The 72,089-nt window shown below is 33.2% G+C and overlaps 1 protein-coding gene across 1 annotated transcript; it reads right to left on the bottom strand.

Annotated features, from left to right (window-relative positions):
* Window positions 1–10,547: 10,547 nt before the first annotated feature.
* Window positions 10,548–27,813, bottom strand: LOC144835489 (uncharacterized). Its single transcript, XM_078690573.1, has 7 exons — window positions 27,622–27,813; window positions 27,229–27,414; window positions 23,089–23,244; window positions 22,804–22,893; window positions 21,399–21,615; window positions 12,730–12,774; window positions 10,548–11,094 (listed from the first exon to the last, which is right to left on the bottom strand). Exons 1-7 carry the CDS (start codon window positions 27,811–27,813, stop codon window positions 10,562–10,564), a joined length of 1,419 nt encoding a protein of 472 aa, XP_078546699.1. The 3' UTR covers window positions 10,548–10,561.
* Window positions 27,814–72,089: the final 44,276 nt, after the last annotated feature.

Consider the following 72,089-nt stretch of genomic DNA (forward strand, 5'->3'; position numbering starts at 1 on the left):
ATATTTCTTTTATATTTTAGATGTAAGAACCTATATTGAACATATCTACCAAATTTCAAACGTTTTTCAAGACCATACGTATTTTTAACGATGAATTAAGTATGCGATCGCTTCAAACTAGAGTTAGGGTTATAATAATCTAACAGTTCTATTCTTTATCACTGTGTTTAACTTAACTACAACACAATGATAAACTATATACATTTTATTTTTCATATTACATTAAAGGATACATATAATATAATAAATACAAGTTAAATAGTTTATCATCTTGTTTTCCAGAACCAATTTGGTTACACAGTTAAAAAACAGTGATAAAGAATATGATACTGTTTTAGGTTATATAACCCTAACCCTAGTTTGAAGCGACATAATAAATTCATCGCGAAAAAATACGTATCGCAATCAGAAACTTTTGAAATTTGGTAAATATGTTCAATAGGTTCTATAAAATAAACAAAAAGTACAACTTTCACAAAAATTCGTGATTTTAATAATTTGCATTTCTGAAAATGTACACTTATGAAATACCATACATTTCCAACACATTTTTACTTCATTGGTGATTCCCAGAAATCAAAATAAAACGAATATGATATTTGTTTTTACATTATAGATTTAAGAACCTATATTGAACATATCTACCAAATTTTAAACGTTTTTCAAGACGATACGTATTTTTAGCGATGAATTAAGTATGTGATGGCTTCAAACTAGGGTTAGGGTTAAATAACCTAACAGTTCTATTCTTTATCACTGTGTTTAACTTTTAACCAAATTGGTTATAGTAAAACACAATGATAAACTTATCTGTAAATTTTGTTTTTCATATTACATAAAATGTTTAATATTCTTTATAACATGTTTATAATAGGATATATTTAATTGGATATTTTAGGCCTACTATAATGACGTAGAAATGTACACTACATCTGAAGTAACTTTCTACTTCATTAGCGATTTTTACAAAAGAAAAAGACTATTTTTGTTATGTATATAGAGCAACTGATATAAAATGTCTTGTATGATTTTTATCTCATTTCAATGACATTTTATACTACAATTCAAATGAAAAAGCATCACAAAAAATACGTCTGGTATTCAAAACGTTTTTAAACTCGGTAAACATGTTCTATGGGTTGCTCTTTACACAGAAAAAATGATGATATTCTAATCGTTTTATTGTATACTTTTGGTTCCCATTTGTTATCATTGTGTGTAACTGTAACCAAATTGGTTATAGAGTAAAACACAGTGATGAATTGCTATGTAAATGTCATTTATCATATTATTAAATGTTTCCTATTCATTATCATTGTGTTTTACTCTAACCAAATTGGTTATAGTAAAACACAGTGATAAATTGCTATGTAAATGTCATTTATCAAATTATCAAATGTTTCGTATTCTTTATCATTGTGTGTAACTGTAACCAAATTGGATATATAGTAAAACACAGTGCTAAATTGCTATGTAAATGTCATTTATCATATTATTAAATGTTTCCTATTCTGTATCATTGTGTTTTACTCTAACCAAATTGGTTATAGTAAAACACAGTGATGAATTGCTATGTAAATGTCATTTATCATATTATCAAATGTTTCCTATTCGTTATCATTGTGTTTTACTCTAACCAAATTGGTTATATAGTAAAGGGGGGGGTTTCCCGCTGTTGAATGAGTTTGAATAAAATAAAAAAAATAAATTGCTATGTAAATGTCATTTATCATATTATTAAATGTTTCCTATTCTGTATCATTGTGTTTTACTCTAACCAAATTGGTTATAGTAAAACACAGTGATGAATTGCTATGTAAATGTCATTTATCAAATTATTAAATGTTTCCTATTCTTTATTATTGTGTTTAACCGTAACCAAATTGAATGGATTTTAGTAAGGCATTCGACACCGTTTGGAGAGAAGGTTTATTTTACGCAGTTGCAAATATAGGAATCAAAGGTCAAATATTAAATATTATAAAGAACTTGTATAAAGATGTAAAAGGTAAAGTTTCATTTGGAGATTTAGAAACTGATGTTTTTAGTATTGATGAAGGGGTCAAACAAGGTTGCCCACTGTCTCCAATTCTATTCACTATTTATATAAATGAACTTAATAAGATAATTAAAGAAAGAGAATTAGGAATTAATATTTTTGACATAAATATTGACAGTCTATTCTGGGCTGATGATATAATTCTGATTGGAGACAGTGAGCAAGATTTAGAATTACTTTTGGATGCAGCAAATGACTTTGCAACAAAATGGAAAATGGTGTTTAATTTTAATAAATCTAATGTTATTGTAGCTGGACAACGCCTTAATGAATATAGAAAATGGCCAATTGGTAATAACTTTATTAACGAAACTAATAATTATAAATATTTGGGGATGTTTGTATCGAGGAAAATAAAAGATACCTACCATATTGATGAAGTAGTTAAAAAGGGGAATAGAGTAATATCATATATAAAATCTATAATAAATGGGCAGGAAGACTTCAATAGAATATACTATGGTGATATTCTTTGGAAATCAATTGGTATACCAACCATAAATTATGCAAGCAGTATATGGTTATGTGATAATAAGAACTCTATAGAAAAAATTGAAAATTTACAATACCAAATGGCCAGATATTTATTAAAAGCACCCAGATATGTCGCAAAGGAAGCTCTATATGGTGAACTTGGCTGGCAATCAGTTGAATCTATACAGTTGGATAGAATCTTAACATACTTTTATAGGCTAAAAAATATGGAAGAACATCGCTGGCCAAGATTACTATTTAGAGCTCTCTTTGTTCTTAAAGATAGACTCAGTTGGAAATGGCTCCAAAAGATTGAATCCATTTTAAACAAATTTGATTTGCAAATGTTTTTCAATATTGATTATTGTAATAAGTGGCTTAATGGTTTTAAAGAAAAAAATATTATAGAAGATAACATAACATGGTTTAACAAGGCTCAAACTAAATCATCCTTAACAAATTACTTAAGATATAAAAATAAACCTAAAATGGAAAAATACTTATTGGAAAAACGTAGCTACCATGCATCAAGTCTAAAATTCAAAGCTCGTTCTAACTCATTACCACTCGAAGGAAGAAAGGAAGCTTGGTCACCACAAAATCTAGGATCATGTTTGTTATGTAATTGTGGTGAAAAAGAAACAATTTATCATTTTGTATTCAATTGTACTAGATTAATTAATATTAGAAAATCAATATTTAAACAACTTAAAGAAGATCTATACAACAATGATTTGCATAAAATATGGGACTTATTCACGTCAAGCTCACCTGAACTTAAATATCACCTTTTTTTTGACGACCTAGAAATTCATGAAGAATATCAAATCCAATGTATAAACAATATTAACTATGTATTAGCAAGTAACATCTTTGACAAATATTGTAAATTATTTTTAACAACTGCATGGAAAGAACGCAACGAAATTTATAATATCCGTCCATAACATAATCTTTTACTTTTCGCTCAAATGTATTGAATGTATTTTTATAACCTAATGTGTATATACTTTTTAATGTAATAATTTATAATGTTTGTATTTGATTGTGTAGTAAGATAAGTCAAAATTTATTTTTTTTTTTGTTTTTTTTTTTTTTTGTTGCACATCTCTTGAGAATTGTGCCTCTGTTGTAAAAGAGAAACAATAAAGTTATTATTATTATTAATTGGTTATATAGTAAAACACAGTGATAAATTGCTATGTAAATGTCATTTATCAAATTATTAAATGTTTCCTATTCTTTATTATTGTGTTTAACCGTAACCAAATTGGTTATATAGTAAAACACAGTGATAAATTGCTATGTAAATGTCATTTATCAAATTATTAAATGTTTCCTATTCTTTATCATTGTGTTTTACTCGAACAAAATTGGTTATAGTAAAACACAATGATAAATTGCTATGTAAATGTCATTTATCAAATTATTAAATGTTTCCTATTCTTTAACATTGTGTTTTACTCTAACCAAATTGGTTATAGTAAAACACAATGATAAATTGCTATGTAAATGTCATATATCATATTAATAAATGTTTCCTATTCTTTATCATTGTGTTTAACTGTAACCAAATTAGTTATAGTAAAACACAGTGCTAAATTGCTATGTAAATGTCATTTATCATATTATTAAATGTTTCCTATTCTTTATTATTGTGTTTAACCGTAACCAAATTGGTTATATAGTAAAACACAGTGATAAATTGCTATGTAAATGTCATTTATCAAATTATTAAATGTTTCCTATTCTTTATCATTGTGTTTAACTGTAACCAAATTAGTTATAGTAAAACACCGTGCTAAATTGCTATGTAAATGTCATTTATCATATTATTAAATGTTTCCTATTCTTTATCATTGTGTTTAACCGTAACCAAATTGGTTATAGTAAAACACAGTGATGAATTGCTATGTAAATGTCATTTATCAAATTATCAAATGTTTCCTATTCGTTATCATTGTGTTTTACTCTAACCAAATTGGTTATATAGTAAAACACAGTGCTAAATTGCTATGTAAATGTCATTTATCATATTATTAAATGTTTCCTATTCTTTATCATTGTGTTTAACCGTAACCAAATTAGTTATAGTAAAACATAGTGATGAATTGCTATGTAAATGTCATTTATCAAATTATTAAATGTTTCCTATTCGTTATCATTGTGTTTAACCGTAACCAAATAGGTTATAGTAAAACATAGTGATGAATTGCTATGTAAATGTCATTTATCATATTATTAAATGTTTCCTATTCTTTATCATTGTGTTTTTTTACTCTAACCAAATTATTTATAGTAAAACACAGTGCTAAATTGCTATGTAAATGTCATTTATCATATTATTAAATGTTTCCTATTATTTATATGGTTATATAGTGAAACACTGTGCTAAATTGCTATTGTATTATGGACGAGTTCTGAGAAGAAGTATTTAAAGCTACAACCAATCAGAACAGTGTTAATCAATATAATCCATGGCTACAACCAATCAGAAACGTCCAAATCGCAATAACCCCTAGGCTAACAGCAATTATTGGCCCGAGTAGCCTTTTAAACCAGACGTTGCGAGGTTTAAAAAGTAAAACATGATTTACTCGCCAGTTTGGTATAGTTTATATACCTGTCAAATGGCGATATTTCTGTATTTTTTCAATCAATTGCTTGCTTGCGATTATTATATAAGGTATGGTTTAAAGATCTTTGGCTATGTTCGGCTTCGGGATGTTATACCAAACTTAGGCCTAGGCTAGGCTAGGCTGTAGGGGTCGTCGGTTTCGTGTTATGGGTCGTCCAATTCTAGGTCGTCCAATTCGAGGTCGCCCGGGTCGTTGGGGTCGTCCAATTCGAGGTCGTCGCTTTCTACACACCCATTAGCTTTACCTACATGGTTCGAATCCTGCTGGGATTTATAATTTGTTTAAATAATTTTTAATACAAACAAACTCCGGTATTGCAACAATTACCTTTTATTTCTGAAATAGGCTAAAGATTGACCAGAAAAATGGTCGAGGAATGTCTGGAAGCTGTGCCGATTAATGGCGCCCCTGCCTTAACCCATGTAAGCTTAACTACTGGGCCAGTCAACTAATATTTTGGTCCATGTCAACGAATATGTCCATGTTAAAAGAATACAGAAGGCGTGTTATTTAATCGTATGGAAGATAAGCTTTTGTCACATGACCAATATACCAAGTTTACTTGCCACACAAAAAGTTTACTTGCCACACAAAAATATGTCCCTGTTAAAAGAATACAGAAGGCGTGTTATTAGTCGCGTGATAAGATATTATTGTGTATCATTTAAAACAAAAATAATAAATAATCGACTACCGTTCTTCGGCTTTGCATTCTTTTGTATTTCCGAGAATAAATGAGGATGACAGAAGGAGCAGGTTGAATTTATAATTGAAATAAATTAATAATTCGTTATTTATATTTCGAATTCTTGAATGTAATTTTTGTTGTTGCCCCTAATGGACATTCCATAATTACAAAAACAACAACCCTTGTACCACAGACTGGTAATACATTAAATCCCCTAGTTTGCATCAATTGCTGAACCATAAACTGCATTTCTTGCTTGCTTGCTTAAGGACAGAGAAGCTGTATCGTCCATCAGGAGCTTTTAAATCTGAATCACTACTGTATGAATTTTTCCAAGATTAAATATTTGTCTTGTGTTTGAAACATTATTACAATAACCGATAAATTATTTAATAATACAGTCAACTCTCCAAAACAGGACAGCCTTGGGCTGAGCTAATATGTCTGGTATTCTGAATAATGGTAAAAAATGGGACATAAAGGTATGGTTTTGGATGAGCTGACTGTATTTAATAAAACTTAATCAAATTCAGATTTTGATTTGTTGTAATTAGTTTATTTAACAAAAATCCAAACAACTGTTATTCAATTTTAGTCACTTTTTAAATCAGGTTGTCTTTAAATTACTTATGATATAGAGTGCTAATTCTGATTCTAATAGTTATGTTGTCACATTTAAATTTTATCTATTTCAATAATGTAGCAAGGCTATCCATGTCATTGTCCTTAAGTAGTAGAATGTTAATTCAGTGTTATGTTGTCACATGTTACGTATTGTTATCTTGTATTCTATCTATTCCAATAATGTAGCAGGGCTATCCATGTCATTTTCCTTAAGTAGTAGAATTTTAATTCAGTGTTATGTTGTCACATGTTATGTATTGTTATCTTGTATTCTATCTATTCCAATAATGTAGCAAGGCTATCCATGTCATTGTCCTTAAGTAGTAGAATGTTAATTCAGTGTTATGTTGTCACATGTTATGTATTGTTATCTTGTATTCTATCTATTCCAATAAGGTAGCAATGCTATCCATGTCATTGTCCTTAAGTAGTAGAATGTCAATTCAGTGTTATGTTGTCACATGTTACGTATTGTTATCTTGTATTCTATCTATTCCAATAAGGTAGCAATGCTATCCATGTCATTGTCCTTAAGTAGTAGAATGTCAATTCAGTGTTATGTTGTCACATGTTATGTATTGTTATCTTGTATTCTATCTATTCCAATAATGTAGCAAGGCTATCCATGTCATTGTCCTTAAGTAGTAGAATGTTAATTCAGTGTTAAGTTGTCACATGTTACGTATTGTTATCTTGTATTCTATCTATTCCAATAATATAGCAGGGCTATCCATGTCATTGTCCTTAAGTAGTAGAATGTTAATTCAGTGTTATGTTGTCACATGTTACGTATTGTTATCTTGTATTCTATCTATTCCAATAATGTAGCAAGGCTATCCATGTCATTGTCCTTAAGTAGTAGAATGTTAATTCAGTGTTAAGTTGTCACATGTTACGTATTGTTATCTTGTATTCTATCTATTCCAATAATATAGCAGGGCTATCCATGTCATTGTCCTTAAGTAGTAGAATGTTAATTCAGTGTTATGTTGTCACATGTTATGTATTGTTATCTTGTATTCTATCTATTCCAATAATGTAGCAAGGCTATCCATGTCATTGTCCTTAAGTAGTAGAATGTTAATTCAGTGTTATGTTGTCACATGTTATGTATTGTTATCTTGTATTATATCTATTCCAATAATGTAGCAAGGCTATCCATGTCATTGTCCTTAAGAAGTAGAATGTTAATTCAGTGTTATGTTGTCACATGTTACGTATTGTTATCTTGTATTCTATCTATTCCAATAATGTAGCAGGGCTATCCATGTCATTGTCCTTAAGTAGTAGAATGTTAATTCAGTGTTATGTTGTCACATGTTACGTATTGTTATCTTGTATTCTATCTATTCCAATAATGTAGCAGGGCTATCCATGTCATTGTCCTTAAGTAGTAGAATTTTAATTCAGTGTTATGTTGTCACATGTTATGTATTGTTATCTTGTATTCTATCTATTCCAATAATGTAGCAAGGCTATCCATGTCATTGTCCTTATAGTGTAGGCCACTATGTAATTTCGTGTCATTTTTTTGTTAAAAGCAAAATTCCAGCTGATTTAGTGTCTTTAGGATGTAAAGTAATAAAAAAAATATGTTGCCATTTTTTTAAAAAAGCTTAAGGGTGTCAAATCCAAGATGGCCGCCAATACGTAAAATATCCAATAAATGTACCATATTGGACAAAGTAACACCCATTATGAATAATATTTTAAGTTAAAATTAATGCTATATGGGTTCTCTGCTATATAAAAATTATTATAAACCTATATTCATTAGTATTTTGACATTTTGAATTTCAAAATGGCCGCCATTTTAAAAAAATTGATTAAATTTCTTATTAAAACATGTGCAAGTTATGACGTTGATTGAAATCACATAAAATGATAGGCCTATGACAACAACACGGTTATTAACACAAAATGGCGACCAGAATTGTACCGGGAAAGTTCTAATTTGAACATCATCCGCCATCTAGGATCTAAGTTAAGCTTGGTTCCCACTAGGACGCAATGCAAGGACGTAGACGCAATGCAAACCAGTTGACCAATGACAAGCGACCGTCAAATAAATCCATCGCTTGTGATTGGTCAAATCCCTTACGTTGCGTTACGTCGTTTTGTTGCGTCTCTAGTGGGAACCAAGCATTAGGGGCCAAAATGTGTTGAAAATGGCCCACTTTTCCTCACTTTCGATGTTAGTTCTGTTTCAGCACGTAACCATGCATATGGAGTATCAAAATGACCGCAATTGTACCGGGAATTTAATTTTGCTTAGGCTAGGGGTAGTAAGCTATCAAATTGACCAGAACTGTGTGGTAGGAAATTGTTATAAAGTATTTTAATTAGCCCTGGAAAGGGGGTGGGGATGTATGCCTGTCACTAAGACTGAAACTCTACTGGGAATGTTTTAAACTACATCTGAAAACAGGCACTGAGGGATTATGAGTTGGTAGTGATGGCTAACATAATTTGTACTGGAAACGTCTTAAACACAATCACCCAGTATCTGGGATGTGTTGGGAGGGAGGAAGAGGGGCGGAAATACTGGCGTAATGAAGTATAACGTGATTGAAATTGTACTAGGAAAAGTTACTACATTTGAACTGTCCATGGGAGGAGTTTGTTTTTGTGGCTGGGATGGTGATAGGAGAAAGAAGGCTGGGGGCCGCAGTATCTAAATTATATATATCAGCCAATATGACACCTATTCATTTACACAGTTTACAACGTACTTAAAACATAGGCCTATCATAGCTATGTATACCCCTAACCCTAAAGTTGAATTGACATTTGTCCTGGGAAGAATTTGTTTTTAAAAAAGAGTGTGGGATGTTATTGAAGAGGGGTGGAGGTTGGCGGGTATAGAGACACTGGGGTCTGAGAAGGCTTTAAACTAATTTAGCAAGCCGCCCTGTGGCGGGTATAATTGCGAGTAAGGTATAAATACACTTGTTTTATATTGTGGTCCTGTCTGAGATACAAACATTGAAATACAAGTTTCACTTTTATGAAAAGAAATGAGATCTATAATTTAGATTTAGAATTAATTGTTGCTGAATATTTGATATCAATGTAAGTTGTTCCATACTTTTGCAACTCCAACTTTGAACGATTAGGTAATTCAAGGGTCATAGTAGGGGTATTATATATCTATTATATAGAGAACATTGACAACTTTAGACAGCCTTATATTTAGACAATCCTATGAGAAGTGACTATTTTAGAACATTGTGTTGAAACAACAAAAATTATTTAAATTTATTTTTTAGTGGCGGCCATTTTGAAATCCAAGATGGCCGACAGATTATCGCTATACATAGTTAAGATTGTATAATGTGTAATACCATCAAAACTGACTTGTTCCACATTCATAATTTGTGTTATTGGTGATATTCTGGTTTTAAATAGGGTTATTTGAGTATTGGCGGCCATCTTGAATTTGGTCCTTTAAATTTCTTTAGAAAAAATGGCAACATATTTTTTTTCATTCCTTATATTATCAAGATATGAAATAAAATCAAAGTTTGCTTTTAACAAAAAATATACACGACATTCATATAAACGACATACCAGCCTACATTATTAAGTAGTAGAATGTCAATTCAGTGTTATGTTGTCACATGTTATGTATTGTTATCTTGTATTCTATCTATTCCAATAATGTAGCAAGGCTATCCATGTCATTGTCCTTAAGTAGTAGAATGTTAATTCAGTGTTATGTTGTCACATGTTATGTATTGTTATCTTGTATTCTATCTATTCCAATAATGTAGCAAGGCTATCCATGTCATTGTCCTTAAGTAGTAGAATGTTAATTCAGTGTTATGTTGTCACATGTTACGTATTGTTATGTTGTATTCTATCTATTCCAATAATGTAGCAAGGCTATCCATGTCATTGTCCTTAAGTAGTAGAATGTTAATTCAGTGTTATGTTGTCACATGTTACGTATTGTTATCTTGTATTCTATCTATTCCAATAATGTAGCAAGGCTATCCATGTCATTGTCCTTAAGTAGTAGAATGTTAATTCAGTGTTATGTTGTCACATGTTATACATTGTTATCTTGTATTCTATCTATTCCAATAATGTAGCAAGGCTATCCATGTCATTGTCCTTAAGTAGTCGAACGAATTCTGTGCTCTTTTTAGTGAATGTATCTTTCATTACTAACTTAAATATTAGAATCCAAACATCATCCGATTCCTTAACCTTCAGGCCACGCAACTGTCCAATTTTTACTTTATCTGCGTTACTTATCTTACGACCAAATCTGATGACCTTTCGTACATCATTCCAGCGTTCAGAGATGATTAATTTCTCAAATCCAGCAAAGGTTGGTATCAAGTGCTTGATTCTTTCGTACACACCCTCCATTCCTCCTATTGCTATGATTTCAATGAGAACATCGAAATTTGATTGGCTAATGATTCCAGGACCTTCAAGTAACTTAAACAGCTCAAATGGATCATTGCTTCTTTCTATTTCTACAACAGAAATATGTTCACACTTGCAAAGTATAACTTTCAATAGATTGACTTTCTCTGATTCCTTGAACCACGATGACACTTTGCTGAGCAGTTCCCGATAGTTATCGTCAGATAGTTCACCTAAAAAAAATCAACAGTGTAATATATGTCACTGAGTCGTTTTTTTTTGTGGACACAATAAAAGGCCGAGATAGCAGATTTGAAAAAATTTCAGTACCAACATTTTGAATAATGAATATATTTTTAAAAAATAAAAAGTTTGAAGGTCAACAAAACAGGAAATCTTCTAAATCATTAAAACATTCTTCCCATTCAACTTATAATCTTTGTGACCATACTATTGTAATTTGCCAAAAGAAATTCAAGTTTAAAATCCACATCATAAATGATGAATAGAAGACACATGGTAGACAATCATTACACCATAGACAAAATTTTACTAATACATCAGTGATTTACTAACTAGATAACCATTAAAAAAAATATCAATGTGGATAATTAAATTCTCACGTTATTATCTTAAAGGCCAGGTGCGGGCAAAAAAATTCTATTGATCATACATTCCAATAATTATCGATCTATAGTTTCCCCTTTGTTTCATAATTTTTGGAATTTTATTTGTGTTACACGAGTTTGTTGAAAATAAGCACTTTCTTATCAGTGGGAGCATAGTTCAAATTACGCAGTAAAATCTCTATTCCTTTGTACACAAATTTTGTAAATAGAGAGGCATTTTAAAAAGCTATGAAAAATAAACGGTGTAGTAAAAAATGTTATCAGATCACTAAATATAGGTAATATAAGTTGAATTTTACATTTCTGGTATTTTTATTCAACTTCAGATTTTCTTATTTTCATGCTATAGCAAAAATTATCCACCGTATATCCACATCTTTTTTCACCTTCTAGGGAGTCACCAGATATGTTATTGCATTAGGTTAAACTACCTAACTACTGAAAAAAGTCTTACTATTTTTTATGGCAGAAATTTGCCAAATTTTGTATTTGACCATATCAAGGGAAATTCATGTTTTTTCTTCTTGATTTCTGTTACAAATATTTGATTTATGTACAATTAATCAGATATTATATTTAAAATTCATGCCTATATACCTGAGCTTTAAAGGACAACTTGGACCATATTTTAACAACGTATTAGGGATGTACATACGATTTCAAAACCATCGCGAAATTAAGGATATCGCCACATGCGCTCGCCGTAAATTGCTGTGATGTCACAGGTGCATCGCAAAATTTATGTAATGAGTTTTCTGGCAAAGTCTGGCAAATCGCGAAAATTTCTACTCAACACACTTTGTAAATAAATCGTAAAAAATATAAATGTTGATTTTTTTATTGTTTCTTTTGCTTCTCTGGACTCATTAAGTAGATTTTGCGATGCACCTGTGACCTATATACATATGTACATCCCTAATTCGTTGTAATAATATGGTCCTCGGTCAAGTTGTCCTTTAATTATAATTTCATATAACTACATAACATCTACACTATCCTTATCCTTAAGGGTTTTTGCTACAGTAGTTTTATTATAGGCATTTTCCTACCTTGGCTGTTACTAAATTATATCTGTGAGGCAATTTTAAATTTCTACATTTAGCTTACCATTTCTACATTAGCTTGTATTTTCTACATTAGCAGTTGTAACACTGCTCTATCTAATTTCAATTCAACTTTAATTTCAAACAAACTGTCCATATGGTACATAATTTGATGATCTAATGTTACTCAACTAACCTGTTACTAATGAGCTTGTAGTCAGAGGAGCAGCAGTCTGTGTATCTATACAAAAAAACAGATATATATTAGTCATAATCAAGAGTACAGTATCACAATTGATTCAATACACTGTTCTGCTATGGTCTATTTCAGTTGTTTGTTGTCTTCCATATCTATATGATGCATCACATGCTATCTATTGTACAATGAGTCTAGTCTAATGGGTAGATAAAGAGGCTATAAAAACATAGAGATTTAAAATGGTCTATGTCAGTTGTTTGTTGCCTTCCATATCTATATGATCCATCATATGCTATATATTGTACATTAATGAGTCTAGTCTAGTGGATAGATAAAGAGGCTACAAAAACATAGAGGTTTAAAATGGTCTATGTCAGTTGTTTGTTGCCTTCCATATCTACATGATGCAAAGACTCGACCCACTAAGAAGGCAAAAACCAACACACCTGCCAAGAGGAGACCTAAGAAAACTGGGGCAACGGAACTGGCAGAACTTACGGCGATTGTTAACAACCTTTCCGCCGAGGTTCAACAATTGAAGGGTAACCCATCGTCGACAGTTGATATTACTAACATCATCGAACGAAATATGTCCGAACTGATCCTCCTGCTGAATGAGACCTCACAACGGGCATCCCCCAGGAAATTGATACAATTAGCGATAGTACCCCGCCATAATGTAAACATATCCCTATCTGGCCAAAGGAAATCTTATTTCAAATCCTTTCCACTATTCCGGTGGGGTCAAGGCTGTAGCTCTTTCCGAAACCCTAAAGAATAAAATTCAGAACCATAGGTTTGTCGACATGTGTGATCTTCGCCCCCGTGACCCACCAATGACGTTCAATATACAATACAATGGGGGTCTTGTACTGGTCCCTAAATTGAAAAGACGGGGGTTAGATGAACAGGAGTGGTTCACGGCTTTCTTTGACTTTGCAACCATACCTATCCGCCCACCCTCAAGATCTGCAAGAATTATTTACTTATCTGAAATTCATTCAAAGCCTCAAAAAACAATATCCGACTTCATGGCAACTGTACGACCGTCACTTCTTCATTGCTAGAGAACACACAAAGTGCTCTTGCACAACTTAGCACACGTGTACGGTGAACAATCACAACAACCACAAACCAACATTACATTTCGGTCTACATTTCAGGCAAAAATACCCATCGGGTTCTGCAGGGTATTCCACGATCCAGGATGATTATGCTCAAACGACAGTTGTGCATTCAAACACACTTGTTTTCGTTGCGGGGGGAGCCACAAGTTTATAATATAAATGATATAAATTCAGTAAAGCACAATTGTTGTTAAAATCATAATCATTTGAAATGACTATAATATTACTTTTCCATAGAAATAATACTGAATAGGACAGTTTACATAATTAAACAATCAAAAGACAAGGATACACTGAGGCGTGTATAAAGACAAGGATACACTGAGGCGTGTATAAAGACAAGGATACACTGAGGCGTGTATAAAGACAAGGATACACTGAGGCGTGTATAAAGACAAGGATACACTGAGGCGTGTATAAAGACAAGGATACACTGAGGCGTGTATAAAGACAAGGATACACTGAGGCGTGTATAAAGACAAGGATACACTGAGGCGTGTATAATGACAAGGATACACTGAGGCGTGTATAAAGACATGGATACACTGAGGCGTGTATAAAGACAAGGATACACTGAGGCGTGTATAAAGACAAGGATACACGAAGGCGTGTATAAAGACAAGGATACACTGAGGCGTGTATCAAGACAAGGATACACTGAGGCGTGTATAAAGACAAGGATACACTGAGGCGTGTATAAAGACAAGGATACACTGAGGCGTGTATAAAGACATGGATACACTGAGGCGTGTATAAAGACAAGGATACACTGAGGCGTGTATAAAGACATGGATACACTGAGGCGTGTATAAAGACAAGGATACACTGAGGCGTGTATAAAGACAAGGATACACTGAGGCGTGTATAATGACAAGGATACACTGAGGCGTGTATAAAGACAAGGATACACTGAGGCGTGTATAAAGACAAGGATACACTGAGGCGTGTATAAAGACAAGGATACACTGAGGCGTGTATAAAGACATGGATACACTGAGGCGTGTATAAAGACAAGGATACACTGAGGCGTGTATAAAGACAAGGATACACTGAGGCGTGTATAAAGACAAGGATACACTGAGGCGTGTATAAAGACAAGGATACACTGAGGCGTGTATAAAGACATGGATACACTGAGGCGTGTATAAAGACAAGGATACACTGAGGCGTGTATAAAGACAAGGATACACTGAGGCGTGTATAAAGACAAGGATACACTGAGGCGTGTATAAAGACATGGATACACTGAGGCGTGTATCAAGACAAGGATACACTGAGGCGTGTATAAAGACAAGGATACACTGAGGCGTGTATCAAGACAAGGATACACTGAGGCGTGTATAAAGACAAGGATACACTGAGGCGTGTATAAAGACAAGGATACACTGAGGCGTGTATAAAGACAAGGATACACTGAGGCGTGTATAAAGACAAGGATACACTGAGGCGTGTATAATGACAAGGATACACTGAGGCGTGTATAAAGACAAGGATACACTGAGGCGTGTATAAAGACATGGATACACTGAGGCGTGTATAAAGACAAGGATACACTGAGGCGTGTATAAAGACAAGGATACACTGAGGCGTGTATAAAGACAAGGATACACTGAGGCGTGTATCAAGACAAGGATACACTGAGGCGTGTATAAAGACAAGGATACACTGAGGCGTGTATAAAGAAGAGGATACACTGAGGCGTGTATAAAGACAAGGATACACTGAGGCGTGTATAAAGACAAGGATACACTGAGGCGTGTATAATGACAAGGATACACTGAGGCGTGTATAAAGACAAGGATACACTGAGGCGTGTATAAAGACATGGATACACTGAGGCGTGTATAAAGACAAGGATACACTGAGGCGTGTATAAAGACAAGGATACACTGAGGCGTGTATAAAGACAAGGATACACTGAGGCGTGTATCAAGACAAGGATACACTGAGGCGTGTATAAAGACAAGGATACACTGAGGCGTGTATAAAGACAAGGATACACTGAGGCGTGTATAAAGACAAGGATACACTGAGGCGTGTATAAAGACAAGGATACACTGAGGCGTGTATAAAGACAAGGATACACTGAGGCGTGTATAAAGACAAGGATACACTGAGGCGTGTATAAAGACAAGGATACACTGAGGCGTGTATAAAGACAAGGATACACTGAGGCGTGTATAATGACAAGGATACACTGAGGCGTGTATAAAGACAAGGATACACTGAGGCGTGTATAATGACAAGGATACACTGAGGCGTGTATAAAGACAAGGATACACTGAGGCGTGTATAAAGACAAGGATACACTGAGGCGTGTATAAAGACAAGGATACACTGAGGCGTGTATAAAGACAAGGATACACGAAGGCGTGTATAAAGACAAGGATACACTGAGGCGTGTATAAAGACAAGGATACACTGAGGCGTGTATAAAGACAAGGATACACGAAGGCGTGTATAAAGACAAGGATACACTGAGGCGTGTATAAAGACAAGGATACACTGAGGCGTGTATAAAGACAAGGATACACTGAGGCGTGTATAAAGACAAGGATACACTGAGGCGTGTATAATGACAAGGATACACTGAGGCGTGTATAAAGACAAGGATACACTGAGGCGTGTATAAAGACAAGGATACACTGAGGCGTGTATAATGACAAGGATACACTGAGGCGTGTATAAAGACAAGGATACACTGAGGCGTGTATAAAGACAAGGATACACTGAGGCGTGTATAAAGACAAGGATACACGAAGGCGTGTATAAAGACAAGGATACACTGAGGCGTGTATAAAGACAAGGATACACTGAGGCGTGTATAAAGACAAGGATACACGAAGGCGTGTATAAAGACAAGGATACACTGAGGCGTGTATAAAGACAAGGATACACTGAGGCGTGTATAAAGACAAGGATACACTGAGGCGTGTATAAAGACAAGGATACACTGAGGCGTGTATAAAGACATGGATACACGGAGGCGTGTATAAAGACATGGATACACGGAGGCGTGTATAAAGACAAGGATACCATGAGGCGTGTATAAAGACAAGGATACACTGAGGCGTGTATAAAGACAAGGATACACTGAGGCGTGTATAAAGACATGGATACACTGAGGCGTGTATAAAGACATGGATACACTGAGGCGTGTATAAAGACAAGGATACACTGAGGCGTGTATAAAGACATGGATACACTGAGGCGTGTATAAAGACAAGGATACACTGAGGCGTGTATAAAGACAAGGATACACTGAGGCGTGTATAATGACAAGGATACACTGAGGCGTGTATAAAGACAAGAATACACTGAGGCGTGTATAAAGACAAGGATACACTGAGGCGTGTATAAAGACAAGGATACACTGAGGCGTGTATAAAGACAAGGATACACTGAGGCGTGTATAAAGACATGGATACACTGAGGCGTGTATAAAGACAAGGATACACTGAGGCGTGTATAAAGACAAGGATACACTGAGGCGTGTATAAAGACAAGGATACACTGAGGCGTGTATAAAGACAAGGATACACTGAGGCGTGTATAAAGACATGGATACACTGAGGCGTGTATAAAGACAAGGATACACTGAGGCGTGTATAAAGACAAGGATACACTGAGGCGTGTATAAAGACAAGGATACACTGAGGCGTGTATAAAGACATGGATACACTGAGGCGTGTATCAAGACAAGGATACACTGAGGCGTGTATAAAGACAAGGATACACTGAGGCGTGTATCAAGACAAGGATACACTGAGGCGTGTATAAAGACAAGGATACACTGAGGCGTGTATAAAGACAAGGATACACTGAGGCGTGTATAAAGACAAGGATACACTGAGGCGTGTATAAAGACAAGGATACACTGAGGCGTGTATAATGACAAGGATACACTGAGGCGTGTATAAAGACAAGGATACACTGAGGCGTGTATAAAGACATGGATACACTGAGGCGTGTATAAAGACAAGGATACACTGAGGCGTGTATAAAGACAAGGATACACTGAGGCGTGTATAAAGACAAGGATACACTGAGGCGTGTATCAAGACAAGGATACACTGAGGCGTGTATAAAGACAAGGATACACTGAGGCGTGTATAAAGAAGAGGATACACTGAGGCGTGTATAAAGACAAGGATACACTGAGGCGTGTATAAAGACAAGGATACACTGAGGCGTGTATAATGACAAGGATACACTGAGGCGTGTATAAAGACAAGGATACACTGAGGCGTGTATAAAGACATGGATACACTGAGGCGTGTATAAAGACAAGGATACACTGAGGCGTGTATAAAGACAAGGATACACTGAGGCGTGTATAAAGACAAGGATACACTGAGGCGTGTATCAAGACAAGGATACACTGAGGCGTGTATAAAGACAAGGATACACTGAGGCGTGTATAAAGAAGAGGATACACTGAGGCGTGTATAAAGACAAGGATACACTGAGGCGTGTATCAAGACATGGATACACTGAGGCGTGTATAAAGACAAGGATACACTGAGGCGTGTATAATGAAAAGGATACACTGAGGCGTGTATAAAGACAAGGATACACTGAGGCGTGTATAAAGACAAGGATACACTGAGGCGTGTATAAAGACAAGGATACACTGAGGCGTGTATAAAGACAAGGATACACTGAGGCGTGTATCAAGACAAGGATACACTGAGGCGTGTATAAAGACAAGGATACACTGAGGCGTGTATAATGACAAGGATACACTGAGGCGTGTATAAAGACAAGAATACACTGAGGCGTGTATAAAGACAAGGATACACTGAGGCGTGTATAAAGACAAGGATACACTGAGGCGTGTATCAAGACAAGGATACACTGAGGCGTGTATAAAGACAAGGATACACTGAGGCGTGTATAAAGACATGGATACACTGAGGCGTGTATAAAGACAAGGATACACTGAGGCGTGTATAAAGACAAGGATACACTGAGGCGTGTATAAAGACAAGGATACACTGAGGCGTGTATAAAGACATGGATACACTGAGGCGTGTATAAAGACAAGGATACACTGAGGCGTGTATAAAGACAAGGATACACTGAGGCGTGTATAAAGACAAGGATACACTGAGGCGTGTATAAAGACATGGATACACTGAGGCGTGTATCAAGACAAGGATACACTGAGGCGTGTATAAAGACAAGGATACACTGAGGCGTGTATCAAGACAAGGATACACTGAGGCGTGTATAAAGACAAGGATACACTGAGGCGTGTATAAAGACAAGGATACACTGAGGCGTGTATAAAGACAAGGATACACTGAGGCGTGTATAAAGACAAGGATACACTGAGGCGTGTATAATGACAAGGATACACTGAGGCGTGTATAAAGACATGGATACACTGAGGCGTGTATAAAGACAAGGATACACTGAGGCGTGTATAAAGACAAGGATACACTGAGGCGTGTATAAAGACAAGGATACACTGAGGCGTGTATCAAGACAAGGATACACTGAGGCGTGTATAAAGACAAGGATACACTGAGGCGTGTATAAAGAAGAGGATACACTGAGGCGTGTATAAAGACAAGGATACACTGAGGCGTGTATCAAGACATGGATACACTGAGGCGTGTATAAAGACAAGGATACACTGAGGCGTGTATAATGAAAAGGATACACTGAGGCGTGTATAAAGACAAGGATACACTGAGGCGTGTATAAAGACAAGGATACACTGAGGCGTGTATAAAGACAAGGATACACTGAGGCGTGTATAAAGACAAGGATACACTGAGGCGTGTATAAAGACAAGGATACACTGAGGCGTGTATCAAGACAAGGATACACTGAGGCGTGTATAAAGACAAGGATACACTGAGGCGTGTATAAAGACAAGGATACACTGAGGCGTGTATAAAGACATGGATACACGGAGGCGTGTATAAAGACAAGGATACACTGAGGCGTGTATAAAGACAAGGATACACTGAGGCGTGTATAAAGACAAGGATACACTGAGGCGTGTATAAAGACATGGATACACTGAGGCGTGTATAAAGACATGGATACACTGAGGCGTGTATAAAGACAAGGATACACTGAGGCGTGTATAAAGACAAGGATACACTGAGGCGTGTATAAAGACAAGGATACACTGAGGCGTGTATAAAGACATGGATACACGGAGGCGTGTATAAAGACAAGGATACACTGAGGCGTGTATAAAGACAAGGATACACTGAGGCGTGTATAAAGACAAGGATACACTGAGGCGTGTATAAAGACATGGATACACTGAGGCGTGTATAAAGACATGGATACACTGAGGCGTGTATAAAGACAAGGATACACTGAGGCGTGTATCAAGACAAGGATACACTGAGGCGTGTATAAAGACAAGGATACACTGAGGCGTGTATAAAGACAAGGATACACTGAGGCGTGTATAAAGACAAGGATACACTGAGGCGTGTATAAAGACAAGGATACACTGAGGCGTGTATAAAGACAAGGATACACTGAGGCGTGTATAAAGACAAGGATACACTGAGGCGTGTATAAAGACAAGGATACACTGAGGCGTGTATAAAGACAAGGATACACTGAGGCGTGTATAAAGACAAGAATACACTGAGGCGTGTATAAAGACAAGGATACACTGAGGCGTGTATAAAGACAAGGATACACTGAGGCGTGTATAAAGACATGGATACACTGAGGTGTGTATAAAGACATGGATACACTGAGGCGTGTATAAAGACATGGATAAACTGAGGCGTGTATAAAGACAAGGATACACTGAGGCATGTATAAAGACAAGAATACACTGAGGCGTGTATAAAGACAAGGATACACTGAGGCGTGTATAAAGACAAGGATACACTGAGGCGTGTATAAAGACATGGATACACTGAGGCGTGTATAAAGACATGGATACACTGAGGCGTGTATAAAGACAAGGATACACTGAGGCGTGTATCAAGACAAGGATACACGAAGGCGTGTATAAAGACAAGGATACACTGAGGCGTGTATAAAGACAAGGATACACTGAGGCGTGTATAAAGACAAGGATACACTGAGGCGTGTATAAAGACAAGGATACACTGAGGCGTGTAGAAAGACAAGTTCACGAAGGCGTGTATAACTGCAAATAAAATAAATTGTGTGCATAGTTTTTATAATAGAAATATAATGAGTAAAGTTATTTCTTGAATAAAACAAAATGGTGTTGTTATTATGCTAATCAACAACATAAAACATCTAACCAGTAGTTCTTTGAACTTTTGATAAAGAATTTTCTGAAGCGGTTTTTCTTTTCTTTATAGAAGGTTGGTCAGTGTCAGATTTTGAGGTAGAAGCTAAATACAAATGATAAAACATCATTAAGCAAAGGTATTTTTTACATGTAACATAAAAACTAGAGATAAAGGATAAAATGCATCAACTGAAAATTTGAGGTTTGGAATATCATTAGTTAAAGAACAAAAATAAGAATGTTTGAATTTTTTTTTATGTCTTATGGATTATGGATTATTAGTCCTATACCTTGTTCATCTTTTATTTCTCCAAACAGTTTACGGTAACGTTTCACGTCCATTCCTCTGCTTCTACATGGCAACACATCTTGGTCAAATTTGCGAACAACCTGCATATGAGTATGTTCACTATTTGAACATGCACAACGGATGTACATCTTTACTTCAACACCACGTGCACCATTCTGACTTAAAACTTGCAATTCTTTTTCAAGGAAATTAAGGGCCTAGAAAAAATAAAAAATATTTCAAATAATCTCAATAAAATGACTTTACTACATTTAAAATGATTTAAAGAGAAAAATAATAATACTTATATCTAATTGTCTTATCTTATATCTTATATTACATATTTACACAGACATTTATAATCATTCAAAAATAACCCAGGAGCTTATAAATTTACACTGACAAAACAAGCAAAATTATACTATTAACATTAGTTTATTTGGTACTTATAGTTTACCTTCTTACAGATGCTAGGTTGTGGATCATCATCTTCAGGAGAGCTACTTTCTGATTCAGTGTTAATGATTGTCGTTCTGACAATTGTTGTCTGCAATATAAAAAACAAATCAATTCCAAAGTGATTACCACTGATATCATTCCAGAAATGGCAATAAACCAAGTAAATTTAAAGTTACTGACAGTGTATATTTTAATATCTGTTATATCCAGAAGTGGTGACCAACAAAAACAGAGAATGGTTTAATAAACATATATAAACAACATAAGAACAATCCCCCAATATAATACTTGTGATTTTACTGGCATTCAAGGCATGATTGCATTATCAAGTTTACCTGGAACAAACGGCAATTGTTGATGGTAGCTACATTTAGAATGACAAGATGATGGCCATCAATGTTCAGTTCTACATGCTCGTAAGATAATCTAGGCTCATCATCTTCCATTTGAAATTCCTCGATAAATTTAGTTGCAACACGTTGAAAGAGATCATCTGGTAGGTAGCCATCAAAGTCATGAAAGAGAGAAACAGCACGCTTCTCTTCATATTCAACTCTTGTTGAATCATCCCGTTGGGGCTTCAGGCGTGAAAGAACATAGAATATTCGCCCAACATTCTGCAAAAAATAAAATAAATGTTTATTAGATTGACAACAAATAATTCCATTACTGTACAAAATTTAACACAACTTAAATACCCTTTCACACTTTTTTTTCACACATTAACCCAAAAGTTTGCATGAGAGACACAAAGAAGCTAATTATCTCATTTGACTCATCCTTCCATTATTATGCTGCAACAGTTTTTTATCCAATTTACCTCTGTTTAAATTGTATTATTTATTTTATAAACATGTGTAAACAACAGCTAAACTAATGAAATTCAAAGTTTGTGCTAATTCAATGTAGCATAAAGTATTTTAGTTTATTTGGTACTTATAGCTTACCTTCTTACAGATGCTAGGTTGTGGATCATCATCTTCAGGAGAGCTGCTTCCTGATTCTGTGTTCATGATTGTCGTTCTGACAATTGTTGTCTGCAATTACAAAAAAAAACAAATCAATTCCAAAGTGATTACCACTGATATCATTCCAGTTGATGATCTCATCTTACTCATCCTTCCATATATGCTGTAACAGTTTTCCATTAAAAAAATAAAATAAGATGTTTATTAGATTGAACATCCAACAAATAATTCCATTACTGTACAAAATTAACACAATTTAAATACCTTTTTACTCTTTTTTTCACACATTAATCCAAAAGTTTGCATGAGAGACACAAAGAAGATAATCATCTCATCTGACTCATCCTTCCATATATGCTGCAACAGTTTTTCATCTAATTTACCCCTGTTTAAATTTCTCCAAAGCTGTTTCAGAGATGGCTAAAAAAATACAAACAACACATTTTTTTAATATCTGTTAATGTAACTATACTGTAATTAGTAATTCTTCTAGTCATTTGTCACACTCACAAACTAAGTTTTTATTTTTTAGGTATCTCTATATTTTCTGCATTTTGTTATTTGAGAGCAGGTGACTCATCCTTATGCTAAACTAGACATTTGTTCTCAAGATCTTTAGTTCACATGGTCTCTTAATACACTACTGCACCCACTTTGGTTAATACAACTTAACAAGGGTATCTATTTAAAATGTCTTATACAGAACCTCCTGTAAGCGGCCACCCTCAGGACCGGGAAAAGTGGCTGCATACAGGAGGTGACCGCTTACGTGAGGTTCTGCCGATAGGAGGCCAAAATCACATATTATGGTTATGCACAATGTTTTTCGGCGTTCTTAACGCAACAGGCCTCTAAATTCTCCAGCTAATTGTATTTTATTGTTTATGATCAGGTATCATTAGTATTGTTTATGATTTTCAGACAAATTTTAAAAGCTTTTATGCATGAAAATGGTCGGTCAAAAACACAGGAATGTTCTTCATACATACAAAAATCATTACATAGTCACAACAATTTTCTTTTTCTATTTGCAGAGTTTATTGTCAAAACCCCCGAAAACAAAATAACAGTAGGCTTATTAAAAACATCAGGTGTAGGCCAAGTTTGTCTCACTCTTATACACAGCAATAAGTCGTGCTTCTTCCATCATCAGTTGATTAGAACATTCGACTGTCCTGCCCGTAAATACCATTCCCACAGTAATGTGTTAAGCTCAGCAAATGTCTCAGCATTGGACCTTTTCTGCATCATAGTGCAATCTTGTTTAGTCCACATCTCTAAAATGTTTTCTTTATACTTTAAAATTTTGCTTATCTGCTAATTTTCTTGCGCTGGTTCTCTCATTACTAAATAGTTGGATAACTTCTACTTTTTGAGACAAAGTAAGACAGACAAAGAATTAAGACATACTCTTTCACAACTGGCATCTGAAGACAACGGACTTGATTTGATAGCAGGCATCGCGCCCTCTCTTTTTACTAGGGACCAGGCTAGGGGCACAGCAAATGATAGACTTAAAATAGACCAGTTCATTTACTGTTGTAAAAACGCTTAGCAACAGCAATCAAAGCTGGGTAGGCGTTTATTCAAAGATAGTTGGTTTATTCATACCACATCAGACAGTACGAACCCTCTCAGATATATACAGACGGTACACAGTGATGAACACTTGAGTAAACTTTTCGAAATTCTTCATTGAATCCTTAATTCGCGGATATTATTTCTACAAAGATGAGACCACATGGGATCCAGAAATAGAGAGAAAAAAGAGATTTAAAGCGAGAACCTAATAGCATAAAAGATAATAATAATAATAATAACATAAACGACAACAAATATAATAATAATATCATAATAATAATAAAATCTTTATTTTAAAACACAACAAAATGTGTTCTTCCACAAGGCCGTATCTATATATAAATTATGGTTAATTCTGACATAGGCGAGCACAATGGAAAACTTCGGTACAAATCTCTGCCTTGGATACCTACCTGATCTATCTCAGATGTACCACGAAATGTAAATTTGATAACATTAGTTTTCACTATTACGATATTGTTCCATATTTCTATCTTAGGAAGATATTATAAAGAATTTTTTTAGCAAAATTTATGATTTCAACGGTAGATTTTCAACTCAATTTCAATTCTACGCGGGTCGAAGTAATTTCCGGGTTCACGATAAGTTCACATGTTGCAACTTCCTGGTTTCAACTAGGTTGGCTGTTAGGGACTATAGCCATTTTAGTTTTTTGTTTATTTTCGGATCGGACCGCGCATGTGAAGGTACGGTAGTTCAAAAACAAAAATTTTTTTGCAAATTAATAAAGATCAAATTGAATATACGTCATAAAGCATCGGAATATATTGTGTGGGGAATAGTATTATAAAATTACATAGGGAGATCTGATGATAAGATCTGATGATAAGTCATTTTGTTTAAAATCGAGTGAAATCCCGATAGCCGAGTTTTATTGAGAAAAGCTGGCAGGAATAACTGTAGGCTATCTGTGTCCTGTTAGGTTCGGGATGTCTGCCCATGTTGCAAGCCGTCTAAAACGTCTTCCTTCTTGGGCCGAAACGGTCCACTTTGTCGTGGAAGTTAGTTTCAAAAGATGTTTAAATTAAATAATGCATTAATTATTAGGATGACATTTATTTGAATAAACATATCCCTTGAATAAGCACCTCCCTCAAATGAACTCCACCTCCCCTCCCCACCTCAGTCCTATAAGGGCCCTACCAAACAATGCACACTATAGGCCTACTTTAAAATGTTATTAATCATCTAAAACACTGTGAAACAGAGTAGGTTTAGTTTTACGAATGTCAAGCATTTTCAATAATGGTAACTGACAGAAAACGTACAAGGAAAATGTCCTTTTTACCCGAGTTATATCATTCCGAGAACCATCGTCTACACTTCCTAGAGGGGGAGCGAGCGAAGCGAGCTCACCCTCTAGTGAAAGAAATAAAACTACAATATCACAATTATCAAACTGATGAACAAACAAGAAAATTATACATTGAAAAAGAATAAAAGTATAAAACATTTATATTAATGAATTAATAGATTTTCTAATTGGTAGATAAAATTAAAACTCACAACAACAAAACAGGCTTAAATTAAGAAGAAATCAATCTTTTGAAATTGTTTAGGGAAAGAGCATTTTTTTGTGTCAAGGTATTTACCCCCTATCGCAGGGTAAATCAGAAAGTGATGAAGATCATCTATAAACACCGATAAAGATAATGACAGTAGGCCTACATCAACTTCACTACAACTCAATTCGAACACCTTAAATGAACATCATGAAATAATTGGCCACATTCCTCTGCGAATGTCGCCCTATGTTAGCAGGATTTTAAAGAGGAAGACAAATACAGGTACTATGACAGTAACCTGAAAGCAAGTGAACAGGGGAGCTGGATAGAAATACTCATTTTGTGGGGACACAAAAACATCAGTTCCATGGTTATGTGCAAAACTTTCAAGTAATGGATATATGCAAGAATGATTAAAAACTATTAAATACAATAATCAAACAAGATTTTTCACACAAGCCTTGAAATAAAGCTAATAATAATTAAGCACAATAAAGTATCAAAATTGTATTTTTGTTGTTAAATCAATACAATTTTTTCGGGTTAAAAAATACATTTTTGTTAAAAATATCTGATGTTTTGAGATATAATTATCATATTTTATAGGGTGTAATTAAATGACCTTTAACCTTGACCCCTCATACAACTCAATTGCATTATTCTGAATCTTTAGGTTCATGATAATATTTGTAATAATAGTTTATACTATTCTTATCCAAAATACAGTACATAATGGAAAAAGAGATAATATTTTAGAGGCCGTACTGAGACGTTTGACCTTGACCCAAAGAAAAATCAAATACATTATGATGAATCTTAAGGGTCACATGTTTGTTTAATATATTCTTATACCAAATTCTTTATGGTTTAAAAGATAATTGCGGTCAAAGTTGTAAAATGGTAGCTATTTTGATTTTATGCAAATTAGTTCATTTAAAATGGGCAGATCAGCGTAGATTTTGGAAATAATAATATGTAATATAATATATGTATATAGTTGAGCATGTTTCAGCAAAAAAACTAACTTTTGGCTATTTGTTTGACTCAAATGGCTGTTTCCACCCATCTAATTCTTGAAATCTTCTGACAACTTCTAAAAATGAATTAGTCTTTTATAACCTAGGGGTTGGCAGGTCTGAATAAATTCAATTTCATTTTTGAATGACTGACATTAGGTTTCAATATGATATATTACAGACATAATACACCCTGCATGGTAGACATTTTGTTATAGTTTATGGCAGATTATTATTAACAATTTATTGACACCACTCAAAATATAGCTCATGATGCTAACCTTAAGCTTAGGATCTATAACTGTGATGATTGTCTTAAACTTGTCAACTACTCCCATCAAATCTATAACAATTTTTTCTTTGAGGATCTTGTCATCTGGGTAGAACAGAATCTCACCGATGTCATGTAAGTACTCAAGAAGAACTTTGTTATTGGTTATCTTACAACGGACAAGTAAATCATTTATCTAGAAGGCAAATAAACATCACAATTAAATAAAATTTAACTCTAAAAAAAATGTTGCATTCTTGAAAGTTTTACCTAAATTTTAACCTGTGCTACTGTGTTAAATGTTAAACAGCATATTGGAAATAATACTAATAATACTACAATAACCTGTATAGATAATTAATTGAGATCAATCTGAAAGAAAGAAAAATATATCTGTTCTAACCTCAGAAGTTGGTAGATATAGTTTGTCTTTTCGTAACTGTTGCATTTCCTGTAGTATTTGCAGCCATTTGATTGGCAAAATGCGAACCATTGTCTGGACTAATTTTTGTATTTGGCGAATTATTTTAGAAGCACCACTCTTTTCAAATGGGACACTGTTTTCAATGGTAAATAGCTCTCCTTGATACACCATGTCCTCAAATGGTTTTCCCTCCAGGGCTTTCCAAATTTTATTCTCTATTTCTTCTACCTAAAATAAAAAATAACATGGGCTATCTTAGGACATGCTTATGTATACTTCTCGATATTAGTGATATGTGATATATATTACTATTAAGTTTTCAAGGTTTTTAATCTGTTTCCTTATGCTGTTTTCTAGTTTTCATTTTCAAACACAACTGCTGTTGTTTAGCTTTATAATACATCTATAATTTATATCCATAATGATTTCTTATAATATTGTCCTTTAATTACTCTATCCAATTATTAAATTTATTTAACATTATTTATATCCCAGTATATTTATTTATTCATTAACAAACATATAAATATAGAACAGATGCAAAAATGATAAAAAAGAGCTGAATTGCAGTAATAATAATAATATTAGTTGCAACATCAACCTAATAACAGTTACGAAAACGAACATGAAAATACAATATACTATAAACGCACCCTGATAACAAATTAAAAACTATGGCATACATAAGAAAATGCTAAATATTGTGTATGAATCCAGATATTGTCAATAAATCATAAGCAATAATTACAATACACAATTTTATAATGTTTAATGAAACAAAATGTGATGACATATGTACCCTTTGTTGTCTTTCTTGTTCAGTTTTACCAAGGCTCTCATAATGTGTACCAATCAGCAATATCTTGTTATTTTGTCCTTTTCTTACGTTTACAAAAACTGAACGAATCCAAAACAGAATGAACTCAAGATTTGTCATTCGATGTCCATACACATTTCCCTATATTACAGGCATAAATCAAATTTAAAAAATTATGAACGACACTAAAAAGTTTATAAATCTAATTAGGCTTTAAACTAATTGTGCATAATTTTCTTTTATGAATATAGTAAATAAAAACTAATACTATCATAGAAGTAGAATTAAGTTATAAATTTTGGTGTAAACATACTGCTATTTGAACAATGTGATGATAAAGTAAGGAAAACCAAGAAGGAAACTTTATGATTACATACAACATACAAGTGTTACTCATATTTTTAAAAAAATGATTACCGTTGTTGGATCACAAACTTTAGCTGGGGCATTAAGATCTTCATTCAGGTTAAATACCACACATACAACAGCAAAAGATACCATGAATATCTAGTAAACATTGATAAAACAACCATAGATTATTAATATTAAAAACTGTTTATACACCTGTGTTACAGTATATACTGGCACAATTGGTCTAATCATTTGATACTCATTGTTTTCCTCCCACAATGCACATATACATTTACATCAATAATCATTAGTTATGGTAGACATCAATGAATACTACTGTAGTACTCCCAGCACAAGACATCCTCCGGCTGGCATAATATGTCAGGTTTTACAGAAATTCTGGTATTCCAAATGTATTTTGGGAACTTTTTTTGACTGAAGAAAAAGTCTGGTTTTGGGATAGGTTTTTCTGATTTTGAGCGAGTTTAGCATTGGTTGTACTAAATTGTAAGAAGAAAATGTTTATAATACATTGCAATAATAATTGTATTTTATATCTGATACTGACATACTGTTACCATATTAGATCCACATATGATAACATTTTATTTTATAAGGAAGGTTATAGATTCTTACTTAAAATCAAGTGAGCAAACTTTTTGATTTCAGTGTTGATATTGTAACAAGGCCAAAAGACAAAGCAAAGATTCTCAACACAACCTCAAGAGGCATGTATGCTGAATATTGAAGGTAAAACTAATATCTATAAAAACAAATTAAATAAATCAATAACATTTACCCGTTGTATCACATGGTATATTGGTTGCCCTCCAAAGTCCCAGATGTTCATAACAAACTTGTTGCTATCCACTTGAGAGTCACCACCTTCTCTTGCAAAACGAAGTTTGCTTACAACTTTGTTCAAGAACTCTTTAGGAATTTCTGGTCTCTCAAGTTTGTCTTCATACACTGGTTCTGTTGTGATAAAATAATAATACACAATACAACAGTTTAATTCAATATCATTTCAACATTTAAAAACAAAATAGAAATCCATCATAATAAAGCTGTTCCTTTTTATTTAAATCTTGATAACTTTAAAAACAGACAAGACAGATGGAGGCAGGCTGAGTATATAGAGCAGGATGACAGGTCTCATATGTGATTACCAACTATAACTTTTTGGTTAAAAGAAAAGTATTTCCAATGCAATATTTAAGCATTCTAAACCTTATCCTTTCCAATCAATTGTTTAGTGATGAGTTTATTTAACCACATTGTACTGCAAGTTGCAGAGGTCCCAAGTTGAAAAAAACGAAATTTCGGGTAAACAATAGAGGGCATCCTATAATAATTTTAATTATATAGAGGGCACTATATAAGCTACTATTAAGTTATACAAAAAATCTCAAGCGTACATTATCTGGGATATCCAATACCAAATTTGCTAGGCCTAGGCCTACCTGCAAGTTTATGGTGTTCAGTAATAAACAATGGGTAATGTCAGACCATGGTCAGACACCTTTCCCGTGTGTTATATAGCCTAGCCACCTAGGCCTACGATAATTTTTTTAATAAAGTAGACTTTTTGTCCACACTAGTGTTTCACAGACATTTGCATGTAAAAAAATATTTAAAGTAAAGTCCTTTTTACTTCGTGGGTAGACACCGCCCGACTCTCTATTGACACATGGGTGACATCAATACAATAACAATACAATGTCACATGTGTGATTGGCTTGTTGGCTTGGCAGTTGATGGATGGCTGTTAATTTGTGAAACAAAGCCCTAATAAATGCCTTTGTTTAAATACTGGGCGTCATTATAAACAGTGCCAGGAGTGTTATTTTGTGAAAACTTTGTCTAATTTCAGTTATTTTAGATGAAAATTCTCTAGACTAGGCCTAGCTAAGCCTAGGCCTAAATCATCCAGATTTTCGGGGGGAAATAACCAATTTTCAGGTAGGCGGGGGATCTGCATAAAAAATCGGGGAAAATCGGAAAAACCCGCAAATTTCTGGGAACTTGGGACCTCTGAAGTTGATTACACAGCAGTGTCATACAATATACAAATACTAGTATTAACTAACAGAGTTCGGTATAACAACAAACGAAGAAGAGCAGGTAGAAATAATTAGCAATTTCTTTGAAAACGTCTATCACAAATCACAAGAAAAACCTGTAAACGAAAACATTAAACCTATTGAAATGAAGTCTCCCTTTACAAGTGATGAAGTTGCCAAAGCAGCCAAATGCTTAAAAAATAATAAAAGCCCAGGAAGTGACCAAGTATACTCTGAAATGGTAAAATATGCACCTATAGAAGTTTTTAACCACATAGCAGAAATATATAACCAAACAGCTAAAACAGGAAACATACCTAAAGAAATCAACGAAGGCATATTGCATCCAATACCGAAACCAGGCAAGAAAAAAGGTCCACCAAAAAACATCCGACCCATCATCCTTCTGTCGGTTCTTAGGAAAATGCTAGCAATATGCTTACTTAATAGGATAAACGACAGATTAGATGAACATGTCCCTGTAACACAGGCCGCGTATCGCAGAGGACGAAGCACTACTGAACATGTACATACATGCAAAATGAAAAGGCAATTGCGTCATCTAACTACGAAATAATATTACTACTACTTGACATGACCAGTGCTTTTGACACTGTGCGGAGGAATACTCTATTCGACATACTGACACATATATTACAAGATGATGAACTACACATGTTGAAAGTTTTGATAAACAATGTAAAATTAAGCGTTTGAATTGGAAAACAGACAGGGAAATTGTTTACTACTACACTAGGAGTACCACAAGGTGACTGTATGTCTCCGATACTGTTCACACTATACCTAGCAAAGGCACTCGAATCAGCAAACACAACACCATTATCCCTACAACAGCTTAATATCCAGATGCAGTATGCAGACGACATTTCATTCATTAGCGACTCAAAAGAACACATAACTAAAATAAAGAAAAATGTAACAGAGAAATTAGCAGAATTCAATCTAAAGATAAACGAAAGTAAAACAGAAGAATACCTAATAGGAAGAAATACCGATAGCAAATGGGAAGAAAGCAAATACCTTGGTAGTAACTTGGACACAGAAAAAGACATTAAAAGAAGAAAATCACTAGCAGCTATGGCATAATATAAGCTGAAGTCGTCGCTAGAACACAAAACGATGTCTATAGACGTGAAATCCCGTTTGTTTGACGCATACATAGCAAGTATTTTCTTATATAACAGTGAACTCTGGGTACTAAACAAAAAATTACAAGAGAGTATAGATATATATCACAGGAAAATGTTGCGAAAGATGATAGATATTAAATTAACAGATAGAGTGTGTAACACGAAAATATACGAGATAACAAAACAAGAAGAATAGAGTAAAAGAATTAAACGAAGGAGACTAAAATGGTATGGACACATAATTAGATTACCGGATGATACCCCAATCAAACAAACAATGAAGGAAACTAACAGGAAAGTAAAACGACCCGTAGGAAGACCAAGAAATAACTGGATGAATCAAATAAAGAAAGACTTACAAGGACAAGTAGACACAAACACAATAACAAACCATCCTGCCAAAAACAGAAAAAAATGGAAACAAATTGTGGAAAGCGTAATGTCGGAAGACGGAAAATGTTAACAAGAAGAAGAGAAGATAGTATTAACTGTCAAAGTAACTTGCAAGATAATATATGTTCATTAGCAGACACTGATGATATCATTAAATTTCCGCTCCTTTAATCATTTCAATATTTAGCACTTTAGTCTTTATTTCTAATATCATTAATATGTATGAACAGCACAATCAAATACATTTTAAAATAAATATTTACCCTCTTTTTGTGGGCTTGGCATTGGATTTGTTCTTTTTGATGTTTCACGAGATTTGGCTTCCTGTTTTGATGTTGATGCTTCTGTGGGGTTTTTCTCTTTCTCAGGTCTACTTTCTGAAAAATGTGTTGATATAATTAAAGATGCTACCTTGTTATTAGCATTCATCATTATGTTTTAGAATCAAATTAACTTGGCAACAACAAGGGTTAGTGTAATGAATCATTTTTTGTCGATTCCAACCTGATCCAATTTGCCATCATCATTATAATATGTGTATCTTTTGTATTCTCTATTTGAATTCAAATGTCACAGCAGTAATCACAGCAAAATGCTGTATAAACCTGTCTTTTATCCAAACTTTTATAATAAATTTATTTAAAAAAATCTCTTTTGTACCAATTTTATATTGATTGGTATTTTGGCCTTTATAGTTATACTTTTAAATTTATTTTACAGCAGATTACAATAACAATAAAGACATTTTTTAAGTAAATTTGAATTAACTTTCATTAAAATCTTTTACCAGATTTTGTTTCCTGCTTTGATGGTCCTGCTCTTGGTGTGTATCCTTTTGTATGGCGTGGAATTTTCAACATTTGTTTAACTGTGACATCAGTGACAGCATCCTGATACATGTCTAAAGCTTTTAAATTAAAAAATGTTAATAAAATCATGTATATATTATTTTATTTCTTACACAGTTACATTGGTTTTTAAAAGCATAGAAATTTTGAAACCATTTTTATGATGTTGTTGCAATAATTTAAAAACTAATTTATCCTCAAATTGAATTTAAATAACTTGTATGTTTATATGGTAGTGGTTTTCTCCATGCATTTATGAAATATCAAAGTCATTTGTGTGCAAGAACTAGTCGCAAATTGTCAACCAAATATTAAACCTAGAGTGTCTATTAAATTGATTTACAATGACATGAGAACAACAATTATTTGGTAAAAAAATAAAAAACAAGTTGTGACATGACAGTGCATGAGTCAGGATGAATTTTAAATTTGGAGTGGAGTTGTGGTTTGGTGGTTATGATGCTTGGCTACCAATTCAAGGGTCCTGGGTTCAAGTCCTGTCATAAGTCAGGACAAATTACAACTCCACTCCCAAAGACTTGTAATAAGACTTTGTTTATGTAGAGCATCTTGTGTATGTTTGTCTTGTGAACATGATTGCTACCTTTAAGAAGGATAGTGAATTAATTCGCTTATGGTTATCCTTGGCAATTTGCCTAAATAATAAAAAAAAATAAATAAATCATCTATTTTGGTAATTGCAACATGTATCTGAATAAAGTGAATACTTACAAATATCCTGCGTTGTTTCTTTCAGTATTTCTTTATTAGTTGCATCTGGTGTACACACCGTTGTTTTAACCATTGCATCTGTTATTACATGCAATGGATTAAACCTATGACAAAATGACATTATATAATTATAAAAGAATGCTTGCATTAATAATCTAGAGGAACAAAATAGTTTGATGGTATACTGCAATTACATTGTTTTTACGTTGCATTATAATCTTATTTTAAACCCTCAACATACCCAGAACAGTCAAGGGCCAAATACTTTAATCAAACAACAATTTAATAATAGTAAATTTTAATCACCTATATTCTTACTCTTTTACATTGTGATATTTAGATTATTTATGTTTAGATTATAAGGATCCCAATAAAAATAAGATATTTAAGCTATTTTGGCTAGCTATATGTGTATGGGTGACCAGAATACGAGCTTTGCTTTGATGGTCACTCTCATAAATATTTGCTATGTATGTTGATATTATTTTAAGATGAAAGAAATTGAAACTATTCAGAAAAAAATGTTTTAAATGGGTTATTCTAGTAATTGATCCTACAGTAACAACTGTATGTAACAGTAGTTTAAGTGGTTGAATGAAATAGTTAAAGATGTATTGTCCCCCAAAAACATGAAAAATGAAGATTTTTTAAATCAGACTTTAAATATGTTATTTTGTAGTTTTAATAAAGTTAATCACTTCCATAGAAAAAAAAAACGAAAAAAATTATGTTTTCACTTGTAAAATGACAGAATAAATGGTTAAATTCAACCGAAAATCCATTGGCTGGCAGCCAATTTGACCATTTTTTGCTTTGAATTACATTTTTTTCAGGTAAATACAGTTTTTTTCGATCCAATTTTTGGTCAAAGTGGATAACTATTATGTTACATTAAAATGGAATATTCAAAATTTTTTTTTTTCAGAATTATTTTTTCAGGGGGACAATACATCTTTAAAAAAAAAATTAAACTACTTAAAAAAAACCAGTAAGGTAACATCTATAGGCCACAATTTGACCATGGCTAAATTTTAAGCATCACCAAACTCAATGTCACCATATTTTGAGGTTCACAATATCCTGTTGAAAACAAATTGAAAGCATCTGTTAACGTTTCTATCATAGCAGCTTTCCACTTATCCTTACAGACAGTATAGACCCTCAACAATGTGTGTTCACAGGAACTATGTGTGTACAGTTATATACCAATCAAACAAAAATACTTCTACACAATATAATATAGGACACTGTTCCCAACTGCAATTAGAAAACAATCAATCAACAAAAATTGATACGATATAATGTAATGGGCTTACTCTTTTCTTAAAATAGAATTGATAGTAGAAGTTTTTCCAACATTCTCAAGTCCTACAAAAATAGTTCTTCCTTGATTAAACTCTGTTTGTCCTTCTTCAAGTGCATTTTGAAATGCTTTCACCGCATCAGGTCCTCGTGCCAATATCTCCTCTGGAACATGCACATCTTAAAAACAAAATATAAGGTACAATAATTATTGTATAACTTCCTGATTGTTTGTATACTACTGGATAGCAATTAATACTCTTTATAAAATTGAACAGTTTAATATGCACTAAGACTGTCTTATGAATACCTCAATCATTACTTGAAATAAATTAAGGTCATAATAGCAGAGTACAAAGATTAAGGTATACTCTATATAGAATAAAATACTTCAGCAATTCGTCACAAAAAACAGATGACTGATTTTCATCAAATGCAACAATTGGTTTGATAAATATGTGGTACTAATAAGGTATATGCCAACACTTAAGCTTATAAGCCGATGCTCACAAATGCGACCAAAATTTAGATTTAGACATTTCTGTATATTCAAAAGTTTTTTCATTTATTATTATAAACCCACAGAATATTGTTACAAAGCCTTTAAGAACCTTATAAATGAGAGAGTTCAGTTATTCTGAAGGCTATCTTACGGTTTTATTTACTTACTTTCAATTTTATCAGCCACATCTTTTTCCTCAGCTTTCCTGAGAGCTGCAACAAGTTCTGAACGCATGGACTTCTTAGTAACTTTACCTGCCCATGCGTTCAACATGTTGTAAGTCCTTTGAGGTGTGCCTTTATCTGGTAGTTCAAATGAATTTATATCTTCTTGTGTCATTCCAAGATTAGCTGCTATTAGTTTCCTTTTATTGTAGGTGTTATTGGCAATGTATAATAATTCTTTGTTTGTAATATCTAAATAAAATAAGATATATATATTATACTGTTTATAAAATATTCTAATAAATCCTAAAATATTAGTATTTTGTTTGTTTGATTCCACCTACCCTTCTCAATTTCTAGATCTAAATTACCCAAATGTAATTTTGTGAAATGTTCACTTTGTCTATAGTTGTTTTATAATTTGTAAATAAAATTATAGTTCAATCATGATAAACTCTTTATTTTCTAAAAAAAAAAATATTTTTTTATATTTCTTACGTAAAATAATATTTAAGTAAATTTTACAAGCAGTTTATTTATAGATATTGTGAATATCAAACTTCTCCATAACAAATAGAACATAAAAGATACCTAATGTTATAGACCAAGATTATTTTTTTAATTCCTTTTTTTTATTGGAAACAATAGCCCTATTGTGGGGCATTGAAATTGAAGAATATTCATACCTGACGATGTCATTTCAATGTAAGGTAAAGGTCCACCTAAACAAGTAAATTGAATGTGTATATCAAGTTTTTCAGTGCATAATTAAAGATTGGAAATAATGTAGGATATAAAAGACAAACATATTTATTATTAAATTATTTTTGGGACGAACATATAGATATTTATAACAGAATTAGTAGCACACGAAATGGAAGACAGGATAAAATGCACAACTGAAACCATATTACACATTGGCATGCCATGAAGTACCGTACGCCTTGTGCTAGATAACAAACCTAACACTGTGAGTCTCAACATACCCTGTACCTAGTTGAGATGAGCCTCTATTTGAATCAATCTACTTTTTTTTAATTATAAATCATATTTTTTTATTTGTTTGATTATATGACTGACTACATATACTACAGGATAAAAAGTGATCATTAATTCTATTCTTAGAAGTTCATGCTTTTATTTGAGGCACAATGTGTTTTTCAACTTACCATTCAAAATTGCAAGTATTTCTGTTTTTTTCTGTTCACCATCGTATTTATCACACACATTTTCATTATAGATATCAGATGCAGACTTTCCATTCTGACAATCAAAATGTTTGTAATTTAAAATAACAATATTAGCAATTCTAGTTATAAGCATAAGTTATGATAAATCCCTCAGCTACCCTTTTAAAAAAAATTTAAAAATTCAGCTTAATTTCATAATTTGCAAGAACATACTAAACCAAAAGATAAGCCAAACTAAATAATACTAATAGGTAAAATAACCCTGGCCATTAAAAAAAAATCAAATTATGACAAATATATTTCATAATAGTTATGCAAATTCCAGATATTTCAAAGGTCAATAACTTTACTATTGGCCATATCTTGGAAAAAATATGCCACTGGACTAAATCTACTTCCACTCAGTGCGATTTTATGCATTAATATCACTAAACCCATTTTCCACGATATTTTTCCCAGGGTGCCGGACACGTTAATCCAAAGCACGATGTGAAATCAGCTGAAATAAAATATTTATGGGTTTTTTGGGCCAAAATCATTTCATAAGCCATATAATAACCACACATGCCATTAGATTTAAACTAATTAAATACATGCTCTGAAAATAAATCATTTTTGGTCTAAATCATGTAGCTTACTAATAGTCCAAAAGTAACCTGCAACTGAAATAAATGTTATAATGATGAGCAATTAAGAAGATAAATTTAATATCAAATGATATGTCAACTATAATTTAAAGAAATATAGAACAAATACTTAATGTAGTTTCAATATTTATATTATATGTATTTATTTATATAACGTATACTTCAGTTTACAGTAAAATATGAGACTAAAAGTAAAAATAATGGAAGCATGCTGTTTAAACAATTCAATTTAGATTTACAATTTAACAATACAATGTGAATACTGTAATGAAAAAATAAAAACGAAATGTTACCGTAATAACTATAAATATATACTATATTCATTTTAATATTTCTGTAATTAATCATTCCATCAAACAAATATACAGGAACATGTGAGGAGGTGGATGGGCAATAGACTGTTCGAGGGTCAGACAAGAAGAAAATAGCCTGTAATATTTTCAATGATAATTCTCCTGAGGACGATCAAAGCATATTGATCGAAACGTCAAGAAACTCAACAGTTTTTTTCAGAACTAATATACATGGTGTACCGCAAACTTGATATCAACAGATAATAATAAAAAACCTTTTTGTTTCTATTTGCTATATTTTATATAACTTTAAAAAAAAAAAGAATAGAACTAAACTTTATTATTAAAATAATTGCATTGCAGTACTTAATAACAAACTAACCTTATTTGTCTTGCAAATGTCCATACGTCCTTCCTGTATGAAGAACACAAAGGCATTTTTGTGCTCTTCATAAGTAAGCTTTGATCGAGCAATTATATGCAGAGCATTGTCTCCATTCTTGAAAAAAGTGAAAAAAAAAAACAAAGTGCACAAGCTGTACTAATACTGTGAATATTATATTTTGATTGTACATACAACCCTTTAGTAAAAACTCTCCAATTTCATTTACGAAACATGGATGATTTATAAATGATAATCAAAACCTATTGAATGTTTACCAATACTTATCTATCATTTGATTGATGATATTGATTGATTATATTTACTGAATACAAAATAAGCATATTTATTTAGTAAGATATCTGGAGAGAAAAAACCTTTTCATTTAAAGGACATATTTCTTTAGTGAAATTTCAATATACTTTGCAAATTGCAGACGATAAAAATAGTCAGGGATGTAATTGTGCAGGGCGGAGCCGGGCGGGGCCGCCCTGCCTAAAAGCCTCCCGCCCAGTCTAAAGCTAATTTTAAGGCCTTCCGCCCAGCGTCAGACGTACCTGTCCGCCCACCCTAAATTCCTTTTTTTTCCGTGAAATATCGGGCATATTCTAGCTAACACAAGCTAAACATCGCACAATGCAGCTAGCCTAGCACACAAAACACACAGCTTTGAAAATCAACCAAGCAGAACTGTCATGTACTTAATGCTGATTGGACGATACGCCCAAGTTCCACTTGAGTGAACATCACAACCTAGCATGCAGCTTGCTAGCTTTGCATGCTGTGCGCGATTTTCTTATCTCTGTATGAATGAATCATGGAGTTTAAAAATAGTAGTACTGTATTTAAATAATAAACGTATACCGGTAATTATAAATGTTAGCGTCAATATCCTGTTATAAAATAAAGATTAAATTTGTTGTAACTGATATTGATGTACACAAGACGCTATTGTTCCATTATTGTTATTAAAAGTACTTCTGTCTATCTGTCAATATTTTGTTTTACACTATTAATGTAAGATTAATTCATCAGTAGTACCGCCGCATATATCTTCTCGCGGTGCCCTTTGTATACTGATTTGCATAATCTTTTTTTCTTCTCAAATATTTTATTGATGGTTTAATCGGACAATGTGAAACCAGGGAGGAGTTAAATTACTTAATTAAGCCTTGTAAAACAATTCCCTAGTAGGCCCAATTTATTCTTCAAGATGTCGTCTAAGAAAGCAAAGCAATCTCAACAAGCAAAGAATATTTTTTCATATTTCTCAAAAAACGGTAAGTAAACGTACCTCTTTTTGAAACTTAAATTAAATACATATCACAATAAATATCTTGTTTGATCCATGGAGATAAATCCATGTTTGATTTACATTTAATAGACATTGTTACTTGTAGACGGTGTCGTGCTTCGTGGATTACAATAAGTTAAGATGTTAATATTTTGAGTAGGGCCTGTATACTGGACATATTATAAATAATATCGATCATAAATGATTATGTATATTGTGAAAGATCTGTAGTTTAACCATTCATAAACGTACGTTCATGGTTAAACCGTGTTGGCGTACGTATTTCTAGGTACCGTAGTTAACGCACGTTGTTTGGCGTCGCGGCACTTACCATACTCGAAAGTTATATATTATTGCGTTGCCAGCATGCCTTAGTATCGTATTTTATGAGCTAAAGACAATGTTACCGCTTAGGCCTACTTCAGCAGAATATTTCTTTGATATCTAATTTTTCTTCACATGGGGCGTCTATATGCCTAATAACAATGTTTTAAATTATTTATTTGGTTAATTTTACAGAAAATACGACCGCCCCCGATAACCGAACACCGCCTGATGATTCCATTCCGACTCCACAACCAAATGAACCTACCCAGACAACCGCAACCGTCCCTGACGCACGAGCACCCGATGATTCGGTTATACATTTTGTGGATCCGATCATACATACCAATACCACCATCGATCAACCGACAACGAGCGCTACCGCCCCCGACAACCGACCACCGTCTACCATCAACCAACCAACGACAATCGCCACTGCGCCCCACGTCAGCCAATCCGTAAAGAGGAAGGGTAAGCATGCCGACCATTTCGACTCTTCGTGGAAGAGGAAACGCGAATGGTTAGTGATGCAGGAGGGAGAGGGCATGTTCTGTCTGTTGTGCCAGAAACACAACATGACACCACAGGGAGTAATAACTTGGAACAGGGCACCATGCAAACGACTTCGTCTTGAAAGCGTAAAACAGCACGAAAACGCAGAATCGCACAGAAGCGCAGTGCAGGTTGACGCTATACAGGTAGTTACGCAGCCAATGATAGCGGAATCTATATTACCTGCCATTAACATGAAAGAAATGATAAAACTATTCGCCTGTCTACTGTATATCACCTGGCCAAACAGAGAATAGCCCATACGACCAACTTTGCACCTCTGTTAAACTTCATGGATTTCCTGGAAGTTCAAGTTCAACAGACTGCCCGACCAGCCTACACCAGTCGCAGTCGCAGTTCAATACAAGACATGTTGATAACAATGTCCGATATTATCGAACGAGATATCTTGGATGGATTGAAAGCTGCGAACACGTTTGCATTGCTCTTTGACGAGACAACCGATGTTTCTGTCAAAGAACAGATGATTGTACGAGGGAGGTACGTAAATGAAGATGGGAAAATTCTTGTGAAGTACCTAAAAATTATCGAACCGCTGGCCCTTGGCAGAATTGAAGGTGATGTCGTAATTAGGTTAAGTGGAAAAAACATTGCCAGAAATGTAGTACATTTTGCAGATGAGAAGGGCATTTCTTTCGACAAGCTATGTGCAATCGGAACCGATGGTGCAAGTGTAATGACGGGAAAACACAATGGCGCAGTAAAGTTGATTACAGACGAACAGATTGAGAGGCAACATGATGTTGCTGTAAAGACGAAGGCAGTGGGATGTCATTGTGCGGCACACAAACTAAATCTAGCGGCATCCCAAGCTGGTGACAAGGTGGAGTACGTCAAAAAATTCAAAGCGATAATGCGCCAACTATACGATTTTTTTGATAATAGCGCGGTCCGAACAGCGGGACTTGCTGAGATGCAAAGACTTTTAGAAGAAGAAGAGCTGAAAGTTCTACAACCTTCTTCAACTCGGTGGCTTAGCATAGGCAATTGCGCATTAAGAATAAAGAAGATCATAACGAGTATACTTATGAGCATGGAGCGAGAGGCCGAAGAAAGAGGAGACGCTACTGCTTCTGGACTCTACAAAATGATGACAGAATATAGATTCCTCGCAAGCTTTACATCAAGAATGGATGGAATTAAAGCAGTATATCGTCGACCACTATGCTGATAAAACAAGCACTGAAGTTGTGCGATTGCTAAGTACTAACCCAATGCGACAACTGTATCCAAACATTGCGGAACTAGCCGAGGTTTATCGAACCATCCCACCACATACTGCTGACGTAGAACGCGACTTTTCTCAAATGAAAACAATTAAAAATGTCTGCGCAATAGAATGACGGAAAAAACATTAGATGCAATTATGAGAATTGTCATTGAAGGCCCTACATTAAAAGAGTACCCATTCAAAAAAGCAGTAGAGGCACGGCCATTAAAAAAAACCGGCGAATTAAACTGTAGGCTAATCAACCGTTCCACGCCGACTGCTTTGTGGAGTAACTTCCCGACTACGTGTATTTATTAAAAAAACATTGAATTGAAACATACTAATATCTTGTACTGTTATTATTTTTTATTTTGTGAATTACATCATTAGCGCGAGTATACTGTAGTATGGCTCGGATGATTATCAATACATTTGACAGAACGACGACGATTGATACACAGTGACTAATTGAACTAGCTAGGCCTAGCCTAGATCATTCATCGCCCAGGCCGCAGACCTGGCGAAATGTACGTTCGTTCATGTAAGTACATCGTGATGTTTTTCTACGTGGTTGTTGTGCGGCATGAATATCAATAAGAGGTTTTTATCTTGAACAAAATATTCTCGGCTAAATCGAACAAATTTATTTAATTCATGCAATCTAGCTAGGCCTAGGCGTTCTTCAGGGGCAAGGTAACCACAAAGGCAGTTATGTTTAGGTCCAAATGGTAGGCCTACACTTACACTGTCAAAGCATGGAGGTATAAACCGGGAGGTACGTATAATTACGTCCATGGTAAAAGTAATGTTTTGCTTTATTAAAATCATTCACCTGAACAATGATAATATTATTAATAAAAAAAAATGTAAAAAATTACACATATAAACCATCATTAAAATGAGTCTTATAAAGGTCAATATAGCAAATTTTTTCAGGGGCCTTCGGCCCCTGAACCCCGACCCCCCGACCCCTCAACAATTCTTAGCTACAACCCTGAATAGTATATTTGGATATCAGTTATAATACTTTATGATTGATTCAGCTTAGAATTTTATTCATTATAATGCTAATATAAAAGCTTCTTGTCAGCTTTTAAAACTATTTTACATCAAATCTTTTTGAATCAAAAGATAAAACATTTGGTTTTATCTCAATATCTCTATGGTTTTATATACTTTTTGCTTTAAGATTCAATAAATAGGTTGGTGAATTTACAGTGGAATCAATAATACCTACAATAATATCATGGCACCAGCCAGGTACAGATATAAGAAGTTTGCATAGAGTGTGGTACACAAACAGAATGCACTAATTTGAGGATAACAAATATAGGCCTAAAGAACATTTAACATTCAGGATTGAATAAATGGTGCGTAGTTGATCAACTTTGATTATAATATGGTAAAAAAAAAATCCAGATTATTCTGTCCTAGTGATGGAGCGAAAGGGTGAGGGGGTAGGTGCAGCAAATAGTATAATCCTCACATTATTGTGTAATACCTGCATACACTGTGATATTTACAATACGATGCAATAATACATGCATAATTATATGAAATTACTAGATATACTGTGTATACAACTTACTTTGTTTTGTTGGTTCACATTAGAACCAGCATCAACTAATGTCATACAGCATGCAGTTTGACCATTGGCTGCAGCTCTCAAGAGTGGTGAATATCCATCCTAAAAAAATAGATTATAATATGTCATACAACTATAACAAACCTCTTTAGCAATGCACAGTAGAAGCATGACCATTAATAATTGCAGTGTAATTAAAAATATTTTTCAATATATATATTGTTATTATTTAATTTAATCATGATCATAATAAAAAGTTTACCCAGTGAAGATATACATTATTGAATATTTTGAATGTTAAATGTTCTTTAGGCCTATATTTATAATTTTTTCAAAAATAAACATATTTTAATGTTTATTGTGCAAACATGATGTTTTTCACCGCTATTATATTGTAACTATCTATATATTTTGGTATTAATATGTTATACATAATATAAATAATCAAAACACATGACCATTGTAAAACTTTTGATGAAGTTTTATAAATTGCACTAAATGAATCAATGGTTAAAAATGTCTAAAATGGCATTTCAACTAAGTATTAAATAGGCTGTGTACATCATAAGTTAACAGTGTTTAGTCTCATTGAGCTTTATACTGTAGCTCCATAATTTGGTAGACTGCAATTGTATTTTTAGAACAGCACTTAAAATAAATATAATATAATATAAATACAATTGAAATATGTTAATGTAAATGATTTTAATTAAGATAATTTACATTGTCAGATCTCACTCTGAATACATTTAACCATTTCACATTAAACATTAGTGTGGTAAAAGACCTACTTGACAAACAATACATTATATGGACACATTTAATATTAAAAACTCATTACAATCTAGCATTTGAGCAGAGAAATATTATTGAGAAAGGTTTTCATTTAATTTTCTCTCTGTCACCTTATTCAATCAAGCTGTGACAATTGTATTTATCATGGCTCTGCACAACCATGAACATACATCAGAATGGTTGTCAATATTATAATTATTAATAAAGGACAAAATAAAATCTGATCCCATCATAATGCACTTTTATATGATGATCTAGCGAACTCAAGTAGAATAATATAGGTGGTTTCTTGTGTCTTGTGTTGGAAGGCATTGGATAATAAGACACAAAAAGGTGTACAAGGGTGTCTTTAGCTGTGATTGATAGGCTGCACTATCATAGACGGGTAGATGTTATTGTGTATTAAATAGTTTAAAAAAGAGATGATAGCATTCGGTTTATTCTATTAAAAAAAGTGGTAGGTTATATAGGTTATACGATAATGTTACTATTGTAGTTTTAATGGAATGAAACTATGTTATGGAATGAATCTACAAAGGCATAGTATTATGCGCTGTTTAAACACTGTATTCATGTTGGATAAGGTATTCAGATTAAGGTGTATGTATATTCAGATGGGTAGTGTAAATCCCATATTATTTTTTTTAAGCAATTTAATAATTATAGAAACTACTAATTCATTTTGTTTCAGTTTTGTTCAGAAATATATGTTTGATGTTCTTCTGAATTCAGTTTTGTGAGCATAAAATAATATCATGACTTGTTTTTGTATGCAATGTGTGACAATGCTCTATTAACACATGTACCCAATTAATGAAAAGGGCGTTGCAAACTACAGAAAGCCACTAATCTCTTCTCTGTATTGACATCATGCTCTTATACTCTTTCATGGTTTTATACTTTATGCACTTTGTCATTCTCTTATACACGATGTTAAATGCACCAGGGTTCTAGCACTGTCTTTTTTTCTCTTTTCTGGCTTGAACCAGCACTTTTGTTTATTCATTCAATGACATGATTAATACAAGTTAATCAGTAATATGTAATACAGTAGTTGTCATAAATCTACAATCTTCATAATCTATTTGATCATTGTTGTCAAATATAATCCTACTTTTTTTGTAATTGTTGTATATCTTTCTCAATGTAATATTCAAAATAAAGACCAAAAATCATTCATTCACAACAAGACACAATTCAATGAATCCGCAATATTTGTTGTTGTTCTAAATATTGCATCTTTATAATCTGTTTAAATTGTTATTATCCAATGTAATTCTTCCCTTTTCTTTCTTTGTTTGTGTATTCTTTAACCTTTTTATCCATGTATAATAATGTGTATATAAAACATTCAAAACAGCTATAATTATAAAAAAAAGCATTATATAATATAAACATTAAAAAGGCGTTAGCATTATAGGAATGTTAAATTTTTTAAGGCATTGATAATCAACTTAAATAGTATCCAGAAATTTTTGCACACTGGCTGAATATTTAATTCAGATGGTATCGTAATATCAGGTATAGTATAGAGTCGGGGCCTGTCATCACAATCACCATGGATATGTGACTTAGTAACACATAATATTTTCCTTTTAGTATATATATTATTTTAACTTTGAAAGAATCAAATGGAGCTCAGGAGGCCATGCTTTATTTATAATACAAAAAGAAGGATTTTATCTCTGTCCACAGCTTTACAGACTGACACGTCTCAAACTTTTGGGATTCATTAAAAAATAAAAGATAGAACCTTGATAATATAAGTTACAATATAATAATAATAATAACTAGAATTTAATTCGTCACTTTGACGAATTATAGGTGATCATTTTTATCATTTTACTGAAATTAATTTTTTTTAAACATGCACGTACGTTAACATACGATCGGAAAATGTTGATGTATGCCATCCTATTATATGCTTATAGTGCTGAGTTGTGCCTATATGCCATATACAATATGTACAGTATATACTGTATACCTATGTGTAGTATAGGTGAAATTACGGGACACACATGTTCTAATTTTTTGGCATGATGACGTTATCAAACTAAACTTTAAGATGACAATTTCGAAAGATAATTAATTGAGCAAAAAAATATAAGATTTGGAAAAAAATTTGGCACGTAGAAGCACTGTGCGCGCTCTTTGAATTGTGTATAACTTAGACGAAAAATATGAAAAAACTACTTTTTCACTTCAACTGGCCATATGTTAACGTCACAACATCCGATAGGCTTAATTTTTATATGAATTAATATATACATTTCATCAGCTTTCATAATAAATTATAATCATCAAGGTAACCTTCAATTTTGAAGAGCTGTAAGATATTCAAATTTACTGCGAAGGTGAAATTACACGGCCTACGTTATTCAAGTTTTTACGCGTGATGACGTCATTAAAATGAAAATAGTGTCAACTCATGATAAAGATAATTAATTAAGCAAGCACATACTGAAAGTTGTGCGAAATTCGAGCACACATAACCAAGATGCGCTCTGTTGAATTTAAAAATAAGGATTTGTTATCTTTTTGTGTAGATTATCACATTCAAGTGGCCATTTGATGACGTCAAAACATTTTGTACGTAAAATGTGTACATGAATTCATATCTACAACTCAATGGCTTCTAGAATAAGTTAAAAAAATCGGGGGTCATCTTGCATTCTGAAGAATTATTTTCATTTTAAAAAAGACCTATTTTTCACCATTTTCAGAACTTTTGTAAAATTAATGTGCGCATTTTGTCATTCTTAACGTGCTCGTATAGCGTTATTTTAAGTCGGAACTGACTCAAATTTGGTGAATGTACTAAGGATGGTGAGTAGAATGAGATTTGTAAAAAAAATTCATATTTTTACGCTTTTTAAGTATCGCGCGCGCAAAAAAGCATTTTTGCGCAGTAATTTTTTGAAACACGCAAATGGCCTAATTCATGCTCTAAATTGATCAAAACTTAATTTTGAGCGTTTTAATTTTTTAACGCGCGATATCACGCGCATGAACCTACGTGCGCGTGCGTTTTTATTTGCTAATATTTTACCCTTGATCTGAAGTTTACGTGTAGTGAATTTCATTAATATGTGATAATGAATTATGGAGATATGATTGATAATGTGATTTCGCAAAATGGCGTATAAATGTCGTCACGGATGAGTGATCACGCTGGAAAGCTTATTAGGATTAAGTTATATTATTTGAAAGATATTCTGAAATTTTTGTAATCATTGACATTAAACTTTTTGAGATAATTGTTACACAAAATAGTGTACAGAAACAATAAAAAGACTAGACATGAAACTCGTCACTTTGACGAGTTTGGTTATCCGCCGCGCAAGTGGTGAAACATGGACGTTTAACAACGTACCTTTTAACATTAAGAGGATAAGTTGAGGCCAAAAGGAAGCGTTCACGTTGGCATAATGACCTACAGGCCGGACAAGCAACTGACAAACAAACCAGAAAATGTAATAGAAATCATATACCTCCTAACAACGATGAACGGCTCTGATACGAGAAAAATATTGTTTGCCTCCCTCTATCCTGCAAAAATAACGTCTTATTTGGCCTGCTACATTATAGAAATAGGTAGGAAATAAACGATTTTGGGCTATTCCATTACAGTCGGTATAAACAGTAAAATCTGTTTACATATTACATACAGTGTAGATTAGGTGAAATTACGGGAGCCGTCATTTATTCCAAATTTTAACATGGCGCGGCATCAATATGAAATACAAAATAGCAATTTCGGAAGGATATTATCTCAGCAACAACATATTAACGTGTAGAAGAAATTTGAATACGTGAAATATTGATGCGCGCTCTTTTAAATGTAATGAACTATTACGCAAAAAATGAAAATACGACTTTTTTTATTTAACTGGCCATATGATAACGTCACATCATCAGATTGGCACAATTTTTACATGACTTCGTATCTAAAATCCAATAGCTTCCAGAAAACGTTTTAATCGTGATTATCACATTTTATTCTTACGAGCTATAACGGATTTAAATTTAATGTAAAGATGAAATTAATGCCACACGTAATTTAAATTTTTAGGCATGATGACGTCCAAAAAATTAAAATATTTTTAACTCATGCGAAAGATAGTTGATTGACCTAGACAATATCAAAATCGGGGTGAAAATGGAAAACGGATAAGTGGAGATGCGCTCTATTTAATGTGATGAGCTATGACGAAAGATACAAAAATCTTAAATTTTATATTCACGTGGCCATACGATGACGTCACAATGTCTGGTTAGCCATATTGATACATGATCTGATATCTACAACTCATCAACTTCCAGAAAATGTCATCCACAAAAAGTTGACCGTGTAGTTTAGAAATTACGACTGTTTAAAAAAAGGCATAATTTTGAAGAATTTTTGAACTTTTTCATCAAAAACGCGTGCAAATTGTCCAATTCGACGTGCTCGTATGACGTAACTTTAAGTCAAAATTGTTTAAAAGTTGGTAAAATGACTAGAAGAGGCTGGAAAAACATAAATCACGCGAAAAAATAATGTTTTTAATGCTACGTGCGCACCGCACACGTAAAAATTTGCGCACGCGTGGGAATTTTTGACATGCTTAAAATGACATGAAACGCGTAGAAAGTTGATTAGAAATTAATTTTGCGCATTTTGAAATTTTAAATGCGCGTGCGCGCGTAACTTTGTGTAAAACACGCAATTTTTTTTTAACAGAAAGTTAGCGCATGATATAAATTAAACTTTTGCAAAGTTTCACTTTAAAATGTTATTTGGTTTTTGACAAATGTTAAATACAAGAAAATCGTTAAATCGCGCGTACGTCACGTTACGCAATTGTAAACATCATGTAAAGCTTCGCTTGACGACGTTACATAAATGTCAAAATGTTAACATAGTTAACAAAATGTTACGTTTGCAAGTTTTAGAGAAAAGCGTTACACAAAAATCATACAGAAAGAAAGAAGAGAAACTAGACATGAAACTCGTCACTTTGACGAGTTAGTTATCCGCACGACAAACGCCACGTGCACGTCATGCGTTAGAATTTTGCACACAGAAAAAAATTATGGCATATGACCTGATCTGAAGAATATGATATGTTGTTAGTGCTGAATTTTGTCAATTTTGTGTCATATAGTACAGTACAGTATAAACAGTATAATCTGTATACATATTACATACAGTGCGGAATAGGTGAAATTACGGGACCCGCCATTTATTCCATTTTTTAACATGGCGACGGTATCAAAATGAAACACTAAAATAATAATTTCGGAAGGATATTATCTCAGCAACAACATATTAGCGTGTAGAAGAAATTTGGATACATAAAATATAGATGCGCGCTCTTTTAAATGTGATGAACTATGACGTAAAATATGAAAATACGACTTTTTTTATTTAACTGGCCATATGATGACGTCACCACATCCGATTGGCAAAATTTTCACATGATTTTGTATCTACAATCCAATAGCTTCAAGAAAACGTTTTAATCGTGATTATCACATTTTATTCTTACGAGCTATAACAGATTGAAATTTACTGTAAAGATGAAATTAATGCCACACGTAACTTAAATTTTTAGGCATGATGACGTCATAAAAATTAAAATATTTTTAACTCATGCTAAAGATAGTGGAGATGCGCTCTATTAAATGTGAGGAGTTATGACGAAAGATACAAAAATCCTAAATTTCATATTCGCGTGGCCATACGATGACGTCACAATGTCCAGTTAGCCAAATTAATGCATGATCTGATATCTAAAACTCATCAACTTCCAGAATGTTTATTAAAAATAATTTTTTACCGTTTAGTTTAAAAACTACGATTGTTTAAAAAAAGGCTTAATTTTGACGAATTTTTGAAGTCAAAAAAGCGCGCAAATTATCATATTCTACGTGCTCGTATGACGTAATTTAAAGTCGAAATTGTTTAAAAGTTGGTAAAATTACTAGAAAAGGCTGGAAAAACATAAATCACTCGAAAAAATGACGTTTTTAACGCTACGTGTGCACCACGCGCGTAAAAATTTGCGCACATGTGGGAATTTCTGACATGCTCAAAATGACATGAAACGCGTAGAAAGTTGATTAGAAATTTATTTTTCGCATTGTAAAATTTTAAACGCGTGTGCGCGCGTAACTTCGTGTAAAACATGCCATTTTTTGTGCACAAAAAGTTAGCGCACGATATAAATTAGACTTTTGCTAAGTTTCAATTTAAATTGTTATATGGTTTTCGATCTATGTTAAATACGCGAAATTCATAAAAATGCGCGTAAGTCATGTTGCGCAACTCTGACGTCATTCAATTATAGGAAAGCACAACTTCACGTGATTGCCCATATGTTGACAAAGTTATAAAATGTTAAATTACACGTTTTAGAGATACGCTCTGCACAAAAATGACAGAAAGAAAGAAGAATAATACAGAAAAAAAAAAAAATAAGATGATGAAACAGGACAGTTACAAGGAGTTATCCGCCATAGTGCGGATAACTAATAAAAAGATGATGTTGATGTTGATGATTTCGTACAATCACAAGAGGTTATCAGCAACTTCGTTGCGGATAACCAACTAGACATGTAACTCGTCACTTTGACGAGTTTGGTTTTCCGCCGCGCAAGTGGTGCAACATGAACGTGTAACGACGTACCTTACCGTACCGAACATTAAGGGGATAGGTTGAGGACAAAAGGAAGTGTCCACGTTGGCATTATGACCTGAACTGAAGAATATGATATGTTTTTATTGCTGAATTCTATTATTTTGATTCATATATAGTATACACAGTATAATCTGTATCTATATCACATACAGTGTAGAATAGGTGAAATTACGGGACCCGCTATTTATTGCAATTTTTAACATGGCGACGGCATCAAAATGAAATACAAAGATAGCAATTTCGGAAGGATATTATCTCAGCAACAACATATTAACGTGCAAAAGAAATTTGAATACGTGAAATATTGATGCGCGCTCTTTTAAATGCAATGAATTATGACGCAAAAGATGAAAATACGACTTTTTTCATTTAACTGGCCATATGATGACGTCACAACATCCGATTGGCAAAATTTTCACATGATTTCGTATCTAAAATCCAATAGCTTCCAGAAAACGTTTTAATCGTGATTATCAAATTTTATTCTTACGAGCTATAACAGATTAAAATTTACTATAAAGATGAAATTAATGCCACACGTAATTTAAATTTTTAGGAATGATGACGTCAAAAAAATTAAAATATTTATAATTCATGCGAAAGACAGTTGATTGACCTAGACAATATCAAAATTTGGGTGAAAATGGAAAACGGATAAGTGGAGATGCGCTCTATTAAATGTGATGAGCTATGACGAAAGAAACAAAAATCATAAATTTTATATTAGCGTGGCCATACGATGACGTCACAATGTCCGGTTAGCCATATTAATATATGATCCGATATCTACAACTCATTAACTTCCAGAAAATGTCATCCACAAAAAGTTGACCGTGCAGTTTAGAAATTACGACTGTTTAAAAAAAGGCATAATTTTGACAATTTTTTTAACTTTTTCAACAAAAACTCGCGCAAATTGTCCAATTCCACGTGCTCGTATGACGTTACTTTAAGTCGAAATTGTTTAAAAGTTGGTAAAATTACTAGAAAAGGCTGGAAAAACATAAATCACGCGAAAAAAATATGTTTTTAATGCTACGTGCGCACCGCACACGTAAAAATTTGCGCACGCGTGGGAATTTTTTACATGCTTAAAACGACATGAAACGCGTAGAAACTTGATTAGAAAATAATTTAGCGCATTTTGAAATTTTAACTGCGCGTGCGCGCGTAACTTTGTGTAAAACACGCAATTTTGGTTCGACAGAAAGTTAGCGCATGATATAAATTAAATTTGTGCAAAGTTTCAATATAAAATGTTATTTGGTTTTTGACCTATGTTAAATACGAGAAAATCGTTAAATCGCGCGTACGTCACGTTGCGCAATTGTAAACATCATGAAAAGCTTCGCTTGACGACGTTACATAAATGTCAAAATGTTAACATAGTTCACAAAATGTTATGTTTGCAAGTTTCAGAGAAAAGCGATACACAAAAATCATACAGAAAGAAAGAAGTAACTCGTCACTTTGACGAGTTTGGTTATCCGCCGCGCAAGTGGTGCAACATTAACATTAAGGGGATAGGTTGAGGACAAAAGGAAGTGTTCACGTTGGCATTATGACCTGAACTGAAGAATATGATATCTTGTTATTGCTGAATTTTATTATTTAAATTCATATATAGTATACACAGCATAAGCTGTATCCATATCACATACAGTGTAGAATAGGTGAAATTACGGGACCCGATATTTATTGCAATTTTTAACATGTTGACGGTTTTAAAATGAAACGCGAAGGTAGCATTTCCGAAAGGAAATTATCTCAGCAACAACGTATCAGCGTGTAGAAGAAATTTGAATACGTGAAATATTGATGCGCGCTCTTTTAAATGTAATGAATTATGATGCAAAAGATGAAAATATGACCTTTTTTATTTAACTGTAATATGATGACGTCACAACATCCGATTGGCAACATTTTTACATATTTTCGTATCTACAATCCAATAGCTTCCAGAAAAAGTTTTAATCGTGATTATCACATTTTATTCTTACGAGCTATAACAGATTAAAATTTACTGTAAAGATGAAATTAATGCCACACGTGATTTACATTTTTAGGCATCATGACGTCAAAAAAATTAAAATATTTTTAACTCCTGCGAAAGATAGTTGATTGACCTAGACAATATCAAAATCCGGGTGAAAATGGAAAACGGATAAGTGGAGATGCGCTCTATTCAATGTGGTAAGCTATGACGAAAGATACAAAAATCCTAAATTTTATATTCGCGTGGCCATACGATGACGTCACAATGTCCGGTTAGCCATAATAATACCTGATACGATATCTACAACTCATCTACTTCCAGAATATGCCATCCACAAAAAGTTGACCGTCTAGTTTAGAAATTACGACTGTTTAAAAAAAGGCATATTTTAAACGAATTTTTTAACTTTTTCAACAAAAACTCGCGCAAATTGTCCAATTCCACGTGCTCGTATGACGTTACTTTAAGTCGAAATTGTTTAAAAGTTGGTAAAATTACTAGAAAAGGCTGGAAAAACATAAATCACGCGAAAAAAATACGTTTTCAATGCTACGTGCGCACCGCACACGTAAAAATGTGCGCACGCGTGGGAATTTTTGACATGCTTAAAACGACATGAAACGCGTAGAAAGTTGATTATAAATTAATTTTGCGCATTTTGAAATTTTAAATGCGCGTGCGCGCGTAACTTTGTGTAAAACACGCAATTTTTTTTCCACAGAAAGTTAGCGCATAATATAAATTAAACTTTTGCAAAGTTTCAAGTTGAAATGTTATTTGGTTGTCGAGCTATGTTAAATACGAGAAAATCGTTAAATCGCGCGTACGTCACGTTGCGCAATTGTAAGCATCATGAAAAGCTTCGCTTGACGACGTTACATAAATGTCAAAATGTCAACATAGTTAAAAAAATGTTATGTTTACAAGTTTTAGAGAAAAGCGTTACACAAAAATCATACAGAAAGAAAGAAGATGAAACTAGACATGAAACTCGTCACTTTGACGAGTTAGTTATCCGCACGACAAACGCCACGTGCACGTCATACGTTAGAATTTTGCACCCAGAAAAAGATTATGGCATTATGACCTGATCTGAAGAATATGATATGTTGTTAGTGCTGAATTCTGTCAATTTTGTGTCATATAGTATATACAGTATAAACGGTATAATCTGTATACATATTACATACAGTGTAGAATAGGTGAAATTGCGGGACCCGCCATTTATTCCATTTTTTAACATGGCGACGGTATCAAAATGAAACACTAAAATACCAATTTCGGAAGGATATTATCTCAGCAACAACATATTAACATGTAGAAGAAATTTGAATACGTAAAATATAGATGCGCGCTCTTTTAAATGTGATGAACTATGACGCAAAAGATGAAAATACAATTTTTTTTTTTCAACTGGCCATATGATGACGTCACAACGTCGGATTGGAAAAATTTTGATATGAATTCGTATTTACAATACAATAGCTTCCAGAAAACGTTTTAATCATGATTACCGCTTTTTATTCTGACGAACTATAACAGATTGAAAGTTACTGTAAAGATGAAAATAAGTGACCCACGTTATTTACATTTTTAGACATGATGACGTCAAAAAAATTAAAATATTTTTAACCCATGCGAAAGGTAGTTGATTGACCTAAAAAATATCAAAATCTGGGTTAAAATGAAAAACGGATAAGCGAAGATGCGCTCTATTAAATGTGATGCTCTATGACAAAAGATACAAAAATCCTATATTTTATATTCGCATGGCCATACGATGACGTCACAATGTCCTGTTAGCAATATTGATGCATGATACGATATCTACAACTCATCATCTTCCAGAATACGTATAAAAAATAACTTTTACCGTTTAGTTTAGAAACTACGACTGTTTTAAAAAAGGTATAATATTGACAAATTTTAAGGAATTTTTTAACTTTTTCATCAAAAACGTACGTAAATTATCCAATTCGACGTGCTGGTATGACGTTAATTTTAAGTCAAAATTGTTTAAAAGTTGGTAAAATTACTTGAAAAGGCTGGAAAAACATAAATCACGCGGAAAAAATTGTTTTTAACGCTACGTGCGCACCGCGCGCATAAAAATATGCGCGCGTGTGGGAATTTTTGACATGCTCAAAAACGCGTAGAAAGTTGATTAGAAATTGATTTTTCGCATTTTGAAATTTTAAACGCGCGTGCGCGCGTAACTTCGTGTAAAACATGCCATTTTTTCCTCACAGTCAGTTAGCGCAAGATATAACTTAAACTTTTTCTAAGTTTCAAATTAAAATGTTATATGGTTTTCGATCTATGTTAAATACGCGAAATTCATAAAAACGCGCGTAAGTCATGTTGCGCAACTCTGACGTCATTCACAATAGCGGGTGCACAACTTCACGTGAACGCCCACATGTTGACAAAGTTATAAAATGTTATGTTTACACGTTTTTGAGTTACGCGTGACACAAAAATGACAGAAAGAAAGAAGAATACAGAAAAAAAAAAAAGATGATGAAACAGGACAGTTACAAGGAGTTATCCGCTACTAAGCGGATAACTAACTAGACATGAAACTCGTCACTTTGACGAGTTAGTTATCCGCACCACGACAAACGCCATGTGCACGTAATACGTTGGAATATTGCACACAGATAAAGATTATGGCATTATGACAAGAACTGAAAAAATCAAAAGAAAAGAAGAAATTTGAATACGTAAAATATAGATGCGCACCCTTTTAAATGTGATGAACTATTACGCAAAATATGAAAATACGTCTTTTTTTATTCAACTGGCCATATGATGACGTCACAACGTCCGATTGGCAAAATGTTTACATGAATTTGTATCTACAATCCAATAGCTTCCAGAAAACGTTTTGATCATGATTATCACGTTTTATTCTGACGAGCTATAACAGATTGAAATTTCCTGTAAAGATAAAATTAATGACCCACGTAATTAAAATTTTTAGGCATGATGACGTCATAAAAATGAAAATATTTTTAACTCATGCGGAAGATAGTTGATTGACCTAGATAATATAAAAATCGGGGTAAAAATGGAAAACAGATAATTGGAGATGCGCTCTATTAAATTTCATGCGCTATGATGAAAGATACAAAAATCCTATATTTTATATTCGCGTGGCAATACGGTGACGTCACAATGTCCGGTTAGCCATATTAATGCATGATCCAAAATCTACAACTCATCAACTTCCAGAATGTGTAATAAAAATAACTTTCACCGTTTAGTTTAGGAACTACGAATGTTTAAAAAAGGGCATAATTTTGACAAATTTTGACGATTTTTTGAACTTTTTCATCAAAAATGCACGTAAATTATCCAATTCGAAGTGCCCGTATGACGTAATTTTAAGTCGAAATTGTTCAAAAGTTGGTAAAATTACTAGAAAAGGATGGAAAAACATAAATCACGTGAAAAAAATTGTTTTCAACGCTACGTGCGCACCACGCGCGTAAAAAAATGCGCGCACCTGGGAATTTTTTACATGCTCAAAATGACATGAAACGCGTAGAAAGTTGATTAGAAATTAATTTTTCGCATTATAAAATTTTAAACCCGCGTGCGCGCGTAACTTCGTGTGAAACATGCCATTTTTTTTTCACAGTCAGTTAGCGCAAGATATAACTTAAACTTTTGTTAAGTTTCAATTTAAATTGTTATATGGTTTTTGATCTACGTTAAATACGCAAAATTCGTAAAAACGCGCGTAAGTCATGTTACGCAACTCTGACGTCATTTACAATAGCAGGTGCACAACTTCACGTGAACGCTCATATGTTGACAAAGTTATGAAATGTTATGTTAACACGTTTTAGAGATACGCTCTGCACAAAAATGACAGAAAGAAAGAAGAATACAGACTAGACATGAAACTCGTCACTTTGACGAGTTAGTTATCCGCACCACGACAAACGCCACGTGCACGTCATACGTTGGAATATTGCACACAGATAAAGATTATGGCATTATGACAAGAACTGAAAAATATGATATGCTGTTAGTGCTGAATTCTGTCAATTTTGTGTCATATAGTATATACATGCAAACAGTATAATCTGTATACATATTACATACAGTGTAGAATAGGTGAAATTACGGGACCCGCCATTTATTCCAATTTTTAACATGGCGACGGTATCAAAATGAAACACTTAGATAGCAATTTCAGAAGAAAATTATCTCAGGAACAACATATTAACGTGTAGAAGAAATTTGAATACTTAAAATATAGATGCGCACCCTTTTAAATGTGATGAACTATTACGCAAAATATGAAAATACGACTTTTTTTATTCAACTGGCCATATGATGACGTCACAACATCCGATTGGCAAAATGTTTACATGAATTCGTATCTACAATCCAATAGCTACCAGAAAACGTTTTAATCGTGATTATCACGTTTTATTTTTACGAGCCATTACATATTAAAATTCACTGTAAAGATGAAATTAATGAACCACGTAATTAACATTTTTAGACATGATGACGTCATAAAAATTAAAATATTTTTAACTCATGCGGAAGATAGTTGATTGACCTAGATAATATAAAAATCGGGGTAAAAATGGAAAACAGATAATTGGAGATGCGCTCTATTAAATGTCATGCGCTATGATGAAAGATACAAAAATCCTATATTTTATATTCGCGTGGCAATACGGTGACGTCACAATGTCCGGTTAGCCATATTAATGCATGATCCAAAATCTACAACTCATCAACTTCCAGAATGTGCAATAAAAATAACTTTCACCGTTTAGTTTAGGAACTACGAATGTTTAAAAAAGGGCATAATTTTGACAAATTTTGACGATTTTTTGAACTTTTTCATCAAAAATGCACGTAAATTATCCAATTCGAAGTGCCCGTATGACGTAATTTTAAGTCGAAATTGTTCAAAAGTTGGTAAAATTACTAGAAAAGGATGGAAAAACATAAATCACGAGAAAAAAATTGTTTTCAACGCTACGTGCGCACCACGCGCGTAAAAAAATGCGCGCACGTGGGAATTTTTTACATGCTCAAAATGACATGAAACGCGTAGAAAGTTGATTAGAAATTAATTTTTCGCATTATAAAATTTTAAACCCGCGGGCGCGCGTAACTTCGTGTGAAACATGCTTTTTTTTTTTCACAGTCAGTTAGCGCAAGATATAACTTAAACTTTTGTTAAGTTTCAATTTAAATTGTTATATGGTTTTTGATCTACGTTAAATACGCGAAATTCGTAAAAACGCGCGTAAGTCATGTTACGCAACTCTGACGTCATTTACAATAGCAGGTGCACAACTTCACGTGAACGCTCATATGTTGACAAAGTTATGAAATGTTATGTTAACACGTTTTAGAGATACGCTCTGCACAAAAATGACAGAAAGAAAGAAGAATACAGAAAAAAAAAAAAAAAAAAAAAAAAAGATGATGAAACAGGACAGTTACAAGGAGTTATCCGCTGAATGCGGATAACTAAAAAAAAAAAAAAAAAAAAAAGATGATGAAACAGGACAGTTACAAGGAGTTATCCGCTGAATGCGGATAACTAAAAAAAAAAAAAAAAGATGATGAAACAGGACAGTTACAAGGAGTTATCCGCTGAATGCGGATAACTAAAAAAAGAAGATGATGATGATGATTTCGTACAATCACAAGAGGTTTTCCTGCAACTTCGTTGCGGAAAACCAAAAAAAAATAAAGATTTCATACAATAACAATAGGTGATCATTTAGAATTCTAAATGATCACCTAATAAAATCATTTTTGCAATAGAGCTTGTTCATAAACATAATGTGTGCATAAAACATATGCAAAATAAAATCTAAAAATGACCACAAAAGATTACAACAGGAAAAATTGATTAATGGATTAATACAATTTAAAGAAGTTAATAATAACACATACATGTAAATATTTTTTTTCATACTCTAAGAGTTGTAAAATAAGTTTGCAATATCGTTGATATGAATAAACTATTTGATTTGTTTTCTTAATAGTTAATAGTAATTTATAAATTCATTTCATTTCAAGTAACATTTATTACTTCTTCTTTCAAATAAAACGTTAACATTTGACAAAAATAAATAATTAAAATAAATAATAAATATACTTCTGCTTAAAAAAAAAAAAACTTTATCAAATTTTTAAAAAATGCTAAAAAGAAGAGGCTAAAGCCCTAGAAGTTATACATCAATTGGATTACTCCAAATTGACACTTGTGGTAGGCAAGCCAGGTACAATAAATGTAAAAAATTGTGTGTAATGAAAAAAAAAAGAACAAAAAGACAGAACAAAACACACACAAACAAAAAAACAAACAAACAGGAAGCATAAAGACTATAATGGTAATTATTGTAATTTAGTATAGCCAAAAACGGCCAACAATAATCATTTAAAATATACAGTAACTAGAAATTGCGAGACGCCATTAGCGCCCGTTGAAAAATACAATAACAAAGCTATAAAACCTACACTAATTAAGAGCCATGTCTGTAAGAATCAAAGTAATATCAAAAATAGTGGCAGACTCAAAAAATGGATTTCTTTCAAATTTTGCACATGGCTATATATGTGTTGAGAGAAATCAAATATGAAGTATTTTTTATTTCACACATGTATTTCCATGGCAATGGCCAAATTTGAGTTTATGCGGTTTGTTAGTTTGTTTTTTTACGAAAGAGGCAGAATATTATATTTTTACAAATTTATAATTATATCTATTTTTTATAATGGAAAAAAGGGATTTTATATATTTAAACACATTACAGCCTCTAATATACCTATTATCATGATGGGTTATTTATACTTTATAGTGCATTATATCGGACGCTTAATGATCTCCTAGTTTTTTTTCACAGCATTACTTGCGTGGATATCACAATACATTGCATATTTTGAACTATCATTCGCGATTATAATCTTAATTAGAGTAAGAACCAATCATTTAATGATAATCCATTTCGCGTATACGAAAGATACCTGTAGTACTTTCACTTTCCAAAAATTAAGAGCGTATCAAAAGGGCTGGTTTGGGATTCATCTGAATCTTTTTTTTTTTTGGTCTTTTGTGAGTTCGTCCCACTTTTATTATCATACTCTGTTATAAATATTATATTTTTTAAGCATATTTTTTCCTTTCGTTTAAATGTAACAATGTTAAAAGGAATAAAAACATTGCATTCGTTTTTTTACATTTAAACAAAAGTAATTTAAATATATAAAATAATTAACATAATGCCAATAAAAGACGATAAAAATTGATTAAAAACGTTTGACAGTTGTCATTATTCTATAAAGCTCGTGTTCGTGTTCGGGTAGAGAGGCTATAAACTCAGGGGAGGAATATAAAATACCCTCCCTTTTCACCAAGACAAAAATGAATAAGATGAGTAAGAAGAATGCAAAAGTTTGAAAAATAAGGTATTTAGACTGGATAGCATGGAATGATCTATTTAATGAAAACCGTAAGGTTAGAGTCCATACACTGTGCAAGTCCAAAATAGTATTTTGGCTCTGTGTGTATGTGAGACGCTTCATACCCGGATGTAAAACTTCGAAACCGGAACAGTTTGTTTGATATGCAGATTTTTCTTAACCTTTAGACCACTGGGGTTTTTATGGTATTTTTCAACTTCAATTGGATAGCAAATCTTTTTCATCCTCGTCGTATTACGGAGGAGCATAGATATATGTTTATAACTATCAAAACGTACTAAAAAAGTCTAACAGTTTTTCTTTTACGTTAGCCCATTTTTGTTCAGCTTTGATAAAGTTACATGCGTTTTCATATTTGATTAAATTGGAAAGTTCCGTTTTGTATACGTTCCATATTGTTTGTGAAACATTTTCTTCCTTTAATAAATTATTATAGGTAAAACATGACTTATTAATACAAAAATAGAAAATAGAAATAAGTTCATTTATGAGTTTGCTGTTAGTATTCCCTGTAACAATTTTATATCCAACTGGAAAATTGACGGCATGTTTCGTTTGCAGGGAAACACGTTACAATCATTAAATCAAACTTTCTCCAGACTGGTTGGATTGTTTTACAAAGAAATATCATATGTTTTTCATTTTAAATTTCAATTTTACCTTTTTTGCATAGGTCAGTTTCCACTAACTTCCATAATTTCAGCTTTACACTACATGCTAGAATTCTGTGCAACAGCTTGAAATTAAATCATCATTTAATTCATCTGAATCTTATCAACATTTTTCATTTTTCCCTTTCATCCGCCGCCACCCACTGCTTCCCCCACTGCCAATGGGGAGGAGGAGCCGTTTTGATCCTCTCTGAATCCATCTGGCCTCCACATCGTACCGATGTGTGAAGTTTATGAGCCAATAAACGTCATCCATGAAGATTCTTTAAATTCGAAGTCATCTCCCAAAATGTTGGGTATTCTAAAGTTAAAGTATTTTCCCGTTTTTCCATTCACATTTCACTAAATAAAAGTGTGATGTAAGATTCGCGACAACACGACATATTACCCAATTCTCCTTTTTATAAGACGTGACATATTAAATACATTCTAATATAAAGTTTTTTGGTGGAGAGTAGTCCTACAATGATAATTATTATTAGACATTTTATACAAAAAAACATCTCATAAATGATCGGTTCACCTCCACGACCTGAAAGTTCTCATTTGGGACGAGAAAGTAAAGCCCAGAACAAAAGTTTTATATGCATTTTCAAATATTTTTCGTTATTCGAGTACAACTGTTTATTTTGGTCAGAAGAAAAGATTGATGCATTTAAACAATATTTAACAAGGCCATATACATGGCTGCAGTTGCGTGCTAAAATTTGAGTTAGTGTTTACCAACCGACCGACTGACCATCTGACCGACCGACATAGTTAGCTGTAGAGTCGCGTTGCACACGCCTACTAAAAAGGTTTGGGAGAATTAACACATTAGTTTAATTCAACCTAAACCCCATTGGCTGGCAGCCAATTTGACTATTTTTTGCTTTAAATTACTTTAAAATGACTTACTCAACAAAGAACTGTATAAGAATTATTTATTCAGGAAGACAATATATCTTTCAGAGAAAATCAGTTTTGTGTCTCGATAGTCATCATCGGTCGGTGGGTTACGATAGCTGTGTAAAATAATAACACAGTGTTCTCTCGAAAATTAGAATACTATATCCGTCAGACGTCTTCTAACTTTATATAAAAAATCTTCAGGGGAGGATTACATTTTCTAAAACACGACATTGTCACATTATACGATATGGATGTCAATAGACAATTCAAAGAAAATTTAACAAAAATGAGAAAATATTTCAGACGACTTTATTCATTTCATCTTTATATATCGTATACGCGAAATGGATTGTCATTTAAATGATTCTTACTCTAATTAACATTGATTATAATCGCGAATGACAGTTCAAAATATGCAATGCATTGTGATATTCACGCAAGTAATGCAGTAAAAAAAAAGAGAATGTCCCGAATAAAACCAGATATTAGAGATCATTACGTGTTAGCAGATATTCAATATGCAGATAATCCATCATGATGGTATACTGGAGGTTGTAATGTGTTTAAATATATAAAATCCTTATTTTCCATGATAAAAATTAGAAATAAATTAGAAAAGTATATTCTGCCACTTGCGTTTAAAAAAAAGAGGCAATAAACTAACAAACCGCATCAGGTTTCGTATTATAATCTATATTTAATTCATTGAGGTACAGTTAAAATTGTTCGATAAAAATATGACGGGTGAGGGCGCACTTTATTATATGGAATATTGTATTTGAACATTTTTAAACATATATCTGTAAACATTTTAGTTTATACTTTGGTTTTCTTTATATGTTATGTATTTTATTATATAATTTATTGTAAACTATACTTAAATTATTGTAGAAACTGTTAATGTCGTAGGTTTTATAGCTTTGTTATTGTATTTTTCAACTGTCGGTAACGGCATCTCGTAATGTCAGTCACGCTTTGTACGCATTTGCTGTACACAATAATACGACATGAGGCGGTTATAAATTGGGTATAAAAAAGTCTAATTTTCTCAAGACGCAACATCAAGAAATGTTATTACCAATATACATAGGACCTACGGATGAAATTTTGTTAGGGTAAGTTCTTATACCATGGTGAGGGTAATTTTTGACCAGGCTAATATCACAAATAAAAATTTTTTTAAAATGGTGGGACAAAATGTTTTTGATATCGAATTTTAAATAAATTCAAATCGCGAACATGATGTGCATACTGTAAAAAAGAAAGCCAAATGAAGGTAAGTTATTATGATACAAGATGCATTTTTGGATTAAAAAACAGTTATAGGACAAGCCAATTGTCTGCAGATAACAACAAGCAAAAGCAAAGCTGTGATATTATTGTGTTAGTTAGTGATTAGGGGGACCTATTTGGCTGTATAATTGTGCCATTTCTTATAAAGTATCATGCATCATGTTAATAAGTTACAATACAAATCCGAGTGAATATTCCACTTGTTATGTACATGGATGATGCTTTATTGTCTGAAAGAATTACTAAAAAGAAAGTCCAAATGTTTACCAAATCTATTTGCGAATAAGGACCATGGGTTACTCCTTAGGCCAGCTACTTCAAACACATGATTCATACGTCAATGTTTATTAAGCAAAGGGAAACTGTCTGAATACTTCCACTATCGTAATAAGGTCAACTGTATAGGCTAAATCTCTTTGCAATTTCTACCCCAGAAATGTTGATCAGCTTTTCCAAAGTGACAAGTAATGTGTAATGTAATTAAGGTGTAATTTACGAGTGACCTGTCATGGCAATCCCATGTGAATAATTGTAGTCAGCAAAATATGAAAATATTTAAAAAAATACACAAATCGGACTATCGCAAAGGTTCAAAATTTGATGTTAACAAAGATGGCAGCCATTTTTTTTAAATACTAGTAACCGCTTGTCGTAGACAGCTGTATTTGGTGTCAAATTATTCAAAATATATTTGTTTGTTAAGTATCAGCTGCTGCTTTTACAGATTTTTTCGAGATCTTTTTCAACTTTCGTAAGTCCTTGATTGTGTGTTGATAATTTTGAAATTTTCTTTGCTGCATTGATCTAGACAATTCCGATTGTTGATAATATGTTTGTATTTATGTGAATTTTTATCCCTACCCATATGTTCTTGAATACTTGTCTTTAGATAGACGATCAAAAGGAATGAATAAATTAGATAATATTGGTGCTAGTGGCAAACCCATACTTACACCATAGATTTGTTGATAATATGCATTATCATTGTAAACGAAATGAGTGGTTGAATTAATTTGCTTAAATGCTTTGTTATTATAGTTATATGTTCCTATTCAAGAGATGATTGGTCTTGTTTTTGGTGATCCATCACTGTCAAAGTCCATGTGATTTTTGGTATTAAAACCATAATAATCTTGCGGGTGCGAACATTTTGGGTAGATATTTTTTAGGTCGCTTCATTCAAGAATTGTTGTAAAGATCCCTCTCTTTTGATTCTAGAGTCTAATACATGGAGTTTTGTAAATTTTGTTGGGTCGTCAATAATTCTGTACATTGCTCGATAATCATAATGTTAACTTTGGCGCCTTTATTCGTTCTAATTATAATAATATCTTTGTTTTTCTTTAAACCAATTGAGGTCTTAATCGTGTCCATGTCCTTTCTTGATGGTTTGTAGGTATTATTAAACATGTGTGTGCAATCTTCTGCCTTGTTGTTATCAATAATTTCTTGTAGCATTTTATAACCGATCAATTTAAAGCAAGCAAATTACTGTTTTGTTTTAAGATAGTAGGCCTATTGTACATTGTATTGTATATTGTATGGACAAAAAAATGCATTTTGAAAAACAATTGTTTTTTTTCCTGCCAAATTGCAGGCCATATTGGATTCTGTCATGACGATGTCATTGTATTGACTTGATTCATCAACTACTATGAGATGTAAAAAGTAAACCTCTGCTAATTTTAATCATCATAACACAACTCCAAGTAACAAACCGTGAATTGGTTTTCCATATCTCCTATATATAGGAGTGAGTGAGTGGACATTTGTATATTGTAAACAATGTACTACTACAGTAATGGATTTAATATTTCATATGAAAGAAACAAAAAAAAAGCAGTGCAACCTACTACTACAAGAAATACTTTGCCTTATCAACGACCAAATAACCTACAATTCAAATACTAAATAGAAATGTTATAGTTGATATCATGTAAAAAGTCAAGAAAAATATGCATTATGCCTGCAGAAATGCAGTACAACCTATAGTCTGGGCTCCAGATGGAGTTTTGTGAAAATATAAATATTTTTGCACATATGGAGTTTGGATACTCCGTCTGGGGAAACACGCATAAGTCACGTGGTTTGACACCAAGAATTCTTGGTGCATAAATTATCCAGTTGACTAGTTTCAGCCGCATGCCATTGGCTACTCACTCGTACGTCGTTTTAATATTCATATTTCAGACTTTCAAAGACTCAACATCTAAGACGATGCGCATGCGCTACTGTATGTTACGTTTAGACAATGTGTACTTGGTTGGGTACATTGATGAAAGTTTCTGAAGGCTAGAAATGATTTTATATGCCTAGTAGTCTGGTAAACATTTGATGAAATTTTTCCTAAGAACATGAAAACTCGTCTTGATATGATAGGCTAGCTTCTCCGCCAAATCAAACTTTGAATGGATCATTTATTATGCGGAGAAAATTTGATTTAATTCCCACCCAGACCCTGTCCTGTTCTGTGTGGTGGTGTAGCCATGTTGTGTGCCGGTCGGTAGTGGTATGTACCTTATTGGCATTTTATTTGGAAGGTCATACGTACGAGTTGAGTAGCCCTACGAAGGAGGCCTAGGCCAGGACTAAACAATTAATAAACAAAACAACTTGGTAACACGATTTTATATTTCAACAGTTGTTCAGTCTCGATCATACATTCAGCACTGTACGTACGTACTCGATCTTTTTCATTTTGAAACAAAATGATCATTGGTTGATTCGAAATCCATATTTACATACCGCCCGTCCCATATAGCCAAATACGGTATGATAATCTACGTCATTCTTATCGGATGTTTGCGGTCTGCAAATCGATTTCTATACGTGTTTCACAAGTCTGTATTTTCAGACAAAAATCGCGGTCGAAATAAAAACAAATAAATAAAAAAAAAAAGAAAAGACAATAAATACAGACTTGGGGCAAGTCTATACAACCTACTACATAAGACCGAAAAATTTGTACAATTCAAATACTAAAATGGTGCTATCCTGTACATAAATGCACAAGTCAGATGTAATAATTTAACAAATTTATAAAAAAAGAGACAGCAGGTACCAATCCTCTGGTCATGTTGATATCTTTACCCCAACCCCATCATTCATAGACACAGTATCATGAATGCTGATAATACTATCGATTGACAGTAGGTAAATTTATGTGAACCAAAAGATTATTTACTGCCGAAAATAAGAAAAAATATGAAGGTATTATTCAAGTAGCCTCTATACCGTAATAAAATATATACATTCTTTAGGAATGCATTTTGTGCAATTCTGTTTCAGGAACAAGCATTTTAATCTAAAATTAATAAGTACAAAATTTAGGATTCTGATCATGAATGCGATTACAAAAATTAATTTATGACTTACATTATTTTGTTGGTCCACTGCTGCTGCCATGTCTACCAATGTTTGGCAGACATTGACGAGACCACATGCTGCACCCACATGCAATGCTGTATCGCCATCCTATTTAACATTTAAAAAATAAATATGTTAGAAATATGCACATTTTTGTTAATAAAAAAAAACAAAACAACAAGAATCTTTTTACAATAATATATCACAGTTGAATAAAAGTATATCTCAAACTAGTAAGTGTACTTGCCCAAGGGCAAGTTTCAATTATAGTTTAAAACACAGTACAATTGCAATCAAGTAAAGTTTGATACCTCATTAATACCCCATGCTCTCCCTAATTGTGGCAATTTTTATTCACCATATGTATGGATGCATGCAATAACAAAAAACAGACAAATATACAAAAAGTGGTGAATTTCCACCCCTGTCATAATATTATGTTTCTCGGTTCCTGTGGTTAGATAAAGAATGTCTTAGACGAGGTCTGCTAAATTTATTAGCCAATCAAAAATCGTATAATTTTGGTGGGAAACTTTGGAGGGAAAATGTTATCCTCCTCTGAAGCCCCTAATTTGCATGTTCAGTATAAGTAGTAAAATGTTATAGATATTAGGGGAGAAGAGAAAATAAGATCATAGTAGACAGACGTATAGAGTATAGAGAAGAAAGGTTTAGACTGGTAGAAAGTTGTATTTAATACTGAGTTACAAGAAATAAAAGTTTTAGTTGAATACGGTATACTTTTTGTATGAGAAATCATTCAGTGTCAGTGTCAGTGTACGTCGCGTGGATTTAAATACGCTAGAGAACGCATACGCTCGGAACCGACTCTATATATTCACTACAACCCCATTGACCACAATATTGGATCAAAGATGTTGGATAATGTTGAAACTACATATAACATTCCTAGTACAATTGGGTCATTTTGATACCCTGTATGTATAGATGCATGCAATGGGAAAAATGTATAATTATAAACAAACTCTCTATTAGGCCTATAATAAAGATGTTATGGTTAGATTGTATTAAAGTCTCCTTTGAACATGATGCATTTGAGGAATGTGAACAATTCAGATAAAATTAAAAAGGAACTAGAAGAGCAATGTTAAAATTAGTTGTATCAATTTAGAAAATGAAATTGAAAAAGTTGCCAAACAATTATATATAGGGTACAAACCATCAGATAGAAGGCCTGACATTTAGAAAAATCAGCATCTTTTCATTTGCAATACAATTATTGTTTTAAGAAATCTTTAGTATTAATTCAAATATTTAAATGTTAACATAATGAAGAATCAAGTTCAATAACTTTGTCACCAGACTAAAAGCAGGTCACATATACTACCATACTTTTAATTTTCAGCCCTATGTGAGTATGATCATACTGATGCAGCCATACTACTGTACCCACTGCACCACAAAATATAAACAGTGTGTATATTTGAATGATTTCCAGCCCTATAAGTGATTATGACCATACTGCTGTAGTATAGGAACCTCTACCACTGTACCGACTACACCACATAAAATATAAACAGTGATTATGACCTACTGCTGTAGCTATAGGCCTACTCCTGTACGTACTACACCACACAAAATATAAACAGTGAGTATGATCATACTGCTGTAACTATAGGCCTACTCCTGTACGTACTACACCACACAAAATATAAACAGTGATTATGACCTACTGCTGTAGCTATAGGCCTACCCCTGTACTCGTTACACCACACAAAATATAAACAGTGAGTATGATCATACTGCTGTTACGCATACTCTAATAATCTTAAGATAATGAAGCCTAGTGTATAGCTACAAATGAATATCAATATATTATCTACAATTGTAACTCAAAGTATTGATATGGATTGGCATGGTAAGGTCCTGGTCAAATTAATTTACAAAATTATTATTTAAAGAATATTTTAAGGCACTGTAATCAATAACTATTTAAAAGAGTACCCATGGGACTACAGAGGTGATTACTGAGTAATAATTGCATGTAATAAGTTTGTTTGTCCCAACATTTAGTCTGTACATTTGTCTGTAGTCTATCCAATTTTTTTGTAAATTAAATCAAGCAAATTGACCAATCAATGAATCACAATGTGATGGATTATCGGAACTGTTGCTTGTTATTGGTCAACTCACTTGCGTAGCGCCTACATTGCGTTGGCAACCAAAGCTTTAGTAAACCAAGTTTTATTTCTGGTTGACTATTATTTACTTTTAAAGGGGGGTTCTGGGTTTAAAATAAATAGTAAAAAATGTAAAATATATTTGTTTGTCTCTTGAACGGTAAAAGTTTCAATTTATATAAGCGCCCAGTGAAGCAGAACGAAGGCTGTGAAATGAGGCCAGATTACAAGTGCAGCTACGGCGATATGACACTGTGTTACAGAATAGGAAATTTGTGAAACGACTCGTTACCATTAACCATATCAATTACTTTTGTAAAATTATACTTATCTGATGTAATTTTAGTCAGTCTTCCCATTTATCAATTTTCTATGAAAATTCATCAAAACAGTGAAAAATTAGATATGTTTGCACTTTGTGTTTGCCGATTTTTGCACTGACTTAGGGAAAGCCTTCAAAATCATTGAAGCGTAACGTATACATTCCTGCTGAGCGAGGAGAGCAAGACGACGATACACGTGCTCTCTCTGCCTATGCCTGGCATCGTCACGTGATAAGCAGATACAGTATACAATACCAAACTGGTCGGGTCGAGTATACCCCGTCTATAATCACAACATGAACGATATACAGTATTTGATGGAAGGTCGACTCGACCTACCGGAATGGTATAGATAATATAGCTCGAATGAGAGAGTTAGAATATTTTTAAACATAAGTACAGTATCGCTAATTTTAACAAGTGTAGCTTATAGTAAAAGGCCTGGTAGTATCAATTCGCATAGGGTCTATCTACACTAGCTAGCTCAATTTTTAACTGGGCCGGATTGGCTAGGTCTCCTTCCTACTACCTGGTCTACTTGCTTGATGCAGTATCCGCTTTTTTGGAGAGTAAACTAGGCCTATTTTAGGCCTACTTAGACCTTGTTTTGCCTCAATATTTACAGCCGATTTTGTAGAATGTATGTTTTAGGTTTAGATTGTTTAGGAGTTTGGTTGATAGGATGGGCTTCGATTGGAATCCACTGAGTTTTTTGTTATTTATGGGCCAATCGTTTAGCAGTAGGCTAGCTAGGCCTATGATGAGCCCCAATGTTTTAACGTAGCCATCGTACATGACTTTCCATGAATTTACCCTAAAATGTATATGAAATTTAATTTTTTTAATTTCTCGTTATTACTTCTTCATTCTGACATGTCTATATTGTTATAATATTTTTTATTTAATAAATAAACGATATTTAAAAGCAATTTTAAACCCAGAATCCCCCTTTAACAAAAAGCAAATAATCACCCTCAACTAGCACTGTATGTTTGATAGGCTTTATAACAGTTTTATTATCATCATCTACATCAAAGCAAAGAACTTATAACACAAGAATCTCCTGTTCTTCAATTTGCATTTAAAACACAGTATCGGAAATACAGGGTTAAAAGGTCAAACTGGGCAACGCCATTTCACAGCATGGAGCAGCGCCCCCTCCAAACTAGGAAGTCAAAACTATTAATTCCTATAGAGGGCTCAGTCAATTACTCTATCCCCCCTATAGTATCCCCTCTATGATTTTGACTTTCTAATTTCATGAGGGCGCGCTACTCCATGGCTCACAATGGCGTCACCCATTAGCTCTATTCTATCTCACAATGCCTTTCAAAATCGCTTCGGACGAACAGGAGATAGAGAAATAGTATAGAAATATACCAATTTATTACCTCCGCCAAGGAGGTTATATTTTCACCCCTGTATGTTTGTGTGTGTGTGTGTGTGTGTGTCTGTCTGTGAACAGCCTGGAAGCCACAGTTTTTATCCGATTCTCACCAAATTTGGCCACAATGATCTATGCCCCAAAAGCTCGGACAAGTTCGAATTTGAGGGGAAAAGGTCATAGGTCAAGGTCACAACTAACAAAAAACTATTTTACTGCCTGGAGACCACAGTTTTTATCCGATTCTCACCAAACTTAGCCACAATGATCAATGACTCATCATATAATTGTGGTTAAATTTGGAAGGGTCTGGGTCAAAGATCAAGGTCCACAAAAAAAAAAAAGAAATACAAAATAATAATAAAAAAAAAAATCTCAACGGGACTTGAACCAGCGATCTCAACTGTGAGAGGCTGGATACATAACCATTACATCCACAACTTTGTAGTGTGCAGTTATCCTATTTACACTTAGTACTAATAAAAAAAATATTCAGGGGTGTGATGTTATGTCTTTGTTTGTACACAACAATATAATATATAAATGAACGAAGACGTTAGTTTGGTTTGGTAGATGTTTATTGTAGCTCAGCAATATAGCAAGTGGTTATGAAACATTAGTTATCATTACTAATACGTCTGGTATGTGGTTGTCATGGCTATGAGGATAGCTAACCTAGATACCAGTAAGGTGTGTGGACCTGTTGAACCTGTAAGTTCAGTCACTTGTAATGTAATATCATTACATCTTCCCTCTTTTGAAAGTTAAAATATTTTTCTTAGTATTCTTTTAAATCCGTTATTTATGTATCCATAGTTCATGCATAAGATTTCAAGAGTATTATACTTAGATTTTTTTTTTTTTTTTTTTAAATATTTTTATCTTGTTATTTAAATTTATTTATGTACATGCTAGCATTATTCATAAGTCGTTGCATAATTATCTATATTATTATATTTTGTCTGTAACATAGTCGTCTAAGTATGCTGGTCGTCGGGCTTGACGATGGGTCGGCTTTGATCGGTAGTTTGACCATTTCTGTCATTTGTAACCGGTACATCGTCATCCGAGTCATAGTCGTCATTGTCATATCTGTAAATGGATGGTATTGGCATGATGTGCCTTCTGTTCCGTCTATAGATATCATTTCCACATTTCACAAGATAAGATTTATGAGGTAGTGCTTTGTGAATTGTTCCAACTTTGTTCCACAACTTAGATGTTGTATCATATACTCTAACTTTCTGTCCGTATTGTATGGTTTCTAGAGTTTTTGAATGTTTGTTATAGTTCCGCGCTTGTTTTTGCTTTAGCTCATCCTTCTTTTCCTTTAATTCAATAAGTTTTGGTTTTAGCGCTGACTCATTAACTGGGAGGTTTGATCTGATTTTCCTTGAGAACATCATTTCTGCTGGACTAAGTCCATGCTTGAGTGGTGTAGCACGATATATCTGTAGTGCTAAGTATATATCTTCCTTTGTCTCTGTACATTTCTTGATAATTCGTTTGACTATCTTTACTGTATTTTCAGCTTGTCCATTTGACTGCGCAAAATATGGACTGGAAGTTGTATGTTCAAAGTTTCATTCGTTGGTGAATTTCCGAAATTCTTC

This window comes from Antedon bifida, chromosome 2 (genome assembly GCF_963402885.1).
Source record: "Antedon bifida chromosome 2, ecAntBifi1.1, whole genome shotgun sequence".
In the NCBI taxonomy this organism is placed as follows: Eukaryota; Metazoa; Echinodermata; class Crinoidea; order Comatulida; family Antedonidae; genus Antedon; species Antedon bifida.

Excerpts from the sequence above, each read along its gene's own strand:
- LOC144835489 (XM_078690573.1), bottom strand. The coding sequence starts at position 27,813 with ATGGTGTATCAAGGAGAGCTATTTACCATTGAAAACAGTGTCCCATTT. Across the intron at positions 22,894-23,088 it reads GTGAAAAAAAGAGTAAAAAG|ACAACAATTGTCAGAACGAC; the intron begins GTATTTAAATTG and ends TTGTAATTGCAG. Across the intron at positions 11,095-12,729 it reads TACAAGCTCATTAGTAACAG|GTGAACTATCTGACGATAAC; the intron begins GTTAGTTGAGTA and ends GATTTTTTTTAG.